Source organism: Lactuca sativa, chromosome 6, assembly GCF_002870075.4.
Source record: "Lactuca sativa cultivar Salinas chromosome 6, Lsat_Salinas_v11, whole genome shotgun sequence".
NCBI classification, from domain to species: domain Eukaryota; kingdom Viridiplantae; phylum Streptophyta; class Magnoliopsida; order Asterales; family Asteraceae; genus Lactuca; species Lactuca sativa.
The window spans coordinates 14,329,561-14,401,649 of record NC_056628.2 but is presented as its reverse complement, the minus strand read 5'-3'; the positions used below and the strand labels follow the sequence as shown (position 1 = coordinate 14,401,649).

The window sequence follows — 72,089 nt, the reverse complement described above, 5'->3', positions numbered from 1 at the left end:
TCCATCTTTAATTTGGTTGGTAATACACAATACAATTAAGTTTAGGGGATTCAAATGAAGAATTTCTCATAATCATAATAGTCATTATCATTCTAATTTCTCACATAACTTCACATATGAATTAGGAGTTTTTGGTTGTTGGATAAATTATTTTGATTACCATACAATTATGTAGGATCAAAGACAAGTTGGTGTGATGCATTAGGATATAATAATCATTGACAAAGAGTTAGAAAAGTATTTTATGTGACAGTCATTGAAATAAATCACTTTATTTGCTAAAATAGTCACTACTATCAAAAAGTATGAGGTAAAAATGAGAAAAACCATCAAAGTTAGAAAATTTGCATGACCAGGTGTTTAACGATTATCCTTACCGAGCAATATGGCCGCTACAGATTCAGACACTCAAAGTCACTAATATCTCAAGTAGACACTTATTTATGTCGAAAAAATGGTCGTTTCCAGACCAAACACCCAAGGTCGTCAAGAAATGCCAGGCCAGAAGATCAACTCACTAAGTAAATTAGAACGGATTTATGTCAAGTTTGGTGTTGGAGTCAGCCTCTCACCAATGATAATAGTTTCTAAGGAAAACTACACCCTTTGTGCGTTATGTACCATGATTGAGGGATATAGTATCGTAGATGGATAATAAGTAGTAAGAAGGGGGAAGAAGCACATCCCAACACAGCTGGTCGTGGTGGTGTGATTGCTTGCTACCAGTGAAGGCAAGGGCCAATAAAAAAAAGTCATTCCATCTTTAATTTGGTTGGTAATACACAATACAATTAAGTTTAGGGGATTCAAATGAAGAATTTCTCATGATCATAATAGTCATTATCATTCTAATTTCTCACATAACTTCATATATGAATTAGGAATTTTTGGTTGTTGGATAAATTATGGAACTATAACTGACTTTGGAATTCCAAGAAGGTTAGAGATTGCTAGAGGTTCACTTTTCAGGTTCTAACTATCTCCCTCTAAGTGAACTTAGCAATGAAGTCACTTCATTTTGCTTCTTCCTTGATGAATGTGTAAGCTCTAAACATCCAATCTCTGACTTCAACATACCATTGCAACTGACTTACAAAATTTTCCTTGACATGTTCAGGAGCTTCGGACCTGGATGCTCGACTGATAAATTTCTTGAGAGCTTTTGTCGGAACTAGATGTTTGTCAAGGACTCTGAAAAATCCCTTTTTGTTGGTCTTCTTTGTTTTGTACACAAACCCTAGAACTGGATCATGAATAGGTCCTTCAGCTAGCAGTTCAACTTTTAGGAGGACATATTCAATCTTGGTAAGAAAGTCTTCGGTTCCGAACACGTGTGCTAGCTCATAGTCACATCGACAAAATTCCGCGACATAGTCCTTGAGAAATCTTAAGGCTGCGTGGTAAGCACCCATGCTGATATCATCTTTTTGAAGACTTCGGAGATGAACAACAATGGTCAGGACATCGTTGGGATTGATTAAGGGGAAGTCAGCATCATTGATGGTTCGGTATGCAGGCTTTGTTCTGGATGATGTGATATTGGAACAATATGTAGATATCTTGGTTATTCTATACCTTGTCCACACTTCCTTTTGAGGTTATGCGTTCTTGGAATAGAAAGTTTTTAACCTTTCACACTCTGTCCTGATGATCGTCTCTGGATCGTCATTTGGGTGGAGGGGAGCAAACTTAATATAGAATTTGTTGTATGGAGATAGAGAGAGGCGGATCAATTTGTCCTGAATCATTTGTTGGAATATCATAGTACATGAAAGGTACTATATCTGAATCACGAAGGATTCCTTCACGAAATAGAGGAGAGATACCACACATCGGATCAGGTTTATCTTTGAGAGCTTGGATCCGGATGCTGTCCTCTAAAGCTTTGTTGATTTCCTCTAGAGACCATCCAAAAATTTGCTTTGGAGATGGTCCAGAATGAAAAGCTTGATGACTTTCCGTGACAGGCATTTTGCCCTTATCTTTGTTGAGAACTGAAATAACATGCTGCATGTTCTCATCTATGATAAATTTTGCAGGAGAGGATTGCAGTGGTTCCTCCGGAATATCATCTGCAATCCAAGGCGGGGAACCTTAATCTATGGGAGCAATCCTTGGAGCACGAATTGGAGGCAACATGGAAGGAGTGGCCCGAAAAGCATCAACAGTTAACTTTATTTTAGCTTTGGCCATTTGGATACTTCTTTGAAGCACATCCGACAGAGTAGATGGCCATGAAACTGCAGACCAGATCCTCTGCTCTTCCTTAGTAAGCAAATTTGCAAGAAATTTCTTTGGAGTTGGGATTCCCACAACAACATTGGTAACATACTCAACTTCATCTTCATCATCATTTCCTAGAAGTCCAGAAAGAACTTGGACTTCATCATCAGAATTTTCATCTTCATCTTGGTGCTGATAATCCGAGGCAGTCTTCCATGGTTGACTTGGGCCTTCTCCTCCTCTTGCATCAGTGAACGTTGATCTGGTGCAAGGACAAGGGATTCCTTCATATCACTGAATTTGTCGAACACCTTTTGGAAGCTAGTATTGAGCTGAAGGGTGAGAGCATCATATGCTTCCGCAGTTTGAGCTTGAGACTTGAGATGATCAAACAGTTGGTTAAGAATCAAAAGAATCTCATCGAATTTGTGATTGGGGACATCAACAATATTCCAAAAGGCTCTTAGCAGCTTGAGGACTTGCTGCATGATGAGGTTCATCTCATCCTTCTTTCGGATCTCCTTTTCCAACCATTGGATTTGCTTCTCATGACGAATGTGTGTTTGCTTGATGAGTTCGTTGGAGGCATTCAACATTTTGTCATGAACCTTCAATATCTTGGTGATAGTGTCAAGATAATGATTGACACTTTCGTCATACTTCTTCTTAACTTCCTCAATAGTGTGTTTGAGGCGTCAGGAGATAAGTTGATCTAGTTGAGCTTATCTTTCTTTAGTGGAGGGTCCGGACTAGGTTACTAAGGAATGAAGAATGGCATCTGTAACGACCCAAATTTTTTTTTGATATTACTTTAGAAAACATTAATAAATAAAAACATTGTCTAAATAAAAAGAAACATTGTTTGTTCACACCATAACACATTGCAACCATGTTCTCAAAAGCCAAACCGTACATCCCATCAAAATATCAGAGTACAATCCCAGTAAATCTCATAAATGCGGAAACCGAAGAGTGTGTGTATGACGTGCCGCTACCGCGCCGGCTCCCTCCCCTTCGATGCAGAGGTACCTGAAAACAAAACTGTAAACGTAAGCACAAAGCTTAGTGAGTTCCCCCAACGTACCGCATACCATACAAACACATGACATATATACTGCCAGGCTATTCTGGGGTGCCTGACTACCCGGTACGGCCATTCTGGGGTGCCGACCTACCCGTGTCAAGCCATTCTGGGGTGCCGACCTACCCGTGTCAAGCCATTCTGGGGTGCCGACCTACCCGTGTCAAGCCATTCTGGGGTGCTGACTACCCATCGGTCCTAACAACCGATCCTCGGGGACTATTTCACCCCTACTACTACGATCACACATAACATAACAAGTCAGCATGCATACATATCGTCACATACTGTCAGACGTATCTGGGGTGTCTGACTACCCTTCGGTCCGAACAACCAAACTCTACTACTATCACATACAGCATATCATGCTAGCATATAACATGTCAGGTACTAGCGAACTTAGATGATATCACAAAGACAATCATCTATCATACAACTCCTACTGGTGGGTCGGCATTGTGGCCTTAGACCCACCGCTACTGGAAGGTAACTCACCTCAAAGTAGCTGCTGAACTGATCGGGAACTAACTGACTGCTGCTGCTCCGGTAGTCCTCCGGCTGCAAATTTCCACGACATACTCAATCAAACACCGCTAACTGTCCTTTAGGTAAAATGACCATTTTACCCCTGGATTAACTCTAAGCCAAAGCTGGAGTCAACTTTCAGTTGACCCGACTCGCCGAGTGGATCACCACTCGCCGAGTCCCTAGCAAACCAATGTCCTGGGTCCCTGGTTCTACTCGTCGAGTCGGGCTATGACTCGACGAGTTTGCCTTCTAACTGCCATTCAACACCTTCATCCTACTCGCCGAGTTGTATGAACAACTCGTCGAGTTCATCTTCATCCGATGAACACTTTATGCTAAGACTCGCCGAGTTGTATGAACAACTCGCCGAGTCTGTTCTTGAGCTATGAAGATTGCCTTGGACTCGCCGAGTCAGGGCATTGACTCGCCGAGTCCTAACATGGGTGAGTTCAGCTCCCAACTCACCGAGTCACCCCCTGTGACTCAAGGCTCAACTCGACACATGAAGAAGGGACCAATTCGGTGACTCGCGACCAGACTCGCCGAGTCACCTATGCGACTCGCCGAGTCGTCGCCATGCACTCCTTAAATATACCGATTTGCTCGGTTCCAGACCATGCCATTCATAGATCTGGACTTCTAGGACACGAATCACACGTAAAGTTTCCAACTTTACGTGTGGATATTCACCAATATGGATTATAAGGCTCAAAATGTCCCAAAATGGTAGATCTAGGGCTAACAAGCCTCATGAGGCCAAAAAGCTAACAGATCTGAGCTCCTGGAGCTCAATCTTACATAGATCCAAAGGCCAAACGCCTTATTACAACATATAATGACCATGCAAACTTGGGGAATTGACCAATAAGGACCCAAATGAAGTTTTAAGCATAGAATCAAGGGGAAAACGGGTTATACCTCAAAGGAAATGTTGAAATGACACAAGGATGGCTGATCTCCTTCTCCTCTTCTTGATCTACTCCTCTTACTCTTCAAAACCTTCAAGAACACACCAAGAACACCTCAAACTCTCAAGAAAACAAGGGAAAACGATGTAGGGGGAGTTCTGGGGGTGAATGGGGACGAGTTGGGGCGGAATGAGAGTTTAAATAGGGTGCAAACCCTTGAAACTTAGGGTTTCATCCCGCAGCGGTGACTCGCCGAGTCCAGGATATGGACTCGTCGAGTCGCCTACTTAAAACGCGTCCTGAGTCTCGTCCCTACTCGGCGAGTCGGACCCTATGACTCGCCGAGTCTAAGGCTAAATTAGGGCAATGCTCAAATAAAATTCACATACCGGAAACCAGGTGCTACAAATCTCCCCCACTTATTTTAGACTTCGTCCTCGAAGTCTGCTGCCTGATCCTGAAACAGCTCGGGGTAGTGCTCCATCATCTCGTCTACCGGCTCCCAAGTCCACTCTGAACCCTTGCGGTGCTGCCATTGCACCTTCACTAGCTCCACCCTCTTGTTCCTTAAATCCTTCGACTTCCTGTCGAGGATTGCGACTGGGCGCTCGATGTAGTTCAGGCTGTTATCAACCTGAATATCCTCCAAAGGTACTACTGCAGAATCGTCCACTAGGCACTTCCGCAACTGCGAAACATGGAAAGTGCTGTGGATCTGGCTAAGCTCGGCTGGCAGATCCAGCCTATATGCTACCTTGCCCACCCGGGCTAAGACCCTGAACGGTCCGATGAATCGCGGGCCCAACTTGCCCCGCTTCCTGAATCGGATGACGCCTTTCCACGGTGACACCTTCAGGAGGACCATATCCCCGACCTGGAACTCTAAATCGGATCGACGCTTGTCGGCATAACTTTTCTGTCGACTCTGAGCAGTCTGAAGCCTGCTCCGGACCTGCTGTATCCTCTCAGTCGTCTTGAGCACCACTTCGGTGCTTCCCATAACTCTCTGGCCAACCTCACCCCAGCATATTGGGGTCCTACACCTCCGACCGTACAACATCTCGAAGGGAGGGCGGTCGATACTCGCGTGATAGCTGTTGTTGTAGGAGAACTCAGCCAAAGGAAGATAGGTATCCCAGCTACCACCGAAATCCAGAACACACGCCCGCAACATGTCTCCAAAGTCTGGATGGTCCGCTCACTCTGTCCATCTGTCTGCGGGTGAAAGGCGGTGCTGAAATGCAGACGAGTGCCCAACTCGTCATGGAATCTCTTCCAAAACCTGGAAGTAAAACGCACATCCCTGTCCGAGATCACCGATACCGGCACCCCATGCCGTGCCACAATCTCCCTGATATAGATGTCGGCCAATTTCTCGGCCGATATGCTCTCCGGAATCGGAATAAAGTGAGCACTCTTGGTCAATCTATCCACGATGACCCAAATCGAATCCACTCCACGCGCGGTCCTGGGAAGCTTCGTGATAAAATCCATCGTGATATCTTCCCACTTCCACAGTGGAATGTCCAACGGCTGCATCTTGCCATGCGGCCTCTGATGTTCGGCCTTGACCTTCCTGCAGGTCAAGCACCGCTCGACGTACCATGCCACATCCCGCTTCATGCAGGGCCACCAATAGTCTAGACGAAGATCCCTATACATCTTCGTCGCCCCGGGATGAATAGAGAATCGGGACTTGTGCGCCTCCTCCATCAAAATCTGGCGCACGCCCCCGCGATACGGCACCCACACCCTATGGTGTAGTGTCAATAACCCTCGGCTATCATAATCGAAGGAGGAAACCTGACCTACTACGCGCTCGCTCTTCCGATGCTCCTCCTGTTGAGCTTCCCGAATCTGCCCCAACAGGGGAGTCACCACAGTCATCCTCAAACAGGCGTCCCTGATCGGCGCCGTCTTGCGGCTAAGCGCATCGGCCACCACATTGGCCTTTCCCGGGTGGTAAAGGATCTCGCAATCATAATCCTTCACCACATCCAACCACCGACGCTGCCTCATGTTCAGATTCGGCTGGTCCATGAGGTACCTCAAGCTCTTGTGGTCCATGTAGATGGTACACCGAACCCCATAGAGGTAATGTCGCCAAATCTTAAGGGCAAATACCACCGCCCCCAACTCCAAATCGTGCGTCGGGTAGTTCGCCTCGTGAGGCTTGAGCTGCCTCGAAGCGTAAGCAATGACATGCCCCCTTTGCATCAGCACCGCGCCCAACCCAGAAATGGACGCATCGCAATAAACCACGAAATCCTCTACGCCCTCCGGCAGGGCTAAGATCGGCGCCTCACACAATCTCTGTCTCAGCGTCTCAAATGCAGCCTGCTGCTCGGGTCCCCACCGAAAGACCACGGCTTTCTTCGTCAGCCGTGTCAGGGGCACGGCTATCTTGGAGAAATCCTGGATAAATCTCCGATAGTAGCCTGCCAATCCTAGGAAGCTCCGAATCTCAGATGGGGACTTCGGAACCTCCCATCTCATCACGGCCTCGACCTTGGCCGGATCGACCAGAATCCCGTTCTGGTTGACGAGGTGCCCCAGAAATTGCACCTCGCGCAACCAAAACTCACACTTGGAGAACTTGGCATACAAGCTCTCCCTCCTCAGGGTCTCTAACACCTCTCTCAAATGCTCCTCATGTTCCTCCCGGGTCTTGGAATAAACCAAAATATCATCGATAAAGACTATCACAGACCGGTCCAGCATCGGTCTGCATACACGGTTCATGAGGTCCATGAACGCGGCAGGAGCATTGGTGAGCCCAAACGGCATCACCACAAACTCGTAATGGCCATAGCGCGTCCGAAACGCGGTCTTCTGCATATCCTCCTCCCTGACCCTCATCTGATGATAACCCGAACGCAAATCAATCTTGGAGAACCAAGATGCTCCCTGAAGCTGGTCAAAGAGGTCATCAATCCTCGGAAGCGGGTAACGGTTCTTCACCGTTACCTTGTTCAGCTCCCGATAATCTATACACATCCGATGCGACCCATCCTTCTTCTTCACAAACAGAATCGGGGCTCCCCAGGGCGAACTGCTCGGCCGAATAAATCCCTTGTCCAGCAGCTCCTACAGCTGCGTAGACAACTCCTGCATCTCGGGAGGAGCCAACCGATACGGTGCTTTGGCTATCGGAGCCGCACCGGGAACGAGGTCAATCCTGAACTCCACCTGTCGCTCCGGAGGTATCCCAGGTAGTTCCTCCGGAAAAACATCAACAAAATCTCGAACCACCGGGACCTCGCTCACGGTCGCCTTACCCACCTCCCGGGTGTCCATCACGTACGCGACATAACCCGCGCATCCCTGCTGAAGGTAGCGCCTAGCCCTCGCTGCTGAACATACAGTGGGTCCACACTGCGGCCGCTCTCCATGAATCACTAACTCTCCCCCGCTTGGGGTCTTGACTCGCACTAGCTGCTGTGCGCAATCTATCACTGCCCCATTAGGGCTCAACCAATCCATACCAATAATCACCTTGTTCCCACGCAATGGAATGGGAACCAAGTCTACCAGGTAACACTCCTCAAACAGTCGCAGGACACAATCTCGAAACACCATCGATGCTCGCACCGATCGATCATCGGCAATCTCTACCTCTAACGGGCAATCTAACTCGCCTGAAGTCTCATGAAATCTCTTGCTAAGAGCAAGAGAAACGAACGATCGAGATGCACCCGAGTCGAACAATACCTGAACCGGGATGCCGTTCACATGGAACGATCCTAATACACATGTATACACATGGAGCACATATCAATATCATAACAACGTAAAATAAAAGATAGAAGGAAGGAATCATACCCGTCACCACATCGGGCGCGGCGCGTGCCTCCTTGGCAGTCAACTGAAATGCCCGACTCCTCACCACTGGAGCCTCTGCCTTGCCCTGACGGCCATCCGTGATCCGCAGGGTCGCTGGAGCTGGCGCCTTCACTGGCGCTGAAGCTGTCAACATGGGGCAATTGGCCTTCTTGTGGCCCCTCTGGTTGCAGTGGAAACACAGCAACTCCGATGTCTGAATAACGGTCGCAGGAGCAGTGCAATCCCTGCTGATATGCCCAAACTTGCCGCACTTGTAGCAGCCTGACGATCCCATCCTGCACGCCCCCTCGTGCGGCCTGCCGCACCTCCTGCAGCGGCTCGGTCCCGACTGGCCTTTCGGCCTCCCATCTGATCCCTTGGGCTTCTTCCCCGAAGCCCCCGATGACTGACCATCCTCAAGTTTCCGTTTCCGGATGTGCTCCAAATCTATCTCTCTCTCCCTAGCCCTGGCAATCATGGAGTCCAGGGTAGGGCAAGCCGAAAAACTAACATGCTCCCGAATGTCAGCTCGTAGCATATCGTGGTAACGAGTCCTCCTCATATCCTCGTCACCTGCATACTGGGGCACCAATAAAGCCCTCTCCCGAAACTTGGCGGTGATCTCCGCCACGGTCTCTGTCGTCTGCCTCATGTCTAAGAACTCCCTGGCCAGCTGCTGAAGCTCGACCGTTGGCGCAAACTCTGCCCTGAACCTAGCCACAAAGTCCGACCAGGTCATTGCCTCGATAGCCGAGGCTCCCATCGAGTCACCCACTGACTCCCACCAATCTCGGGCCCGGTCCCGAAAACACCCTGCTGCGTACCTCACCTTCGACCCCTCGGGGCAGAAGCTGATCAACTGGGCGGACTCGATATCCGCAATCCACCGCCTGGCGACAATGGGGTCCTTCACCCCATGGAAATCCGGCGCACCACTGCTCCTGAAGTCCTTGAAGGACAGTGTGCGAGATCCTGACTGGCTAGAGGCCAAGTCGCTCCTGAATGCCCGTAGGCGATCCTCCATCATCTCTACGATCCCTTCCTTGATCGACCCAAAGATGATGGGGGTCGACTCAAGGATGCCCCTAGTGATCTCCGACGTGATGAACTCACGTAGCCTCTCCTCAATCGGCTCGGTGCCCGATCCCGAACCTGACCCCTCTCCTGACCCGCCATCTGTCGAAGTACCACCATTCTGCAAAACATCAATAATAATCATTAGTGGTACTGCTACTTTCTGAGGGATCTCAACTACTTACAGGTTCCTTGGTCTCGTCTTGGCCTTCCTCGGCTCGGGTACGGATCCTCTGCTTTCAGTAGTACGGGCCCATACTACCTTCCACATCTATCCGTACCTTCTCCGAGGAATTCCTCGACTCCACCAACTCCCCTCTACTACTGCTACTCTCCGATATTCTCACCCTAGGCTTGCCCTAGGGAGAACTCAAGTTCATCACAACTGGTCCTCAGCTGCCGTAGGTCTCCTCATAATGCCAATTAGCCACCACCTAAACACCACCACCTGTGATGAGGATTAGATCATCCTTCAAGTAAAAGGCCCGTCCCTACAACGGTTGGACTCAAACAAGAGCTGCGCAATAGGGCCAGTCCTAACACTTTGGGATTATTCAACTCCGATTACATGTGGTGTGACGTGTTTACCTAGTGGCTCACTCCCATTACTCAGAATCCCACCGAGCACGAAGCAAGCAGCATTCGGATAAGGAAAAACAGACTCAAGCCAAAACTGTTCTTAGAACAAGAAACGACACTTAACATAGGATGCTAAGCTCATACTATCAGGCATAACCTAAACAGGCTACCCTACTGCTGTCTACTCAATTCTAGCATGCAATATTCAATAAGCTGATAAACATAACATAAACTTGTATGGGTACTATGGGGAATACTTACTTGAGCTCGGCCGGTCGCGCACGTCACACACTTTACTCTTTCTCGTGACTCTTTTCCGGGTTTTAAAGAATAATTTCTTTTGGAAAAATCTTTCAATCCCTCGGTTTGAGTCCAAACACTCCCGAAGGCGTGTCCGAATCCCTCAAACCAGGGCTCTGATACCAACTTGTAACGACCCAAATTTTTTTTTTGATATTACTTTAGAAAACATTAATAAATAAAAACATTGTCTAAATAAAAAGAAACATTGTTTGTTCACACCATAACACATTGCAACCATGTTCTCAAAAGCCAAACCGTACATCCCATCAAAATATCAGAGTACAATCCCAATAAATCTCATAAATGCGGAAACCGAAGAGTGTGTGTATGACGTGCCGCTACCGCGCCGGCTCCCTCCCCTTCGATGCAGAGGTACCTGAAAACAAAACTGTAAACGTAAGCACAAAGCTTAGTGAGTTCCCCCAACGTACCGCATACCATACAAACACATGACATATATACTGCCAGGCTATTCTGGGGTGCCTGACTACCCGGTACGGCCATTCTGGGGTGCCGACCTACCCGTGTCAAGCCATTCTGGGGTGCCGACCTACCCGTGTCAAGCCATTCTGGGGTGCCGACCTACCCGTGTCAAGCCATTCTGGGGTGCTGACTACCCATCGGTCCTAACAACCGATCCTCGGGGACTATTTCACCCCTACTACTACGATCACACATAACATAACAAGTCAGCATGCATACATATCGTCACATACTGTCAGACGTATCTGGGGTGTCTGACTACCCTTCGGTCCGAACAACCAAACTCTACTACTATCACATACAGCATATCATGCTAGCATATAACATGTCAGGTACTAGCGAACTTAGATGATATCACAAAGACAATCATCTATCATACAACTCCTACTGGTGGGTCGGCATTGTGGCCTTAGACCCACCGCTACTGGAAGGTAACTCACCTCAAAGTAGCTGCTGAACTGATCGGGAACTAACTGACTGCTGCTGCTCCGGTAGTCCTCCGGCTGCAAATTTCCACGACATACTCAATCAAACACCGCTAACTGTCCTTTAGGTAAAATGACCATTTTACCCCTGGATTAACTCTAAGCCAAAGCTGGAGTCAACTTTCAGTTGACCCGACTCGCCGAGTGGATCACCACTCGCCGAGTCCCTAGCAAACCAATGTCCTGGGTCCCTGGTTCTACTCGTCGAGTCGGGCTATGACTCGACGAGTTTGCCTTCTAACTGCCATTCAACACCTTCATCCTACTCGCCGAGTTGTATGAACAACTCGTCGAGTTCATCTTCATCCGATGAACACTTTATGCTAAGACTCGCCGAGTTGTATGAACAACTCGCCGAGTCTGTTCTTGAGCTATGAAGATTGCCTTGGACTCGCCGAGTCAGGGCATTGACTCGCCGAGTCCTAACATGGGTGAGTTCAGCTCCCAACTCACCGAGTCACCCCCTGTGACTCAAGGCTCAACTCGACACATGAAGAAGGGACCAATTCGGTGACTCGCGACCAGACTCGCCGAGTCACCTATGCGACTCGCCGAGTCGTCGCCATGCACTCCTTAAATATACCGATTTGCTCGGTTCCAGACCATGCCATTCATAGATCTGGACTTCTAGGACACGAATCACACGTAAAGTTTCCAACTTTACGTGTGGATATTCACCAATATGGATTATAAGGCTCAAAATGTCCCAAAATGGTAGATCTAGGGCTAACAAGCCTCATGAGGCCAAAAAGCTAACAGATCTGAGCTCCTGGAGCTCAATCTTACATAGATCCAAAGGCCAAACGCCTTATTACAACATATAATGACCATGCAAACTTGGGGAATTGACCAATAAGGACCCAAATGAAGTTTTAAGCATAGAATCAAGGGGAAAACGGGTTATACCTCAAAGGAAATGTTGAAATGACACAAGGATGGCTGATCTCCTTCTCCTCTTCTTGATCTACTCCTCTTACTCTTCAAAACCTTCAAGAACACACCAAGAACACCTCAAACTCTCAAGAAAACAAGGGAAAACGATGTAGGGGGAGTTCTGGGGGTGAATGGGGACGAGTTGGGGCGGAATGAGAGTTTAAATAGGGTGCAAACCCTTGAAACTTAGGGTTTCATCCCGCAGCGGTGACTCGCCGAGTCCAGGATATGGACTCGTCGAGTCGCCTACTTAAAACGCGTCCTGAGTCTCGTCCCTACTCGGCGAGTTGGACCCTATGACTCGCCGAGTCTAAGGCTAAATTAGGGCAATGCTCAAATAAAATTCACATACCGGAAACCAGGTGCTACAGCATCAAGTTTCGAGTCCAGTCCAGAAACCTTTTTGTCTATTTTGGAGTTGAGTCCAGAAACTGAAGTTTCAAGTTTGTCCACCTTTTTCATGGTGTATGACACATTGGTGTGGATGTCAAGTAGAGCGAATGGATCTATATAGTCTCCTGCGGAGGATCCAATGTCAAAGTTGGAGTGTTGAGGCTTGTGTTGGTGAGGTTCAGGGTTGACTGAAGGACTAGGCTTATTGGTAGCAGCATCATCATGAAGCTTTTGAGTGGATTCAGAATCATTGGTGGATGAGGAGGAGACGAAGTCAAAAGCAGACTTGGATGAGGATGGTTTGGAGTGAAGATGAACAGAGGAAAGCACAATAGTCTCAACAACATGAGCACCATCATCGGTCAAGAGCACTTCTTCGAAAAGTTCATCATCCGAAGTGGAATGAATTGAAACATGGGTTGGAGACTTAGGAGTTTCTCCAGAAGTGAACTCAAGATCAATTACTTCGTCTGATGGAGCAACATAGGGTAGATTGCACTGGATGGCTCTCTTCTTCATTGCGATCAAGGTGGAATCCACTTGTTATCTAGTAAGCTCTGGATGTCGTGAGTGAGCCCTGCCAACATAGTCTTCCCACAATGGATCGTTACCACCTAGTCGTCGTGTACCCTTACCGGGTGGCAGACCAGTTGAGGCATCTGAGGTTGGAGGGATTGCTCTAGCCTCGGATTGCTTGGGGTCCGGAACAGGTGTTTCAGAGCGTGCATGTGATGAAGAAGGTGGGATATCAAATGTGACCCGTGGGTACGTTCCAGGGGGCAAGGAAAATTGTTCAACACATACAACACCCTTTTGGTAAGGTGAGGGTGGATTATGTGCGGACTCCCCGTGGGTATATGCATGTGGTTTTGAAACATCGGTTACTCGGATGAGTGGTTTGGTGGGGTTTTCGGACGGCCAAAGTCATCCTGAATGTCATGAGATCTTTCTTGTTCAGAGGAAGAACTGACTTTGGTTCTTTTTTTAGGCTTTGGTTTGGAGGGTGAAGTCTTCCTTTTGGTAGACTTTTTGATCTTGCCTCCGGACACAGTGGGATTGGCCTCTTCTGGAATAGGCTCAACAGAGACTGGGGAAGGTTGTGTTGGGTCGAACACAGCCGAAGTCTCTAGGCGGTGTTTCAAGTGAATTGATTTGAAAGGAAGTAAGGCCAACATGTGTTCCGAAAGGCGTCTAACAGGATGAAAGGATGATTGGTCCGGAATTCTATAGTGCTTAGCAATTTTAAAGGTTAGATATACCTCTTTCGGAATGGTGCAAATCGGAATAGGTTCGGATCTCTCCTTGTTGAGCTACTAAATTGTCAGGGCCCAAAACCTAGGGCTTGAGATTTCATTGCTCTTCCTTTTGATTGCGAACTTTCGGAAATCCTGCCATAATACTTCCGGAAGATCGACTGCATTGTTGCGTCCGGACTAGATGTTGTATACCACATACAACCAGTCCTTGCTCAGGTTGTCCGTACCAACATGCTTTCCGGACAACCCTCGAATGATGAAATGCATCAACACGTTCTAGAGACTTGAAACTATCGACTTCTTGAATTCCTTGGATTTGTAGTCTTAATTGTAACCAATGTGATTCATAAATTGTTGGAATTCTTTAATGGTTGGTTCCTGAACCTTGAATCCTTCAAGGTTTTCATTGACACCGATAGCCCTAAGGAATGTGGATTTGTGAATGGGCACAATTCTATCGCCTGTAATCTTTGTTTCGAGAATGCCATTATCAATCTTGATTCTAGTGAAGGCTATGTGCAAAAGATGGAGTATTAGAGGAGGTTCTGGGATTTTGGTGAGTGGGATGGATATGAGATGATGAGCAATGAACTCGATCATCATTCTAATGGGTTCATCAAAATCCATGGGATTCATCGAGAAAAGTTGGGTTGTGTCTCGTAGGAATGGTTCAGAGGAGTGTGAGGATGATGATTCTTTGGAGGATTTCTTCTTGGTGACTAATTTCTTGGGTGTTGAAGAAGTTTGAGCAAGTTTTTGGAAAGAAGATTGAGACACCATTGATGAAGGATGATGATAGCTTGAAGAACACGAAGAACACAATAGGTTTGGGGAACTTTTGAGAATTTGAGCGCGTAAAGAGGTAAATGAGGGTTTTGGGGTGTTTATATAGGTAAGTGAAATGGGTCCGGTAGGAAATGTAATGATGAGGATCCGAATTCAAACTGGGTCACATTTAATGTTTTATCTGTATTAGGGTGAATTGACTTTGGATATGAAAGGTTGGGATGGATGGTAGCTAAAAAAGGAAACTCTAAAAAACGATGTGATGGTTGCTTTTGGAACGTGCAATAGTGGTGCGAGTTTCAAGGAGGACACGATAAGGATCCTCAAAAGTTACTGTTATGAAAAACGTTTCATCTTATAAACCCTTGGACTTCCGGATAATTGATTCTGAACAGTGAGTGAACTAGATGGTAATGGTGTGTATTCCGGATCTTTTTTATTTTGAAGAAAGGGTCCGAAATATGAACAATCCGAAGTGAAACTTTGAGGTTTCCGGAGCCAACAAACTTTGATTTTAGGAATAGAACACTTTACAACACTTTCAGGGAAAAATAATTTTCAAGAAGTCCGGAGAGGGTTTTGAGACATCATTCCGGACTGAAAATTTTGAAAAAGTGAGTTTCAGAACAAAAAAAAAGTATTTTCAGAGTAGAGATTTTGAAAAATCTAGAGTGAGTTTGAAAAGGCGTCTGGAGTGCAAAAGTTCAAGTCAAATTTGAAATTCTTCCGGAGCCAAAAAAAACTTTAATGTTCCGAAGCAAAAGAAGAAATTTACTACCATTCTGGATTTGAATTCTTGGATGATTTTATGAGGTGAGTTCCAAGACATGATTGTGACTAATGTAACTATATTGATCTTTGAACTTCAAAAAACTTGGGAGCTGTATGACTAAAACTCAAGTGGTGGTTAGAAATAAAGACAAGTAAAATGGTCCTATATATTCCGAGAGATAATAGTTCCGAGATGAAAAGTAGATTTGAGTTCGGAACCAATTTTCTATCTGATGTTTTCATTAGAGAGAGCAAGTCTCTTGAAAGAACTAAGGATCAGGCATCATCATACCCATTTTGTTCATAAAACCATTGAACTTGCTTTCGTAATGTCTTTTTACAGGCATCAACAATTTCATCGTCAGATGGAACAAAAATAAGTTCAATATTGCCATGTAAAACATGATCTATTATAAAATTGTATCATATATTGATGTGCTTCGTCAATGAGTGCTGAATTGGATTGTGAGAGATTGCAATTGCACTTTGAGAATCACAATAGATTGGAATGCGTTGAAAGCGGTAACCATAATCCAAGAGTTGAGATTTCATCCAGAGAACTTGAGAGGTACAGCTAGCGGTATCAATGCATTCTACTTTGGCTGTAGAGAGAGCAATGTAGTTTTGCTTCTTGGATGAACAACTAACCAATCGGCCACCTAAAAATTGACAACCACTAGATGTGCTTTTTCTGTCCAATTGAAGACCGCCATAGTTTGAATCTGAATATGCTTGAAGAAGAAAACTCTCATTTGCTGGGTACCAAATTTTGAGATTCTTTGTACCTTTGAGGTATCTAAAAATTTGCTTAACAGCCAAAAGATGAGACATTTTTGGATTGACTTGAAATCTGGCATACAAACATGTTGAAAACATGATGTCCGGATGACTCGCTATAAGATAGAGTAGGGATTCAATCATTCCTATGTACTTCTTTTCATCAACTGCAGAACCTAAGGGGTCAGAAAAGATTTTGTGTCCGAAACCCATTGGTACCTTAGCTGAGGCACATGTGTCCATTGAGTACTTTTTGAGGAGTTCTGAAATGTACTTCTCTTTGTGAGTGAAGATTCCTCTATTGGTTTGTTTGGCTTGGAGACCAAGAAAGAAGCTTCATTCCCGATTCATACTCATTTGAAACCTACTGGCCATTAACTTAGCCAAGTCAGCAACCATTGAAGAATCGGTGGATCCGAAAATGATATCGTCGACATAAATTTGGACCAGCATGAGATGTTTTCCATTTTATCTACGGAACATAGTGGGATCTAGAATTCCTCTTTGAAAACTTGAACGCTTGAGAAAGTCAATGAGGGTATCGTACCATGCGTGAGGAGCTTGCTTTAGGCCATATACAACTTTCCAGAGTTTGTAGTGGTGGTTAGGATATGATAGATTTACAAAACCGGGAGGCTGTTGAAGATATACTTCAGTATCAAGTTCACCATTTAGAAAAGCGCTTTTAACATCCATTTGGTAAAGCTTGAAGCCTTTATGAGAAGCATAAACAAGAAAGATTCTGATAGCTTCAAGACGTGCAACATGAGCAAATGTCTCATCGTAGTCAAGCCCTTCAATATGTGTAAATCCTTTAGCTACCAATCTTGCTTTATTTCAAATGATAACTCCTGCATCATCTAACTTATTTCGAAACACCCATCTAGTACCATCAATGGGATGATTTTGAGGAGGAGGGACGAGAGTCCAAACTTCATTTCTATCAACTTCTGCCAGTTCTTCTTGCATGGTTGCAATTTAATCAACATGTTCGAGTGCTTCTTTGATGGATTTGGGTTCAACCATTGAAATAAATGCCGAGAAATGACATTCATTTTGGATACTTGAGGCAGAGCGAGTTTGTACACCAGCATTTGGGTCTCCTATCACTTGGTTCGGAGGATGATCCTTGGTCCAAACATATAACCTTGGAAGTTCTTGTGCAACAGATGATCCAATATCAACAATGGGGTTGTGCTGCTCCGCCTGAATGGTCTGAACGTTTGGATCATGCTCCCCCTGAACTTCTGAACCGGATAGGTTTGCATCATCTTCAGGTGGAAATTCAAAGAAGTTTACATCATCATCGATGTTGATAGGATTGGAATCATCAAACTCAGTAGTTTCATCTTGAAATTCATCCATATTTGATTCGAGGGAAGAGTGACCATTCTCCCCCTCAACCCGAGAAGGTTGAAATGGTTCAGAATCAAATGGAGGAAGACTAGGAGTAGGACCGGAGAGATTTTAGGAGACCGTAGCTTCAGATGTAGTTGGTCTAGATTGAGATTCCGAATCAAAAGTTGTTTTTGAGGGTCTGAAGAGGGTTTCAAAATCAACTTCAAAGATTGTTTGTTGGTTTGGACATTCTGGCGCAGGAGCATCGGACTCCATGATGTGACTTGTAACATGAGTTGGGCCAGAATTCCGAACGAAATTGTCAATAAAGGTCACATCGAAGCTTTCTTCTATAACTCGATTACGACGATTAAGTACTCGATATGCCTTTGATTTAGTATAATAAACAAGAAAAAATGTTTCATCAGCTTTGGGTTGAAATTCTGTAAGCTGATCATGATTGTTTTTGTTGAAGCATCGACATCCAAAAACATGAAGAAAAGAGATGCTAGGCTTTCAACCATTCATGGTTTCATACGGTTTCATGTTGAGGCATCGATTGATGATGCTTCTATTTTGAGTAAAACATGTCGTAGAGACAGCTTCAGCCCAAAGATAGAGTGGAAGGTCTCCAAAATTGAGCATAGATCGGGCAGCTTCAACAAGCGTTCTATTGCGTCTTTCGACAATACCATTCTGTTGCGGAGTGTAAGGAGCATAGAAGTTGTGATCAATTCCTTTCTCAGCGAGGAAGTTCTCAATGGTTCCATTGGTGAATTTCGAACCATTATCACTTCGGACTCTTCTAACCGGAAGCTTGATGAGGACTTCAATTCCTTTGATGAAGTTGATGAGTTCAGAGGCTGTTTCGGACTTTAGCCTAAGGAAAAAGACCCAAGTGAATCTTGTAAAGTCATCAACAATCACAAAGATGTATTTCTTGTGATGAAGACTCTCCACAGTTGAGGGTCCACATAAATCAATGTGAAGAAGTTCCAATGGTTCTGAGATTGATTTTTCAATGATGACAAGATGACCCTTCTTCGACAGCTTACCGCACTCACATGCAACACACAAGTGATCATTTTCGAACTTGAGGAGCGGTAGTACTCTCACCATTTCACCAGACACAAGATCATTCATGTAGCGAAAGTTTAGATGGGTAAGCCTTCGATTTGGAAAGAAGGCACAGTTGAGGTTTGCCAATGATCATGTTGATGTCGAGCTGGTACATGTTTTTGTTGCGATTTGATTTAATAAAGCATTCTTTTCTGTCTTCCGTCATTACATAGCTATGTTTCTTGCAAAACTCAACACGTCGATTTGAATCAGTAAGTTGAGCTACCTTTATCAGGTTGTGCTTTAGGTCAGCTACATAGGCTACATTTGAAATAGAGAAGTTTCCATTGGTGAGGATTCCATAACCACGAATTTGAGAGTTGGAGTTATTGTCATATGTCACGTAACCAACATTTGGAGAAAGTTTGAGATCTCGCAGAAAGTCTTTCTGCTCCGTTATGTGCATGGATCAAGCACTATCAATATACCCTATTGTCTCTTCCTCCGAAGCACAAATTTCCTGAAAAAATTAGTGAGATATGGAGTTTATAGGCTCCAAGTTAGGTTTAGGGACAAAGGAACGAGTCTTGGGTTTTGGTAGTGACTTTTGAGCAACAGACGGTTTGGAAGTTTTTTTCCTAGATTCCTTAGGAAACAAGCAGAAAGTCATGGTCCTTTCATCTATCCAATAATCATACTCAATAACATGAGATTTCGGAACAACTTTCTTCATACTTTGAAATTCCGGAGGAGAGGTAAGTATTGTATCTTTCGGAATTATCACATCTTTGTGTGTTTTGATGTTCCAAACAAGTTTTTTTTGAAGATTTTGGAAAATTGTTTTCTTAACACTTTTGGATTTGATTGATGGCATATTTTGTTTTGTAGATTGAGGTTTAAAAATTGTACCATCAGCTTTGGCAATGAAAACAGGTGAAACAGTCCGAAGTGAGTTGTTCTGGACAGATTTGGTGGTTACACTTGACCTTTTTGGAATGAGACTGACTACTTTCTTTTGTTCTACAGGACTGGGAGGATTTGGAGGCCTCTTGAGAATGTTAGTGTGAGTGAAAGATTTTTGATTGGGAGTTGAAGAATAAAAATTCAGAGATACACTTTTTTTGGAGCTCTCTAGGAATCTGGAATTTTGTCTCGACTTAACTTCCTTTTTGAGAGCATTTTTAGCTTCTTGTTTAGGACTAATGACATCTTTTCGATTCAAGGAGGGTTTCTTTCTTTGGTCAGAAGTTGACTTGGAAGTCTGACCATTTGAAGGATTGCCAAACTTGGGCTTGATGGGCACCAAGGTTGTTTCAGAGGTTACTAAGGAGTTTAATTCACAAGAATCAGAGGAGACATAACTTATAGTTTCAAAGTTATCATCTAAGGATGCCCATGCAAACTCAGAAGTAACAGCTTTAGTTGTCACTGGAGGAATTTCCTCAACAACACAGTTGTTAGGAGGATTGTGTTTTGGAACATGATCTACACAATTTGAAGCACTATGGTGGAATTTTGTGGTACGATTCAGGTCCATGTTTGTCAGAGGTGGATGTAGCGTGGAATCAGGACTTTTGAAAACTATAGGCTTAGACTCAGGAACCAAAGAAGCAAAGTGATCGAAAGTCTCAGGAAGTGGAGATAAGGGAGAAACAAGAGTATCCAAATGTTTATGGTTCAGAACATCTCACATAAAAGTCAAGTTTTGTAACTCCTTCAAGGGACTAACTATAGGTTTCGGAAATACGCTTCCAAGACCAGGAGCTTTGGACCAAGGATGACGAAAGTTATGTGTCATCCTTTGATTTGCTTCGAGCAAGTCAATAGAATTATGCAAAGCATCAATTTTGGCATTAAGACGTTTGTTATCTGAAATCAAAACATTTCTTTCAGAATAAGTGATTTCATATTTGTCTTTAAGAATGATACATTCATATTCTGACATTACAACTTCTCGCTCTAAAGACTTTATTTTTAATTTCTTATCCTCGAAACGTAACCTAAGACGACTCAATTCACAATCCTTCCTCTCACTGGCTTCTATGGCTGACTCATAGGCTCTATAGATGGTGTTCATATTTGTGTGGATCTGGGACATATAAGATTCACAAAGAGTCATATCAAAATTATTATCAGTAATCATAGATGTTACCTGCTGAACGATGCTTCGACCTGGTGGATCGTTGGTGGCCATGTAGCAGTAGTTTGGTTCAACAACGTTCTGTTCATCTTCATCTTATCACCCTGAGGACCAATATCCTTCGTTACACTCAACGGTTTGTCTCGCCATCAAACACATGTTTCTTCCAGTAGTCCTATCATCATCATCTCCGGATGACCAATACCCTTCCACATTTCTAGACACCCTTGTGACAAATGCTTTTTCACTTTCATCCATCTCTTGTACTTTTCGAGCATAGTAAGCAGAATCCTTGATTTTTGGTTTTTGTGGAATGTTAGCCAGAAAATCTTTTGGAAAATGGTTTTCATGTCCACACTTATGACACACAATTTTTGGTTTGTCTGATTTCGGAATCTACTGAGGTTCCGAAGTGGAATTGGGTTTAGAGATGTTTGGTATGTAGGCTGGAGGGTTTTCTGGAGTGGTTTGTTGTTGTGGAGCAGAGTAAGGTTGAGGATTGTTTTGTAGGCTAGAGTAAGGTTGAGGATTGTTTTGATGAGGAGCATGAACGTGATTGTGATAAGGTTTATGAGATGGGTTGAATGGACGCTTGTATTTCATGGAGAGTAGTGCGAATTCCTACTGAAAACGAGGTTCAGATTCCATGTTTCGGAATCAAAGGTATTTTCAATGTGATAGCCTTGAGTGGATAGAATAGGTAGGGAGGTTTGAACAGGTGGAATAACGGATTTTAGAGGGTCCGAGATGGAAGGGTTTGGAATAGATGGTTCAAAGGAACTGACAAGAGCAAGAGGACCTCCAGAGAGTTCTCTTAATGTCTGAGCAATGTTTGATTCATGACCTTGTAGTTCATCAAATAGAGGATAAAGCTTCAACTTCTTCAGAGATCCATTGCTTTGAAGACAAGACTTCACGTTTCCCATCCTTTACCAAGGCTATTTATGAACTTAAGATTGTACTCCAAAGGAGTTCAGATAATCCCATGAGCAGTTATATTGTTGACTACAATTCGATATTGTTTGGAGGCTGAGGCAACTGACTCACCAGGTGTTGATGTAAAGGTGTCAAACTCGTTTACAACAGATTTTAAATGTTTGTCTTTCATGTTTTCAGAACCTTCGATCAAGTCTTGAAGAGTATCCCAAATCTCTTTGGCATATTTACACAGCTTGATGTGTTCAAAGAGAGACGGTGGAACACCAAACACTATTTCAGAGAATACCACTTAATCAACGTGTAGTTTCTCAATATCGTCAGCAGTGAGAGGAGTTGGGCGTTGTTCATCTTGACCCATAAGTTGAGCAGCGGTATCTCTAACTGTTGTTCTAACTGGAACATGCGGACCTGCTTTGACAGATCTCCAGATAGCTTCACCTTTCTCTTTAGCCAGTAAAAATCTTTCCATTCTGACTTGCCAATGATCATATTCTTCAACAACTAGCAGTGGGGCACGAGTAGGGCAACCCACGCTATTTTCAATTTGCAATGAATACATTTGTTGAGGATTAGAAGCAGCCATTGAAGTTAAGATATCTTTAAGCCAAAGTGGTATATAGAAGAACTTTTATCCCGAACACATAAATTGTTGAAATACCTAGGTGATTTCAAACCAACTATAATCTGATCTTATGGATTCAAAGGACAACCACTCAAGCTCTGATACCAATTGTGAGAACTCTGATGCGTAGGGACAAGGTTTGAGAACTCAAACCTTGAGTTAATACTTAAGATTAATGTCTGCTTGCTAAGGAATGTTCCAGTCAAGTCGGAGTTAATGCAATCAACAATGTATTCAAGATATTAATTAATAGTGAAGATAATGATCAAGGTAAAGACAATAAATGAAGAACATGAAGAATTTTTTAGAGAATAAGTGAAGTAAATTGAAATATTGCTAGATATGTATGAATGATCCGTCACTTGATTTTGTATTGGAAGCTCCTTTAAATAGGAGAACATATTACATTGTACAAACCACTTAACATACACATGATCGGATAAAATAGGTGCTCCTGACACTCTGATCTATCCAAATTGACAATAAGACTAAGTCCTATAAAATGTTAAATCAAGTTAAAGACAAATACAATAGATGTTCATGGATAAAACACTGATTCAGATAAACTAACATTCCGGACACATTATTCATTCTGGAATGCCTTCAACTGATCTTCTCATCCGCAACATAACTTCAAGTCCGGACACAAGACTGATTCTGGAGCATCTTTCATTTCAGAACTATAACTGACTTCGGAATTCCAAGAAGTTTAGAGATTGATAGAGGTTCACTTTTCAGGTTCTAATAGATCCTTGAGGTCTTTTTGTAGTTTCTTAATCCAGATCTAAATTATTATCGATTTTTGATTCCATGCATAAGGTTTTGACCTCATTTTCACCATTTTTTGATCCACCTAGAGTTCAAGACATGCATTAGACATGCATATCCATAAATCAAGGATTTTTATGAGTTTTTTGGGTGTAAGAAAGCTTTCTGGAAGAGATGAGTGTGTGGCTTAACGGATTAAGGGCTTAAGCCATTATGCTGTCCAGGAAGAGTTTACACGACGTGGTGATATGCTCACTATGTCGTGGCATATGGGGTTTCTCGCGATAGTTTTTTCTCGAGACTGCCACATCATGGCAAATGTTTGGCCAGATATGGTGGCCAATAAAGTTGACTTTTGATTGTTGACTTTGAACAATGACCGTTAACGTTTTGACCAAGTTTGACTTTTTGTTAACTTAAGGGTTTAGGGCTATAAATTGAGGATGTACCTCTAATTGTTGTATAAGTGGCTTGTAGCACCAATTCTTGTTTCATGTGAGTTTTGTTGATAGTCTACTAGCCTGCTATGTGAATTTTATCACTATACTTTGCACTACAGTATGTATCAGTTGTGTAGAATGTTGATATGCTGTAGTGGTTTGTTAGATTGGTTGATTTGTTATGATTACATGTGTTTGTTGGTTATTTCTTGTTTGCTTGTTTTCATATATCAACATATTAAGGTTGGGTTGAGGTGGTCCTACTTTGAGTTGTATGACAAGAGACTCGGGCGATCCAGTTGATATTGTAGGCCCAAGGAGAGAGGTACAACCTAATGTTGTATGACATCCCCAATTTCACGGCCAAAAAAGACTGTTTTGTTTATGCTTTATTTAAAAATCAGAGTATCCTTTTGAAGAATAATATTTGGGAATTTGTTCCCAAAATATGATAAAGATATTATAAAAGCATTTCTGAAGAAATGTATTTTAATTATATTAAAATGTTGAGATGTCATCGTTAATACAGTACATAAGCATAAACAGAAATAACATAAGCCTTACAAACATCTATTATTCTACTGGCCTATAATCCATAAATCTTTCATCTAATCATCACACCTGTGCTCTTGTGTCACTACTTGTAATATAAGAAACTGAGTGGGTCAGGCTTGGGGGATTGGTGAGCACATAGGGTTTTCAAACCACAATAATCAAATTCTTTATTTTCATCAAATCATTCAACCCGATTACCCGTTCTCGTTATCCTCACTCTTTGTCCCTTAAGCATCTAATTCAAGGGACATATCCTAAGGATTATCTTTGGAATAGAAAATAATTCTTAGGGGATTCCTTAGCAATATATATCGGTAAGGCAACCGGGGGGGATGGAGTACACCTGGTGAACAATTAGTTCAAAACCACCTACAATATGCGAGCTTGCCAGCATTCCACTGGACTGTTTAGAATAGTCCAAAGTCATCATCTATACTCCGCTAGATGACTGGATCATCTTTAAATTCAATTCCTCTCATCATTTATTTCATCTTTCATCTCTCATCACCCACATCATCTTTTATCTACCCATCTTTACCCAACGTATTTATAGGTAAAAGAATACATATATATAGTTTAAATCAAGTAAAACATGTATAAATCGTTCATCTAGCATAGATATTAGGAACATAGATAAAGACACATATAACATGTAATTTATCTGAAATACTTCATATCTATGTGTAAGATGAAAGTAACTATGCACTCACTTGTTAAAGTGATGACCCGAAATTCGGATAGCACTTCGCTTTTAGCAACTGTCTTTTCCTTTGACGTAACCTAGTATCATTATCAATAAGTCTTAGTCAAATATTTATTGTGAATAAGTATTAGTCTAGATTCATCATTAATTCAAAGTCTACTAATCTATAGCTGATAAGGGACAACCATGTAAGATCATACTGGACGTAGGGTCTGTTTGGCATACATAGTATAATGTTGGAAATCCCACTTTAAACACCTCTTTAAATCTTAGCATTGTCATCATCCCCGTAAGTAGATTAATTTGTATAGCGACTTAGAATCACTGATAAATCTTGTTTATAGGTTTATAATAATGATAATAAATTTAAACATAAGTTACACTTAAAGCATAACATGTGTAGTTCAACTTACAGAGTTTCTAGCGAAAACTTAGAACTTCGTGGTCAAAAAATTTTCATTGTATCTTTCTTCTAAAATGATTCTTGTAGCGCTTCAGCGCTCACCTTTTATACTAAAGCTATAGAAAGAGAAGTCGAATCATGAGGGACCAAAATGCTCGAGAATAAGAAGAGAAAATAAAAAATTTATTTTTTTTTATCTTTTCAGCTATCGTTATTCATAAGTGAATAAAAATGCATCAGATTTTTGCTACAGTACATTCGTTATTCGCTTATGAATAAAAATATATAATTAATTTTTTTTTACAGTTTAAGTATCATTCATATATGAATATAGCATATAATAAACATAGTATATTCATATTTAAATATTAGACGATGCATTCACTTGTGAATATTAGATGATATATTCACTTATGAATATTATATAATATTTTTATATTTGAATATTACGTAGTATTACATGGTATATCACATGTGAATATTACATACTATATTCACTTGTGAATATTAGATGATATATTCACTTATGAATATTAGATAATATTTTTATATCTGAATATTACGTAGTATTACATGGTATATCACATGTGAATATTACATACTATATTCACTTGTGAATATTAGATGATATATTCACTTATGAATATTACACAGTATATTCACATATGAATATTATAAAGTATTTTCACAAATATATATAATTTTTATATATTATTCACATATGAATAACATACAGACTTGCATATTTGGTTTTTTTTTGTTTTAATAATCATATACTGATTCAGGTGAGAAAACATATTCATATATGAATATAACGTGGTAATTTAGTTTATGCATTTCATCAAACAGTTGGAGTGCATACAATTTAACTTTTTTAAAAATGTTAAAAACATGATACTTTGACTATTTAAATCTTACAAAATAGTAGATTGATAGAGAATTATATGAAAATTATAAAAAAAAAAAAACGATTTGATCTTTTTCTAACCTCAATTTTGAAGTTTTATTTGATAATCGATGTTGAATAAATGATATGAAGTGGATTTTTTTGTTGATTATCGATGATGTTGATCTAATGACGCTGGGAGTATAATTAATCGTAGATGTTGAAGATCTGATCGTATTCAAGCATAATTGAATGTTGGATTAAAAGAACCAAAAATGAATTTTTGTTGTTAACTGTTGAATCGTGTTGATAAACATGTTATTGACGAAGATCGATGATTGATTAGCACTGGATGATGTTGATGATGGTTTAATTGAAGAAATCTGGATGATTGTTAAAGGTTGGAGAAGAAATTTGGATGATGAACGATGAATGAGTTTGAACTGTAATCTAATTCTCTACAGATACGTCTTTGAGATTGAAGGTTGTTATCATATTTACAAGTTTGCCACCGTGTCTTTTTATGCTTAGATTAAATGAGTGGCTGAAAATGATTCCCCCGTTCTTAATCTTTTTTATTTTCTCAATTGAACCCACTTTTCTCTCTCTCTCTCTCTCTCTCTCTCTCTATATATATATATATATATATATATATATATATATATATATATATATTACACGGGGATAATACTTTATCATACTTCATGAGTAGTGAATAGTAAAAGAAGTCCACAAAATAAAAAAATAACAAAATTGTTTCTTGGAGAAATTACCTCTACTCTACATAAACATGCAATTTGTGTTGTATTACACCTTGTCGTACTTCATAAATCAAAATGAATGGCTGAGAATGATTCCCCCATTCTTAACCTTTTTATTTTTTCAACTGAACCCACTTTATATATATATATATATATATATATATATATATATATATATATATATATATATATATATATTACACGGGGATAATACTTTATCATACTTCATGAGTAGTGAATAGTAAAAGAAGTCCACAAAATAAAAAAATAACAAAATTGTTTCTTGGAGAAATTACCTCTACATAAACATGCAATTTGTGTTGTATTACACCTTGTCGCACTTCATAAATCAAAATGAAACCAATAATACTTCATCATACTTCAGACAAATAGAAGGTCTACATCACCAAACTACTAAGATCTTAACTCCTCATAATACGATTAATAGGAAATCAAACACCAAGTAATAAACCAAAAATGGCAAAGAGGAAGCACATGATTACAATATGATAAAACTGGTAATATCACAAACAATTGATGATGATAGCAAGAAAACACAAATAAATGATTTTATAATGGAGCATAGTCCGTGTATTATCCTTTTAGAGTCATTTTGTTTTAGAAAAAACTAACCTTATATCTCAAAAAAATTCATTCTAAAATGTAACTTCATCACTTTTTCAATTTCCGTATTAGACATCACTTAAAAGATTCTGATAGCACATGTCATATTCGTTTCACACAAGGATAAACCAGTCATTTTTCTTCTTATAAACAATGGTAAGCCGTATAAAAGAGAAAAGGAAAACAATTTTTTTCCTTGTAAATTATGTATGCTCATCCTCCTTAATAAATGAAGGTTTTTTTTGCCACATGTCAATCTCTTATGAGTTTTGATACTTGTCATTTTATGGTATTTTTGAATAAATGTTTTTTCCATTTGTCATTTTCTCATTTTTTTTATCTTTCTTAATTAACACATCATATTTACACCTTAATTAATAATTGCTTTAATTGAAAATAACCAATAAATTACAATATTACAATTCATATAGTATTTAATATGTTTCCTTTTAAATTCAAATTTTAAATTTCAAATTTAAATAAATTTTTGTTTAAACCTTCATATTTATTTATTTTTGTTTTAACATACGGGTCTCACAACTAGTTGTTTTAATACATTTACGAACTTCTCCTCCTGGGAAGTAGAATGAAGCCACCAAAAATTCCAAAGAATCACTATTTTTAGCACTTTAGAGAGTTTAAAATTCTTAAGACATTTTAGTTGGTAATTATCGAGTATAACATCATTTACCAAAAGTAGTTATATATAAGATTTCGAAATCTCAAGTTATGTTTATAAAAATAGTTTGACCAAGGTTTATGAATGCTCCCTTTAATCGAAAAAATCATATGATATATTATCAAAAAGTCCTTTAAATATAAATTCAATGTATCTATGTAATGATCATACAGATCTCCGATGGCTGCAACTCCACCCAAATTTATATATCCATGCTTCCTTTAATTGTCACAAACTTGGATTTTTTTTCAAAATACACTCAGTGCCGTCATCGTAAGCCATAAAAAATCCTTAAGATTTACCTGGATAAAAGATGTAATTGCAATAAATATCATATATTAATACAATAAACATAACGATCTTCATCAAAGAGGATATTTTAAAAGGATTCCATAATGAAACGATTTCACTATTCCATGTTTTACAATAAACTATTATATTCTTGCACAAAAAAAAGAAGACTAAATTACAATATCCCCTGAAGTTTGTGAAAGAGTAACTAGTGTTAAGTGATGCAGCACACACTTTGCTCCTGGTCTATCCGGCAAACCAAATACCTGGATGTGGTTTTTTCGGTGTCATGAAAGGTACACCTTCTTCTCTGTCCGGTGGCGAATCTAGGATTCACATTCACGTGTGTCCCGTTTAAATGATATCATAAAATAAACATATCATAATTTTTTGGTTATCGGGTCGGTTTGTCGTTAATATCATCTTAGCCAATTATTTATTAACTTTATCAAACAAAGGTCAAAATAATTTAAAATACTAATAATTTTTTTACAATTGTTCACAACATGTTGTCAAATTTAAAAAAAAAATCGGTAACTAACACATCTTTATCAATATACGACACTAGACAATCATATATAAATCAAATATCGTATGTTTCGATAATGTGTGTTGTTAATTACCGTTTCAATGTTAATTATCATAATCACGAGATAAAGTGTCTATTTTGCCTTTTTTTTTTTTAAATAAAGTGTTAGCATTATACCTAAACTAATTTATAATCAAAATAAATCATAAAAAAACAAATAAATCCAATACTATATTTATAGAGCTATATATCTATAATATAAATAAAGCGTCAGAACAAATAATATATACTAGTATAACAAATGAAATTGGAAAGTAAATTAATTGATAGTTATAAGTGTTTAAACAAATAACAAGACATTATTTCTGGCATAATGATACAAAAGTAAGGCTAGTTTTCTTTTTAAAGGTTTAGACTATAACTTTTCTAGGTTTTAGGTACCCTATGACTTTTCATCTAATTGCTTTACACCATAAACTATACGACCACCACTATGCAAATGCAATTTAACCTTAACTCTAAAGGGAGAAAGACTTACCCAAATATAAACTGAATGAGGAGGAAGCAGCGTAGGTTGCCGGTTGCAATGACAAAGACGGCGAACGGTGGTACAATCCATTCAGATGATTGCAGAGATGATATCTGATGTGAGTGGCGATGAGGAGTTGGGAAATGACCAGTGCTCCAAAATATTCACCCAAAGAACTGTTGAAGACAACTTGCAATCGTCAGAGGTCCGAGACGCCCGAAGTTGTGATCGTCTGCGACACCAAAGAATCAACGGCGGCAGAAGGAAGCATTTCCAATTTGGAAGACGAAGTGCTTGGAAGACGAAGGCACTGAAAAAATTTTTTTTTAGGTTTTTCGTTTTTCCACTTTACAAGTTTTCTAGTATTTCTACCTTTACAATTTAAAGATGACTTAGTTTGAAATATTCATTCTTGTTATATTTTCGAAAAATATATTGTTTACTTAACCAGCTCCTAAAATTTTGCTCTTGAATTGTTTTTTATTAGTATTAAAGGTTAATAACAGATTATGGTTGACAAATCTGAAATATCAAAATATTGTTTTATTTTTCATTTTTGTTACCATACCAAAGGGTGTCCTCTTTCTTTTACCAACAATGTCCTTTAGAGCTTATGATATAACTTATAAATAAAACTCTAAATTTAGGGGTATCCATGAACACCCTCTATGTCATTGTAGATTTGTCTCTGATTTTGTCCGATCTAAGAGTATATATACACTGAATTTAAACAAACTTATTGAAATAATTATTCTTAAAATAAGATTTTTTTTCTATAAAAATAAAGTTAGAGACATAAAGTATCACAGAAATGACCTTCTCAAAAAGAGATATGGTATATTTTTCTTTTTAATTTTTTTTAAATACATGTATAAATGCTATTTCGTTCATTAAAATAAATAAAATAGTTAACCTATATCATATACACTACTAAAAATATTTCATCCAATAATCAAACAAAATAGAAGAAACGTTTTTTAATAAAATAAAGGTGCTATTAGCATGTAATAGTTATGGATTGTTAAAAAAAAATACTAATATTGATAATTAACCTATAATTCTTACTCCTCTACTGTTTATCAGCAGTTATATAATGATAGTTGAAACGTTAATTCTATCATAAAGACTTTTTAATAGTCGTTTGATCAATAATTATATGGTATACTTGATTATAATACAAAACACATTTAAACTATGAACCAAAAGAAACATACTTTTTATGAATAATTCTAAAACAAATAAATAAATAATAAATAAATATAATATAATGTAATGGAAAATTATGGAGTATTTAAGTTTAGAGATACCCCACAGGCAACAGTACCCATTCTTTATTAAAAATGTGTCCTAACACCCCCTATTTGACATCTCCTCATTCGCCCACATACCACCTCTCACTCCCCCAAATTTTAACATCCATTTCAGCTGAAAACGACCCACCTGTAGACCGTCGGAGCTACACCTCCGCCACCAACGACCACCTCCAGTTCTTGCCCTTCATGAGAAAAATGGTATGGGGAACAAAAGGTTCGATCTTTCAAGCATATCCCTCCTTACAAGATTCAGTTTCTACAAAGACCCACATAAAATAAGTCATCTTTTAGAAGATATTTGAAGGTTTTGCTGTGATGATGGCGGCGGAGACTACCATAGCCACCACCCAACCACCACCGGAGTTAACCGATGAGATGACGGTCAAGAAGGTTCATAAAAGGTATGAAGGATTAATGATGGTACGGACAAAAGCAATTAAGGGTAAAGGAGCTTGGTATTGGGCTCATCTGGAGCCTGTATTGGTTCATAATCCTGATTCGGGTTTACCGAAAGCCGTCAAGCTCCGGTGCTCCTTATGCGCCGCCGTGTTCTCCGCCTCAAATCCATCAAGAACGGCGTCGGAGCATCTCAAGAGAGGAACTTGTCGGAATTATAACCCTGATACTAATCCAAGACCGATTTCATCCATCTCACCTATCGGAATCGTCAGTTTGTCTTCCCCAACTTCGTCGTCTTCGCCTCATCTACAGCAAAACCACCGCAAACGTAACTCTTCCGGCAAGCGTAGTGGCCACGATGACGGTAGCAATGGTGCTAACACCAGCTCCGCCACCCCTTCTCCAACTTACTCGGCTGCTCCTGTTGCGATGATTGAACCGGCTCGATTTCCTGGCGACGTATCCTATCAGAACCGGAATGGTTCCGTACCAGCATTGCCGACGGCGACTGTGGGGAATGCAAGCGGCGGTGGATTGTATTCTCAGCAGCAGCATGTGATGTTATCAGGCGGGAAGGAGGATCTGGATGCTCTGGCGATGTTTGAAGATAGTGTGAAAAGGCTCAAGAGCCCGAAATCATTACCATATCAAACTTTAACAAAGTCCCAAATCGATTCATCACTCGAATTATTAGCAGATTGGGTGTATGAAAATTGTGGGTCAGTTCCATTTTCAAGTTTGGAGCACCCAAAATTCAATAGTTTCTTGAACCAAATCGGATTACCAGCGGTGACCCGGAGTGACTTCGCCGGAGAACGACTCGATTCCAAGTACAAAGAGGCAAAACGAGAATCCGAAGCTCGAATTCGGGAAGCCATGTTCTTCCAAATCTCATCAGATGGGTGGAAATCAAATAGTAATAATCATCATCCAGGTGAATTCGCAAATTTGGTGAATTTATCTGTTAATTTGCCAAATGGGACTGGTGTTTTTAGACGAGCTGTTTTCACAAGTGGTTACGTTTTCCCAAAGTATGCTGAAGATGTTTTAATGGAAACAATTGGTGAAATTTGTGGCAACAATTCGCAACAATGTGTAGGGATTGTTTCTGATAAATTCAAGTCTACAGCTTTAAGAAATCTCGAAAACCAACATCATTGGATGATCAATCTCTGTTGCCAATTTCAAGGAGTTTATGGTTTGATTAAAGATCTTAGCAAAGAACTCCCATTGTTCAATATTGTCACCGATAATTGTTTCAAAATAGCAAACTTCATGAACACCAATTCTAAAGTCAAGAACTCTTTCCTCAAGTATCAGTTACAAGAATACAGTCGTGCATGGTTGTTGCGAGTACCCATTTGTGGAAGTGACGTAAGATATGCGTTTGCATTCGAGCCTGTGTTTAATATGATTGAAGATATATTAATCTCAGCAAGAGCATTACAATTGGTTTTGCTTGATGAAGGGTATAAGATAGTTTCAATGGAGGATCAAGTTGGTAGGGAGGTCGAAGAAATGATGAGGGATTCTCAATTTTGGAAAGAATTAGAGGCAGTTCATTCATTAGTGAAATTAATCAAAGCAATGGCTGAAGAAATCGAGAAAGAAAAGCCACGAATTGGGCAGTGTTTGCCACTCTGGGAAGAGCTTAGATCGAAAATCAAGAACTGGTGTGTGGAGTTTCAGATCAATGAAGCGCATGTAGACAAGGTGTTCGATAAAAGGTTTAAGAGAAACTATCACCCTGCTTGGGCAGCTGCATTCATACTTGATCCGTTTTATCTGATAAGAGACACAAGTGGGAAATACTTGCCTCCTTTTAAATACTTAACTTCTGAACAAGAAAAGGATGTTGATAAGCTTATAACAAGACTTGTTTCAAGAGAAGAAGCTCATATTGCTTTAATGGAGCTTATGAAATGGAGAACAGAAGGGCTTGATCCTGTATATGCACAAGCAGTGCAGTTGAAACAAAGAGACCCAATTACGGGTAAAATGAGAATAGCTAATCCACAAAGTAGCAGGTTAGTTTGGGAAACTTATTTAACTGGATTCAAATCTTTAAGAAAAGTTGCAGTGAGGTTGATCTTTTTACATGCCACCTCATGTGGGTTCAAATGGAATTGGTCATTTTCAAAGAAGACTCAATCAAGAAACTCCATTGAAAAAGCTCAGAAGTTGATTTTTATTGCTGCTAATTCAAAGATTGAGAAAAGGGGTTTTTCTAATGATGATGATGATGTTGATGATGATGATGATAAAGATTCAGAGTTCTTTGAGGTGGCAAATGGTGATGATGATGTGCTCAATCAAGTTTTGTTTGATGCATCTTCATTATAAAAATGCAATCTTTTCTTGCTTCTGATGGTTGTTTTCTTGATTTTTCTACCTTTGTTTGTTATAGAAAAAAGGGTAATTTTTTGGGTTGCTTATTTAGTTCTGAGGTTAAAATGGGTATTTTGTTGAAAGATTGTTGCTTGATGAATAGAAAAGAAACAAGATCAAGTCAAGAAGTGTAGTGATGTTCTTAACAATATTGATAATTGGAGAAGAGATTTCCCAAATTCTCCCTCATCGTTTGAGCTATTTACCAGATTGATTTAATTTTGAAACTATAAACATTTTGTAAATTTCACTCTTATGCACATTGTTTAGTCTCCTCTGTTAACAAGGGTATCATTGTTTGGGTTATTTCTATTGAAAGATAAGTGATGGTGCCATTTTTTCACACGTGGAGAGCATCCCCAATACAAGGTTGTTTTTTTTATTTTTATCCCCTTAATTATATTTTAGTTCATTGCACCATCCTCATCCCATAACATTATTTTTTGCATCAACATTTTATAAAATGGACATTTTCTGAGTATATGATTGATATTTATGTATATATAGTGTACAAATATGAGAAAGTAGACATAGACCCCCGAACTCTATGCATATAAATTTATAGATACAAAATTGACACACATAGGCATGGTTGGCACCTACGTCTCTCACCATGTGGTTTATACATGGGCTTGGCCCCTGGTGAAAAACTAATATGTCTCTCTTTAAGGGACATGATATCTATTTGACCTTACGACTATCTTGGACAAAGTATAATTGTTATTTAGGGTTCTTAGAGTAAAATGTAAGGTATTTAGTTTGTTCATACTTAGAGTTTTGATCTTAAACCCGAGGACACTACCTTAGCACCGTAATCGCACTCATGCGTAGATGGGAACTAGACCGATTCTGCCTTTCATAGAGTTTGTCCTTACATCGAAATGAGTGCACATCAATGTTAATGTTTACATTAATATACTTGGGTCATTCTATATTGCTCATATGGTCCTTTAGTTGATCTAATACTAATTAACTATTTTAATGTTGTTATTTTATAATTATACATTTTGTGATTGTCATTAACGTGAAAACCAACAATTTTATCAGAGCCTGCCTCCCAACTGTATAATAATTGCATATTAATTTGGAAAATATCTCACGTCGAAGGATATAGATTCAATTCATTTTCAAGATACATCTAATGACGTCGATCCACGAAATGACATTTTGAGGTTGTGTAAACCCAACATTCACTATCTTTAAATACATATGAAGTTGACTCTTTGTAAGATGGGTATTCATCCTTATGAATATTATCAATATTGACATCAATTTTCATTCATGACCACTCGCAATTCATAACAAATAATCATTCATAGATTAAACATATTAATAATATCGTTGATGAAAGTATCGTATCAAGAATATATTAATTCATAATTTAAACTTCACTAATTGCTTGATGTTTAAATATCTAAATATTGAAATATTAACAATGTAAACGAGCTACTAGCATAACAAAGTCTAAGAAATGTAATATTAGGGGAATATTAGTAGGGTCATGGTGGAGAACTGGATTCCTTATGGATCTTGTAAGGTCACTTTCTGAACTTATGTTTTCACCTTATGTCCGGGTTATAAAAAATTCAGTCTACGATAATCCAAAATGACACTCACGAATTTGGGCACAGAAATGTAAGTCAAATTGCTAGAGAGTTCTGAGTTTGTTCTAAAAGGAAGGAGGGTTAAGAAAGGTTTTTCTCTTAACGACTCAAGAGGGGTTGCATTTATACTTTGACATATTAAGATTTCCATCTTCTAAATTAATTAAACAAATCACAAACTAATGACATAATCAATAGTTTCTAAGACTATCGAGATTTGTCAATCTTACTATAACTACCTACTAGAATTCAAATTTTCCAGTATTAAACTAATTTAAATTTCCAAAGACCTTTTAAAGAGCTGCCCCTCGACCCTGCCCACTGATCGGTCATTGGGGTTACTGCCAGGGGCTCTACCCATTGGACCCTGCTAGGGACATTGCCCCTATGACCCTACAAGGGGCATGGCCCCCTTGACCCTCATAATTCTATCGCACTGACTTATAATTTGATCTTATATATACATGCACTCCGCATTCACCAAACATATAATATAAAGTACAAATGATAAGCCACTTAGCTCACAAATTAGTTCCAATTACACAAAACGTTTGATGACACTAAAATCACCAACAATTCCCCCCCCCCCCCCCCCCCACCCCCAATTTTAGTGTAACTCATGAACTACCATAAATTATCCAAACAACCCGAATCGATACATAAATGAAAATGTCAAAATAATTGAATTACCATTTTAGTATCAAACAATTCAAATACTCGAGAATCAAGGTGTTCTAAGAATTGAACCTTTCAACCCAACTGAATACCTGAAAGTAACATATATATATATATATATATATATATATAATAGTTTATTGAACTTTCTAGCAAAATACAACTTGATGCTATTATAAAGTCGTGTCCTAATCCTCTTATGACTGTATCAAGGCCAAGTCCCCAACCTCTTGAAATGCGCCTGCACTTCACAATCACGTAGGTAATTCCTTTAGTTCATGTATCCACACATACATTTTATCAAAGGAATTATTAAGAAGGTAAACTTCAACCTGGTCAACTTGCAGAACCGAATACATACCTGGGATGTATACTTTATGTGTTCCAATCTATAATTGTAAGCTTTGCACTTGAGTTTAACTTTTAATTTCATACTAGAATGGAATTAGGTATACCACCATTATAGAATTAAATGGAATTTAATCCCATCCCAATAAAAAACTTGTGCAATAAGTCTCTTATCAGACCTTTAGTCAACTGATCTACCAAATTTTGTTGCGATTTCACAAACTCTACCGAAATCACACCATTCATGATTAGTTCTCTAATCATAATATATCTAACACCTAAGTGTCTAGACTTGCCATTGTAAACCTAGCTATATTCCTTACCCAAGGCGCATGCATTATCACAAAGGATATAGATGGGTGTTATCGGCTTTGACCACATAGAAATCTCATATAATAAATTCCTTAGCCATTTTGCTTCTTTACCAGCAATAGCTAACACAACAAACTTAGATTCCATTGCTGAGTTTGTTGTAACATCCCAAAATATAACATTTCGATGATGTGATACTTCTAATTTTAACCATATAATGTAATTATGTTGCATTTTGATCCCTAAGTTCAAGAAAGAGTGCAAAAAGGGCCCTAGTGGCATTTTCGTGAATTAGCATTGGGGGAGTACGCCATGTGTATACACTGAGCGTACTAGGGCACACACTAGTACGCTGGGTGTACATCTCGTATGTGGGGCATACTTGCAACCCTAATTCACCTTGTGAAGCTATTCCAAGCTTAAGAGAGTGTGTGTTTGTGCCTTGAAGAAGAGGGAAGGAAGTAGAGCTCATATTGGAGGAGCAAAGCACTTTGGATCTGGGATTTCTACCTTATTTGCAACCTTTTGAAGGTATAAAGCTTGTAATTTTATCCCTCCATCATATCGATCTAGAAATGGATGTTTTAATGATGATTTTTGGTCCCAAAATGTTAAATCTTGAGCATGGCATGTTCTTGACCCATCAAGTTGTCCTTTCCGACCTTGGGAGGGGTCTTAAGTCATAAAAATGGAGTCCCAATGGTTAGTTTTGTCCCATGCATATTATAAAGAGTCTTTAAGCATTAAGATGTTGGGTTTTTATGGATTAAGCACTTATTGAGCATGCAAGGTAATAAAGTGTTGGATTAGTGTCTAAGTCCATAACTATTTTGGTATGTACTTGACCTGATGGTGCATGGTCCTTTTGGGTTGCCTTCACCAAAGCAAATTGATAGGATGAATTATGGAGAGAGAGGATTAATTATGATTTATTAATATATTATGAGAATAATATATTAAAGGAGAAATCATATTGTTTAATTAGTATTAGTCAAGAATTAATAAAAATTAACTTTATGGCTAAAAGACATTAATTAAATAAAGGGGACTAGAACTGTCAATTGTGTGATAGTTGAATATTGGACTAATGGACTCCATAGAGGATGGAATGGACGAATTCTATGGGGAAACCCATTAGAAATCGTCCAAGGCCTCTAAGGAGGGAGTCCATGGGTTGCTTAGGGCTTAAGCAATCAAATTAGGGTTTCCTTGTTAGATAACCCTAATAGCCTCACTATTTAAGGAACCCTAGGGCACCAAAAACGTGGCCAACTGATTCCTTAGGGTTTCTACACGTTTTTGGGTGCCTCCTCTCTTCTCATTCTTCATCCTCTTGCTCTTGGTGTTTGTGAGCCATTAGAGGAGTGACACTTGTGACTCTAAGCTTTCTAAAGTCATTACAAGGAGGATTTGAGATTGTTATTGCAACATAACAATCAAGGTAAGATCTAAACCCTATTATTATGTTAATATGATTAATAGTATGCTAGATCTAGGGTTTAAAGTCTTGGATGAATTGCATGTACAATAGAGAAACCTAGATCCAAGCATTAGGGTTAGCATGAGCACATAGGATGTTCTTATGGCTAAAACCCATCAGTGGTATCAGAGCCTTGATTAAAAGTTTAATTTAGAAATGTTAAATTCTAAAACCCTAGTATTGTTTTGAAAAGTTCAAATCACACCCTTATGGTTTTATTAATTAATTAAAGTGTATAATTAAGAGAGATTTAATAAATCCATAAAAGTTTTGGTTTACAATTTAATTAAATTAAAAGTATACTTATTTAATTTGACCACCTAGTATTTTAAAAGTGTAAAATACACCCTATACTATATATAACATTAAAAGTCTAATATATATGTATGAGTAAAAGTCAGTCTTACCGTTAGTTGGCCTCATTCACGAAGTTGGTCTATAAGGGGTGTTTAAGGAAATTGCCTATAAAATGGCGATTGAATGGGTGTCCACTCTTACCCACCGCACTCTTGACTAGTGAAGGGTCATTAGCCGAACAGGTAGGATAGGACAGAAACCTTCCATAATAAGTATAATGAAGTACAAAAGTAACTAAATGCTTTCATAAAATTCCCAATCTTAGTTACTTTAGGCAAAAGTGAATTGATGCAATTCCATGAAATTACACTTTGTGCCCTTGCGAAGACGTTAGTGGAGCGTGTGTGGTTAACCGGCACACTAAATGGCTCTAAGCAAAGGTAGCAAAGGGTGACTCAATGTTTGTCATAGTTCGGTGGAGCGTGTGTGGTTAACCGGCACATCGAATAGATGACTGTAACATGTGGGGGCACCATGTAAGTTTGCATGGTTATTCACACCCGCTTTGTGATCCTCGGTATCCCAGTCACAAACTAGAGGGGCATATCGAGATTTAAACATGCCATTGAAAAGTTCAATGAATCTCAAAAGATCTAGGAATTTTCAATAGATTTAAAACGTAAATTTCTTTTTCGTTTTTCATGGTGGAAATTAGTGAATCGTCATTCACTTACCTTCAAATATTCTGCAACTAGATTACGGCATCCCTTTTCTAGGTTGTAGAGTATTGTGTTGGGTCCTAGCCTTAATATCTCATTTGGGTGATTTATTAAGGACTCAATCAATCAACTAACTTGAATTTAATTTTTCTCCCGTTTTGTAGATGTCACAGTATGACAATTATGGTCTTCCCAAATCCCGTGGAACAAGCTTTTCACATGAAGATGATGCTCCACGACTCGATCGATGAACACGAGATCATGCTTCACTTCCTCCACCTCCTTCTATTATTCTCCCTAACCCACAAGTTTAAAAGATTGAAAAGTTCAAACTCACTTAAGCCCTTTTGGCAAGTAAACATGAAGAAGGAAAGTCAGTGTGTGTACACATCCTAGAGATGAAGTCACACATTGATAGATTAAGAATGTTGGGATCTGTTGTCTGTGAGAAGTTGGCTGTTGACTGGGTTCTTCAGTCACTTCCTGACTCATATAGTGAGTTCGTAAGAGAGTACTATATGATGAACCACGACATAACCCTCATCAATCTCACCTATATGCTTATTGCTGCTGAATCAGCAATGATTTGGCGCACTGGAAAAGCAAAGTTGATTGGTGGATCTTCCTTCCAGAACTCTATGGATATAGGCAATGGCAACGAAAGGCATGTCATGATCAAAAAGTTTGATCATAAGAGAAAGGCAAAGTCAGAAGTAGTTCCGTGTACTGTTCCAAAAGAGTCAATTTGCTTTTATTGCCAAGAGAAGGGGCATTGGAGACGAAGCTGCCCTATTTACCTAAGAGATCTAAGAGATGGGAGAGTTAAAACGTATGGCTTTGCTTTAGGTAAAATCCATTAACTAACTCTTTTAAGTTCCTATTCTAGATTCTTAATACATGGTGTGATAAGATTACATTTTGTGTTTTGTAGGATCATAGAAAAGAGAGGAAGCTTATGGGAAGAAGTGAGCGGAATCTAATCGTGGAGAAATGGTTTTCGATCGCATTGTTTGAAGATTAGATTTTGAGCTACTACTTGGAGTTAGAATAGATTGCTAAGAAATATGTATTAACATAGTTTTCAATTGAATTGCATTGTAAGGACAAAATTTTCCTACAATAAAATAAAATTTGATTTTATATTATTTATTTATCCTTGCAATGGCATGTATGAAAAATTGATGTTTGAATGTTTCTATTATTAGCAATAATGGATTTGATTCTTAATTATGTTATTTGTGGAAATGTCGAGAGTTTACCAAATAGGGAGAGTTTCTCATCGCCCAAGTTTCAAGTGAATAGAAACTTGGAATCATGCAACGTACGAGGATTGTATGATGAATGAAAACGTTCACATTTGGGAAATTTAGATAAATTCTTTGACAAAGTGTCAAGTTAAGGACTAGGAGATCAAGTACACAAGGTTATGTGTTGATCAAGTCCACCACAAGAGTAACAAAGATATTCGTCATGATTTTCTAAAGGTTTAGCAAATATGATTATACTTATAAAGATTAAGTGTAATTCTGAATTGATTGAAAGAGTTTAAATCAATAGCAGAACGAATAAGAAGAATCAAGTAAGCAGAAAGATAAAATTTTCTCTATTCTAAGAAGAAGGGAGTGTACCTTTTATTATGTTTTATGATAGGTCTTAATGATTAAGAACCATATCTCAATTGATCCTCTAAGTAAGTCTTAGTGCAATTGTATGTCTAAGAAGAGGAATCAAGAATTGATGAAATGGTTAAATCAAAAAGTCAATCATACTTCGTTCCAAAACAAGTGTTAGAGTTAAGATTGTGACATTGAGTGACAAGTATTAAGAAGGTTTATAACATTCATCAAATGTGGAAAGTTGTGATGTCTTGGATAAGACAAAGACCAACTAGGACCGATTTTGTGAAGTGTTTTGTCTTGATAAAAGCTACACTAACTCTTGAATATTTGTTTGTCAAGAAATGTTTATTGACAAGAGAATCTTATATGTCAAGGAGTCAGTGGGAGTCTTAATGGTCTCGAAAAGTTTCAAGAACTAATCAAGAATAAACCTTATCGATCATCACTAGCACACGAGTTGAGGTTTACAACCTATCGTGTTGACACTATCTTGTTTCTGTGCGGTTCCAATTGAGTTAATTATGCATGTGAGTTCTATGAGTTCTCATTTGAACGCACAAAAGGCAAGCACTTTGATCAATGAAAAGTACATTGATAGGAAAGGGTGAGGTGCTTAACTACTTTGAAGACATGGTGGGCAGCCGTGTTACCATAAGGCAAGAAATCAAGATTGAGAAGGTTCGGTCCATATGAGTTTGGGTTTGTCGCAAAATTTGGTTTTGAAAAATTCGCATGGATAGGAACACATACACCATTAAAATCTAAGTGTCATAAGATTCCCTCCTTCATGAAAATGATTGTGAGGAAATGCTTTCACTAAGAGAGATTTTAAGAAGATATTGATTGTGAAAATTGTATTCTCGAATTCGATTATGGTTACGGTATCCCTTTTCCATGATTCGATTTGTGAGATTTGGAAATTAGTCTGAATTATTTAGACACACATATGAGCTATCTAAGACAAAAGTGTATAAGGTATTAGAAATATAGAAATTCAATAGGTATTGTTTTTCTGGAAGTTGAGCTGGTTTCTAGATACATGTCAAAGCTAGTGGGAGCATAAGTGTTATGCTTATATGATAATAATCATCATGATAGTGGGAGCATAAATGTTGTGCTTGAATGATTATTAAGGAAAGTATTGCAAGTTAGCAATATTAATTATAGAAAACAAGAGTTATACTTTGCAAAGTCATAAGGGTTGAATAGTTGTGTTGCTATAATTAAGGGAGAGAATATTATGCTTCATTTCAAATCTAAAGGCTTAGGTTGTGGAATGTTAATAAATGTAGTCAAGGATACATAGTGTGGTCTCAAATTTCGATTATGATTATGACATAGTTCGAATTGTGAGAACGTGGCACATAAAATATTATGGCAGAAGATCGATAAAGTATCAGATCTTTATGTAAGACATTATGCATCGTGTCTCATACGCTTCGGGTAAAAGATAGATTGCAGATGCTATAATATTTGACCATTCTTAAATTTTCCAAATGTCAGGCGCATTAAGAGGGAAAAAGGACAAGAATCGGTTCTTGACTAAGATAATTAAACAACTATCAAAGGATGATCCAAAGTTCGCTGAGGATTGGTCGCTTGTGAGTAGTTGGAAGTATGGTATTGGATGGACCATATCGAAATTATTATAAATAGATAAGATTCTATTAAGAATGAGTTGTCGTATGGAAAAATATGGAAATGTTTCCATATTGGGAGTTGGATATTAAGAATCTATATCTAGATTAGAAACTTTTATGCAATAAGGATGTTCAAAGGAATGTACTTTGAGTGAGAGACATCATATCTATAGAATTGCTTTTGATAGAGATTGGCCAAGTCTTGATGATTTTGAGCTATGACTTTACGAAAGAATCATTGCATAAAATGTTAGAATTTAGCATAAGTAACAAGAATTTGATATTCTTATACTTATGATAAAGATTGGGAGTTGTGAAATGAGTATGATTGGAAATGTGTTCATTTGATCTATTTCACAAAGTAAGGACCGTAGGTAAACATTGTGTGCATGCTGAGAGCATGGGACAAGTGTAGTAATAATTCAAGTAAGAAGTTGATTACCCGAAACAACAAATAATGAGTAATCAATATGGTGATTAAATAAAATGTTTTATTTATACCCAGAGTTTGGGGCCATATGGGATTAGTATTATTCTTGTGTTTCACTTTGCATGTTTTGACTTCCTGAATAATTAAATTGGTTCAGAACAATCAAATTATTCGAACGAACCACAGTCGTTCATATGTTGGAAGTAGGTATGAATGAAGACTGTCGTGAATTGGTGTGTGGATTGTCTAAAGTGTATTAGACATAAGCAAATGTTTGATGCAAGGTTCATGAGTGCTTATGAATATGAGTTTGAGCATTGGATTAAACCCATGCTCACTTGGATCACTTCATGGATTTTATCACGAGTGATTGGTGAGATGATAATATCTTATATTCTTGAAACCAAGATGCGTGAGTTGTATCTTGCGATTCAGTTACGCATTGATAATATGTAAACGCACCAGTAACTTGGTGTTATAAAACATATTGTTGTGTGTGATTCGGTGAGTGAGTGCAAGCAAGCATTGAATCAAAGTTTATCCGTTCCTTTTATCCAAAGTAGGATGAAAGCGATATCTGTGGGCCCCTCGATGATTTAGTGATGACACTAAGTGCTTGGCCAAGCCGGGACTAATTTGATGAGTTCAATTGTAGTATGTTGTTAGTCGTCATAAATCGGAAATCGAGAAACAACACATAGACAGAGAGAATGATTTAAATCCATGTCTCAGTCTATACGATATCTAGAATGGAGGAATATATGATCCCTTATCTAAAGGACGCGTATCTGATAAGATCAGAGTTGACAACGGCTTTTGAAAGCTACGATTGCAGATCAGGATCTGAAGTCATACGCAGAATAGTTATTAGACTTATCCAAGTGGGAGACTGTTGGATTAGTGTCTAAGTCCATAACTATTTTGGTATGTACTTAACCCGATGGTGCATGGTCCTTTTGGGTTGCCTTCACCAAAGCAACTTGATAAGATGAATTATGGAGAGAGAGGATTAATTATGATTTATTTATATATTATGAGAATAATATATTAAAGGAGAAATCATATTGTTTTATTAATATTAGTCAAGAATTAATAAGAATTAACTTTATGGCTAAAAGACATTAATTAAATAAAGGGGACTAGAACTGTCAATTGTGTGATAGTTGAATATTGGACTAATGGACTCCATAGAGGATGGAATGGACGAATTCTATGGGGAAACCCATTAGAAATCGTCCAAGGTCTCTAAGGAGGGAGTCTATGGGTTGCTTAGCGATTAAGCAATCAAATTAGGGTTTCCTTGTTAGATAACCCTAATAGCCTCACTATTTAAGGAACCCTAGGGCACCAAAAACGTGGCCAACTGATTCCTTAGGGTTTCTACATGTTTTTGGGCGCCTCCTCTCTTCTCATTCTTCATCCTCTTGCTCTTGGTGTTTGTGAGCCATTAGAGGAGTGACACTTGTGACTCTAAGCTTTCTAAAGTCATTACAAGGAGGATTTGAGATTGTTATTGCAACAAAACAATCAAGGTAAGATCTAAACCCTATTATTATGTTAATATGATTAATAGTATGCTAGATCTAGGGTTTAAAATCTTGGATGAATTGCATGTACAATAGAGAAACCTAGATCCAAGCATTAGGGTTAGCATGAGCACATAGGATGTTCTTATGGCTAAAACCCATCATAAAGTTGCAAACTTTATGATTCCTAGTGATATTTTGACCTTGGATCTGTAATTGGATGTCTTAAGTCGTTATATCAAGCACTTTATGGGAAGAAAATGAAGTTTGGAGCTACGCCCCGCGTACCTAGGTGTACGCCCAACGTACGCAGTCAACAACCTCGATCTGGTCAACGGAGGAGTATGCTCCGCATACGCTCACAGGGTCGACTCGGCTGAGTTGCCTTAGTTGGGTTGACTCGGTTGACTTATGGATTGTTGACCAGTTTGACCTTGGACTTTGACTTTTGTTGACCATGTTGACTTTTGACCAAGTTTAACTTTAGGTAAAACTTGAGGGTTTGGATTGTTGATTGAGATTTTATATGGTTCTGATGTTAGTGGATCTGCGGGAGCGAGCAATATAGCAGGGATCAAATCGTGGTATTCTTGGGTTTCTTCATTTCAGGTGAGTTTCGCCTAATTATACCGTGGGTCGAAGGAACCAATATCGGCCCATTAGTTTTTGGTTATCCATTAGTAGAGGAATGACATATGGATTGTATATAGTCACGTAGGATAGACTGAGGACTTTTGATCTAGGCTCTCTTACCTGTTCCTTATTTGGTTGTGGTTCTAGGATAGGGTCATCTGTCCGGGTGGCTATCTCACCTCTGATTATATACAGTTTGACATTTCTTAGATTGTTGCTACTTAGTATGACATGGGGCTATAGTGATCGGTTAGATCTGTCTTCTGGTGTCGAGTATGTTGTTATGTTGTAGGGATCAGTTAGATCTATATTCTGGTATCAAGTATGTTGATGGGCTGTAGTGATTGGTTAGATCTATCTTCTGGTGTCGAGTATGTTGTTATGCTATAGTGATCTGTTAGATCTGTATTCTGGTGTCGAGTATGCGGTTATGTTGTAGTGATCTGCTAGATTTGTATTATGGTATTGAGTATATTGTTATGATGTAGTGATCTGTTCGATCGGTACCTAGTGTCTATAATGTTGTTATGTTATATTGCGTTGTTGGATTGGTATGCTATCTGTACTTGCTGGTTATCATCTGATGGATTGCCCTAGGGACTTCTGTGGTTATGTAGGTTAGTCTGAGAACTTTTGGTCTAGGCTTTCTTGTTTGTTCCTTGTTGGTTGTGGCTCTAGAGTAGGATCATCTGTTCGGGTGGCTATCTCACCTCTGGCTACTTATGGTTACGTATTTCATGGAGGTTAGCTGGTAGTAGGACTGGGTACTGTGAGAGGACTAGTAGGTGGGAGTGAGTTGTATGATTGTTGTTTGCATGTTTTATGTGACTGCTTGATCCTTGTTTGTTTATATGTCGACATATGGTGGTGGTGGGTTGAGGTTGTCCTGCTTTGTGTTGTAGGCCAACATACCCTGTGCGGGCTGGTTGTAAACTGAAGACACGGAGGCTCTGGAGGAGCGTTTGGGTTGAGGCGGTAGGCCAACAAACCCTGGTATTTCGGTCTGGATAGACTGAAGGCTGGAGAGCGACAGCTCTACATGCTTGTATGTTTATCGTATGGGGTATTTTAGGGGAAACTCACTAAGCTTTATGCTTACCTAGACCTGGCAAAATCTGGCACGACACGACAACCTGACACCAAGTTAACGGGTTAGGGTCAGAGATTTTGACCCGTTTATGTACACGGGTTGACACTGATGGGTTTTGGTCATAAGACATCCTATGTGCTCATACAAACCCTAAAGCTCGGATCTAGGTTTCTCTATTGTACATACTTTGAATCCAAGACTTTGAACCCTAATACTAGCATATGGAAATCAGAATTCACATGTAAATAGGATTAAGAACATACCTTGATTGTTATGTAGCAATAACAATCCAATTCCTCCTTGAATTGACCTTGGAAAGCAGAGAGTCACAAGTGTCACTCCTCTAATGGCTTACAAACACCATAAGCAAGTGGATAAGGTATAAGGAGAGAGGAGGGAGGTTAGAATTCGTATTTGGGACCTCTTGGGAAGGGATACACGAATTCATAACCCTAGGGGTGTTTATATAGGTGTAGAGATAGGGTTTCAGTCATTATCCTTATCTAGTTGATTATCCATTAAGCAACCAATAAGATAATCCTTGAATCCTTATCATACTCGAATTCTAAGGCTTTCCAACCTTAAATTCGTTCACCATACTTATAAGATAATTCTTACCTTATTTTGTAACTATCACATAATTACAATTCAGCCCCTCTAGTTTAATTAATTACACTTGATCACAAAATTAATTCTCAATTAATTATTGACCAATATTAATTAAACAAATATGATTTCTCCTTTAATATATTATCCTTATAACATATTAATAAATCATATTATCCTCTCTTTCTATTTATTTCTCCAATCAAGTTGCTTTGGTGAAGGCAACCCAAAAGGACCATGCACCATCGGGTCAAGTACATACCAAAATAGTTATGGACTTAGACACTAATCCAACAGTCTCCCACTTGGATAAGTCTAACAACTATTCTGCGTATGACTTCGGATCCCGATCTGCAATCGTATCTTTCCAAAGCCGCTGTCAACTCTGATCATATCAAATACGCGTGTCCTTAGATAAGGGATCATATATTCCTCCATTCTAGATATCATATGAGATATGATTTCAAATCATTCTCTTTGTACTCTATCTCGATTCCCGATTTATGACGACTGACTAATTGAACAAATCAAATTAGCCCTAGCCCGGCCGAGCATTTACGTTTGTCATCACTAAACCATCGAGGGGCCCAAAGATATCGCTTTTATCCTACTTTGGATAAAAGGAACGGATAAACTTTGATACAATGCTCGCTTGCACTCACGCACCGAATCACACACAACAATATGTTTTATAACACCAAGTTACTGGTGCGTTTACATATTATCAATGTGCAACCGATTCGCAAGATACAACTCACACATCTCAGTTTCAAGAATATAAGATGTTATCGTCTCACCAATCACTCGTGATACAATCCATGGAGTGATCCAAGTGAGCGTGGGTCTAATCCAATGCTCAAATCACATTCATAAGCACTCATGAACGTTGCAGCAAACATTTTCTTATGTCTAATACTTTTCTAGACATTCCACACACCAATTCACGACAGTCTTTATTCATATCTACTTCCAACATATGAACGACTGTGGTCCGTTTGAATAATTCGATTATTCTTAATAAACTCAATTATTCTGGAAGTCAAAACATGCAAATGTGAAACACAAGAATAATACTAATCCCATATGGCCTCAAACTTTTGAGTATAAATAAAACACCTTTTATTTATCACCATATTGATTACTCATTATTTGTCGTTTCAGGTAATCAACTTCTTACTTGAATTGTAACACTTGTCTCATGCTCCTAGCATGCACACAATGTTTACCTATGGTTCTTACTTTGTGAAATAGATCACATTGAACACATTTCCAATCCTTCTCATTTCACAACTCCAAATCCTTTTTCATAAGTGAAAGAATATCAAATTCTTGCTACTCATAGAATATGCTAGATTCTAACATTCTATGCAACTATCCTTTCGTAATGTCACTGCACCAAAGTCACAAAGACTATTGCCAATGATATTACAAAGTCTTCTATCGGAGATTGTTACAAGACAATTCTATAGATGTGATGTCTCTCACTCAAAGTACTTTCTTTGAACATCCTTTTGCATAGAAGTTTCTAATCTAGTCATAGATTTCTCAATATTCAATTCTCAATATGGACACACTTCCATATGTTCCATATGACAACTCATTCTTAATAGAATCTTATCTATTCATAATGATGTCGATATGGTCCATCCAATATGGAAACATTTCCATATTTTCCAATACTATACTTCCAACTACTCACAAGCGACCAATCCTCGTCGAACTTGGATTGTCCTTTGATAGTTGTTTAATTATTTTAGTCAAAACCAATTCTAGTCCCTTTTCCCTCTAAATGCGCTCGTCATTTGGAAAATTTTAGAATGGTCAAACATTAAGCATTTGCAATCGATCCTATACCCGAAGCGTATGGGACACGACGCATAATGTTTTATTTGCTATGTTCTCAAAATTCGAATTGTGAAAAGGGATGCCGTAATCATAATCGAAATTTTAAGAACACACTATGTACCTTTGACTAAATTTATTAACATTTCTCAACCTAATCCTTTAGGTTTGAAATGAAGCATAATATTCTCTCCCTTAATTATAGCAAAACAACCTTTCAACTCTTACAACTTTGCAAAGCATGACTCTTGTTTTCTATAATTAATATTGCTAACCTTGCAATACTTTCCTTAATAATCATATAATCATAACTTTTATGCTCCCACTATCTTGATGATTATTATAAAACATAACACTTATGCTCCCACTAGCTTCGACATGTATTCATAAACATCTTAACTTTCAGAAAGACAATACTTATTGAATTTCTTAAGTTCATGTTTCTAATACTTAGTGCTTTGATAATCCTTTATCAATGCTTCTTGAACTTATACACCTTTGCCTTCGATAGTTCATATGTGTGTCTAAACAATTAAGACTAATTGCCAAACCTCACAATTCAAATTATGGAAAGGGATGCCGTAACCATGATTGAATTTGAGAATGCAATTTTTACAATCACTATCTTCTTAAAATCTCTCTTAGTGAAAGCATTTCCTCACAATCAATTTCATGAAGGAGGAAATCTTATGACACTTAGATTTTAAACGGTGTAAATGTTCCTATCCATGTGAATTTGTCAAAACCAACGTTTACGACAAATTCAAACTCATATGGATCGAACTTTCTTAATCTTGATTTCTTGCCTCATGGTAGCACAGCTGCCTACCACGTCTTCCAAGTAGTTAAGCATCTCACCCTTTCTTATCAATGTACCTTTCATTGATTAAGGTGCCTTGCCTTTTATGCATTCAAGATGAGAACTCATAGAACTCATATGCATAATTAACTCAATTGGAACAGCACATAATCAAAATAATGTCAATACGATAGGTTGTCAACCTCAACTCGTGTGCTAGTGATGATCGATAAGGTTTATTTGATTTGTTCTTGAAACTTTTCAAGACCATTAAGACTCCCACTGACTCCTTGACATATACGATTCTTTTGTCAATAACCATTTCTTGACAAACAAATATTCAAGAGTTAGTGTAGCTTTTATCAAAACACTTCATAAATTGGTCCTAGTTGCTCTTTGTCTTATCCAAGACATCACAACTTTTCACATTTGATGAACGTTATAAACCTTTTAATACTTATCACTCAATGTCACAATCTTTACTTTAAGACTTGTTATTGGAACGAAGTATGATTGACTTATTGATTTAACCATTTCTTCAATTCTTGATTCCTCTTCTTACTCAGAGGATCAACTGAGATATGGTTCTTAATCACTAAGACATATCATAAAGCATAAAAGCTACTCTCCCTTCTTCTTAGAATGGAGAAACTTTTATCTTTCTGCCTACTTGATTCTTCTTATTCGTTATGCTATTGATCTAAACCCTTTAATCAATTCAGAATTACACTTAATCTTGTAAGTATAATCATATTTACTAAACCTTTAGTAAATCATGACGAATATCTTTGTTACTCTTATGGTGGACTTGATCAACACGCAACTTTGTGTGCTCGGTCTCTTAGTCCTTCACTTGGCACTTTGTCAACGAATTGGTCTAATTTCCAAATATGAAATTTCTCATTCATCGTGCAACCAAGTTGCATGATTCCAAATTTCTGTCCAATTGAAACTTGGGCGATGAGAAACTCTCCCTATTTGGTAAATTCTCGACTTTTCCATAAACACCATAAATAAGAATCATATCCATTTGTTGTAGAAATATGCAAACACTAATTTTTCATAACGATTTCATTGCAAGGAAATAAATAAATAAATAAGTAAGTCAAACGAAAATTTATTTTATAAAAGCAGCGGAAAACATTTGTCCTTACAATGCAAAATCCATTGAAAACTATGTATTTCAAAAGAAAATTTTCTAACAACTCTATCATAACTATCTAAGCTCAAAATCTAATCTTCAAGTCCATGCGATCAAGATCCATTCCTTGTGATTAGATTCATTTTGCTCTTTCACCAAGCTTCCTTTCTTTTCACCGATCCTGTAAAACATTCAAATGCAATCTTATTACATTATGTATTAAGAATTAATGAATAGGAACTCAATGGAGTTAGATAGTGGATTTTACCTGAGGCGCAGCCATACTCTTTGACTCTCCCAGCTTCTGGACTCTTCAAGCTCTTTGGGCAGACTTGTATCCAACGCCCTCTCTTTTGGCAGCAAACGCAGGTTGGTTCTCCTAGAACGTCCTCGGAAGCATGGTCGGTTGACTCTCCCAACAAATACGCTCCATTGCTTCGCCAAATCATTTCTGATTCAGCAGCAATGAGCATGTAAGTTAGGTCAATGAGGTTGTCATCATGATCCATCATATAATACTTTCTTTTATACTCATTATATGATTCTGGAAGTGACTGTAAAACCCAATTTACAGCCAACTGATCTGGGAATGACACACCCAACATTTTCAACCTATCAATGTGTGATTTCATTCCTAGAACGTGGGCACACACGGGTTTACCATCTTCATGTTTTATTTCCAATAGGGCTTTAGTGATATTGAACCTTTCAATTCTTCGATCTTGTGGGTTGGGGAGAACAATAGGAGGAGGAGGAGGAAGTGAAGCATGATTTCTCGTTCCTCGATTAAATCGTGGAATACCATCTTCATGTGGAATACTTGTTCCACGGGATTTGGGAAGACCATAGTTGTCGAACTTTGACATCTACAACACGGGAGAAAACAAAAACAAATTCAAGTTAGTTGATTGAATGAGTCCTTGGTAGATCACCCAAATGAAATTCCAAGGCTAGGACCCAACACAATACGCTACAACCTAGAAAAGGGATGCCGTAATCTAGTTGCAGAATATTTGAAGGTAAGTGAATGACGATTCACTAATTTCCACCATGAAAAACGAAAAAGAAATTTAAGTTTTAAATCTATGAAAACTCCTAGATCCTTTGAGATACATTGAACTTTCAATGGCATGTTTATATCTCGATATGCCCCTCTTGTTTGTGACTGGGATGCCGAGGATCACAAAGCGGGTGTGAATAACCATGCAAACTTACATGGTGCCCTCACATGTTATAGTCACCTATTCGATGTGCCGGTAAACCACACACGCTCCACCGAACTATGAAAAACATTGAGTCACCCTTTGCTACCTTTGCTTAGACCCATTTAGTGTGCCGGTTAACCACACACGCTCCACTAACGTCTTCGCAAGGGCACAAAGTGTAATTTCATGGAATTGCATCAATTCACTTTTGCCTAAGTAACTAAGATTGGGAATTTTATAAAACATTTAGTTACTTGATAATTCATTATACTTATAATGGAAGGTTTCGTCCTATCCTACCCGTTCGGCTAACGACCCTCCACTAGTCAAGAGTGCGGTGGGTAAGAGTGGATACCCATTCAATCGCCATTTTATAGGCAATATCCTTAAACACCCCTTATAGACCAGCTTCGTGAATGAGGTCTACTAACGGTAAGACTGACTTTTGGTTATACATATATATATATATATATATATATATATAAATATATATATATATATATATATATATATATATATATATATATATATAATGTTAGACTTTTAATGTTATATATAGTATAGGGTGTATTTTATAACCTTTTAAAATACTATGTGGTTAACTTTAACAATTACACCTTTAATTCTATTAAATGGTTAACCTAAACTTTTATGGATTTATTAAACCTCTTTTAATTATACACCTTAATTAATTAATAAAAACATAAGGGTGTATTTGAACTTTTTCAAAACTAGGGTTTTTAGAATTTAAGATTCCTAATCAAACTTTTAATCAACTTTTAAATTCCAAAACTTGAGGGCAAGTTTTGAAACATTTCAACACATTAGGGTTTAGAATTTAAATATGCATCAAAATTAAACTATTTAATCAAAATTTAAATTCCAAAACTTGAGGGCAAGTTTTGAAACCTTTTTTCAAAACATTAGGGTTTCAACTATTTAAATTTCAAAACAACAAAACTTTTGGGGTTCAAATTTAAACTATAAAACCTAAAGGGCCAAATATGAAACTCTTCACAACAACAAGGATCAAATAACAAATAATTCAAATTAACATTTAATCACATAATTATCCATATTTGATGATTTCTTGCAAAATAATTTATCAATTTACTTAAAATAATTAATCAATTATCTTATAAGGAAACAATTATCCTATTAATTGATAAATATCTTCAATTAGATTAAAATTATAGTCAAATATATCATATAATCGGATTAATATTAATCTAACATGATAAGGTAATTATCCCAATGCATAAACAGCAAGAAATCCCGAGATAAGCACTGTCTGACGCACCGACTCGCCGAGTCACCCTCTGGAACTCGCCGAGTAAGGCTGACTCGCCGAGTCCAAGAGTGACTCGCCGAGTCAGGTCGAACAGTGAGGCCAAAACACGATTTTCAGTTACATCAAGCATCAATACAATAGAAACCAATCATGGCTCTGATACCACTGATGGGTTTTGGTCATAAGACATCCTATGTGCTCATACAAACCCTAAAGCTCGGATCTAGGTTTCTCTATTGTACATACTTTGAATCCAAGACTTTGAACCCTAATACTAGCATATGGAAATCAGAATTCACATGTAAATAGGATTAAGAACATACCTTGATTGTTATGTAGCAATAACAATCCAATTCCTCCTTGAATTGACCTTGGAAAGCAGAGAGTCACAAGTGTCACTCCTCTAATGGCTTACAAACACCATAAGCAAGTGGAGAAGGTATAAGGAGAGAGGAGGGAGGTTAGAATTCGTATTTGGGACCTCTTGGGAAGGGATACACGAATTCATAACCCTAGGGGTGTTTATATAGGTGTAGAGATAGGGTTTCAGTCATTATCCTTATCTAGTTGATTATCCATTAAGCAACCAATAAGATAATCCTTGAATCCTTATCATACTCGAATTCTAAGGCTTTCCAACCTTAAATTCGTTCACCATACTTATAAGATAATTCTTACCTTATTTTGTAACTATCACATAATTACAATTCAGCCCCTCTAGTTTAATTAATTACACTTGATCACAAAATTAATTCTCAATTAATTATTGACCAATATTAATTAAACAAATATGATTTCTCCTTTAATATATTATCCTTATAACATATTAATAAATCATATTATCCTCTCTTTCTATTTATTTCTCCAATCAAGTTGCTTTGGTGAAGGCAACCCAAAAGGACCATGCACCATCGGGTCAAGTACATACCAAAATAGTTATGGACTTAGACACTAATCCAACAGACACGACACGACACGACACGATAATTAAACGGGTAGGGTTAGGGTCAAGACTTTCAACTCGAAGATGACCCGTTTAATTATATATATATATATATATATATATATATATATATATATATATATATATATATATATATATAGGCTTAGGTTATTTTGTTTTTACTAAATATTGTGTGCCAGAATGCACAGATCTGGTCCAACGGATGAAATTAATCAATAGACATGATTTGAGAGTGTATGATATTACAATGGGGTAACATGTACCATATAATCACACAATTTTTAGCAAAAGGGTATTTTGGACAATTAACTACATTTATAAAAGGAAATTTTCGGATTTTTAGGGATGATTAATTTTCCTAATTTAAAAAAATCTGAATTTTTTAATTAATTCAGTTTCAATTTTTACCGATTTTATTCTATCAGAATATTTTTTGATAGAATGATACTCTTTCAGAATTTTATTCTAATAGAAGATTATTGAAGAAAAACAAGATTCTTGAATAAGATGTTGAAAAATAACAAACATTCTAATATATTTTTATACATCCGAACTTAAATACAAATTCATACATATTCTTACAGACTAAAAGTCTTATACATTTTAATATAGTTATAAATATTCTAAAAGAATATCAACAAAAATGAATAACATTCTTAAAAAATAACAACATTCTACTAGAATACTCTCATTCTCTATGTTTTCTTCTTGAATTCTTGAATTCTGAAAGAATATTGCTGTTTTTGGATGTTGAATCCCGAAATTCTGAAAGAATATTGTTGTTTTTCTTCATCTTTGAGAATGCAGTATCACATATCTTTTTTTTTCATAAGTTACCTCATCATTTCTGCATCATCCTAACATACATTAAATTCCAACAGAATATCTGAATCATGAATATTTGAAAGAAACACATGATCCTGCTTACATCACCACAAAAAATACACACCGACTTTTAGTTTTTGTTTTCTTCTTATTATCTACAAAACTCAGAAGTTTTTAGTTTTTTTTATATAATTTACTCAATTCAAATGGTTTAGAAAAACAAAACAACTAAAGCCAGTATATGCAAAACAAGATTCTAACATAAATTGACTTTTATATTCAAAATCACTACAATAAAACATAGAAGAACAAGTATAAAAACAATTCCAAACCAATTACTGAATTAGACTTTTATAATCAAAGTATCTATTCAAAAGTCAAAGAGAAGAATTGATATTTCTCACTATCTGGTTCTTTAAGAATGGGATAAACAATTAATGTATAAAAATTCCACTGATTTAGAAATGATCGTGTGTCTCCACGGATTTAGATTGGGGAATAATTTCTTGGATAGAAGGTTGATTATCAATAAGAGAAATCAAGATCAAGCTGTAGATAAAATGAAAAACAAACCTGATGAACGACTCCCCCTCGAGGATCGTCCAACTTCTTAACCACATTGCTTCACTCTTCCTGCTATTGTAATTCATACAGTTATCAATCATTAGTCTTAGTTGTCATTCTGTATTCTCTCAGGCATAAACACAAACACATAGAGTGCACTTCAGTATGTGTTATTTATATCCATTATTTTAATAAAACCAAAACACAAATACAAATTAGAGTAGTATATGTCATCGTATATGCATTAACTAAGAACCAAAGACAAAAAATATAGATTAAAAAGAATGACATAAACGTTAAATCAAACCTGTGGTCTTGTTGTTCAATAGTTGTCTTATGGTTCAGTATTGTCGGCTCAAAAACTCAAAATCAGATATGAAAAGAAAGACATAATCTTATTCTGACGACTTTAATCGAACATCTTTCTGGCATTCTATTTCAATCAATCTATTTTTTGCCACCATCTGTAAGCATGGAGGCATCAGGTGGATGGAAGGCGACGAACATGAAGATGAGGAAGAAGAGTAGTCGAATAGAGGATCTAGAAGTTGCTGTCATGATGGCGGATAAAAGGCCGACGGTGGTGCTCGGATGTATGAATCGATTTCTGGTGGAAATTAAGGTACAGAGGTATCAATGATTTGAGCAAGCCGTCGATGGTTAGGGATGTTGGCTTTGTAGGGTTAAACTAATTAAGGAGAGATTAATTAACTTAATTTTTACCATAATTAGATATAGTAAGTTTACCATTATACCCTTTTTTAATTTATTTAATGATTTATTATTCATGAATTCTCATTGGTTCATTTAGGCACACATTATTTGCTAGAAACATTTGAACCTAGCTCTCTCTCTCTCTCTCTCTATATATATATATATATATATATATATATATATATATGGAAAATATTTATAAAAATATACAAATGTATAATATGAAAAATATTTATAAAAATATGAAATATATATATATATATATATATATATATTTCATATTTTTATAAATATTTTCCATATTATACATTTGTAGTGGCCCAAATTCAAGAACTAAAAGTAAAATTCAAAATTTCAAAGTGACTTAATTTTACTCCTCCTCACTATCTATCTCATTTGCTTCCTAACTCTAACTCTTTCCATTTTGCTTTCTAAACTTACTACTACCTTTGTACCATATTTATTGTCCAATTTTGACTTTTGAACTCTTTATTATTCAAATTTGACCTTAAATATTTTTGTTTTTGATGTATAACACTTAATGCAAAATATATGAATAGATTGTGTTTTAAATGTCAAGCGACTTAATTTTACTCCTCACTACCAATCTCATTTGCTTCCTAACTCTAACTCTTTCCATTTTGCTTACTTACTACTATGATTTTTTTTACGTTCCACATCCCAACTCTAGCATTTCACTTTTTCATTTTTTTCCTCCATGACTTTTACTTTTCAACCTTTAAAATGTTTCAACCCGGTATAACACAACATATTTATAAGGTTTAAACCTTAACCGAAACCCGACACGAAAATAAACTGGTTGACATGACACGATACGATAATTAAACGGGTCGGGTTAGGGTCAAGCACTCTCAACCCGTTGAATGTCTTGACACGACACGAACCCGACACAACACGACACGTTTTCCAGGTCTATGCTTACCCAGTTGTTTATGGTTTCAGGTATCATCGGTGATTGCGGGACTGTATACACTCATCGGCAACATCGCAGATTTCGCATTTTCTATGATACTTTGATTTTTAATAAATGTAATCTGGAATAAATGGTTTTTCTTAAATAATGGATCAATAAATTAGAAAGTTTTACCTTAATAAAAATGGAAATTTTGTTTGTGATTATGGGACGTTACAAAAAAATTAGGGGATAAAAATTCAATTTTTAATAATAAAAATCAACCATTCATTTCATTGTTTCCAAAAGACCATCATAGCAGAAAATGTATATCCTCAAAACCACAAAAACAAATTAGAGTAATCATGCAGAAAATCATCAGTGGATGTGATGCGATCAGCCCAAGATCTTCCCCTTGGAATCGAAAGTACCTAAAAAACATTTAAACATAAACCGTAAGCACAAAACTTAGTGAGTTTCCCTAAATACCACATACCATACATATAATTGGCCCCGCCTAGTACAAATCTGTCAGTAACATACGATGGGCCCCGCTTGGCATCGGGCCCCGCCTGGTATACATACAAACATATACAGTACATGCAAGAGTCACACAGACAACTAGAATCCTATAAACATAAATCAACAGGTCGTCATCAGGGTATTCGACTCGCAAATATTGTGAGGAGACTCACCTCAATCTGATGAAAAACAAATCACATAATCGAATTACTTCTACCACGACTCCTCACATTGAATATATCCAAGATTGATCCTAATTAATAACTAGGGTAATATACTAATATCCCATAATTAATGATCCAAATCGTATTCTATCATACTAAGGGTAAAAGTCCATTTTACTATTCTCACACTTAAACCAACTAAGCATGACCCAAAACCCATAATGACCCAAGGCCCAAAATATTCCAAATGAGCTTTTGGGAGAATGTCATGCATACCCCTCCTCTACACCACGCGTAGAGGTACCAGCCAGAAAACAGGGCAACCATACGCTACGCGTTGCGTACTCCCACCCTATGATAGGCGTACTCACCGAGTCTCCAAAAATCATATTAAGCGCTTATTTCCTTAAGACCACTCATCCAAAACTCAGATCTAACCCTAATGGACGTCCTAAAATCATAAAGTTCCTGAATTTATGAAGCCCAAAACCAAACTCTAACTTCTTAACCTCACAAAATGGTCAACAACTCATGCATGGTTGAAATATACCTAACAAGATTCAATTGTTATGCAATAAGGATCTCAGAAACATCAAGAAATGCTAACTTAAGCTTTTAGAGTAACTTTTACTCACAAGAGCCAACCCTTGGGACCAAAATATGCCAAAACCTAAGCTAATCTAGATCTATGCAAGAGAATCATAAAGGTTGAGGCTTTATACCTTCTAGAAGATGATGAACAAGAGTAGAGTCTGAATTTATAAGCTATGGACTCCAAGGACACCTTCCAAGTTCTCCTTCTTCACTATAACATACCAAAAATCACACAAAAGCTTAAGATTCTCACAAAATGGAGTTAGGGTTTCATGGGGGATGAAAGAGAAGGTGGTGGCTGATGGTAAGAAGGGTTTCCAAGAGATTAAGGTCCTTAAATATGGTCCAAGAGCCTAAAATTAGGGTGTGCATTCAGCACGGGTACGCCATACGTACTCTAGGTACGCCTAAAGTACTCAAGGAAAAACCGTGTCTAAGTTAATTAGTTACACCCCGCGTAACGACCCATCTTGCAACAAAATTAATATATATATATATATATATATATATATATATATATATATATATATATATATATATATATAACCTTAAAAGAAATTACCTAGGATTTGTAATGTATGTTTGCTTCTTGGAAGCCAAGGAAATAACACCTCCCCCAAGCAAGAACACCCAACCAGTAGTTGAGGAATGGTCATCTATGTTGGTTATCCAACTTGCATCTGAATGACCTTCTAAGATTGAAGGAATTCCTAAGTAATTGAAACCATAGTCTGTGGTTCCTTTGAGATACTTAAACACTTTATTAACTACTTGCCAATGTTGAGCACTAGGATTACTAGTATGCCTGCTTAATTTTCCCACAACAAAAGCAGTATCAGGCCTGGTACTTGTCATTGTACACATCAAACTACCAATAGCCTTAGAATATTCTAATTGTGAAGTAGGAATCTCATTGTTAGGCATTAATTTCACACTTAAATCCGTAGGAGTTCTCACAAGAGAACTGATGGAGAATAATGCCCATAGCCATAACAACCTGGTAATATTACTACAAATAGTAGTGTCCTTTTGGGTTACATGCAAGAACAAATAAAGTAGAACTGAAAAGATATTTATATGGGGAACTTATTTTGTTAATTAATTAATAGTAAATAAGGTAATTAGTAATATTCCAGAATGATTTAAATTCTAAAGATAATTATTATTATTATATTTGGTAATTATCTTTAGAGTTTCAAATCACCTCCTAATATAAAGAGGGCTCCAAATCCGGTTTTGGTGTGTGAGAAAAATACCTCTCTATTACAAAAGTTCGGAACCCTTGAGAAACCCCGATAAAACCTAAAAGTCTCGATACCATGTCAGGGCACCTCTTCTGCCACATCGTGGTGATGATCAGATTCATCGATTTGAGTTAGTTTCATGTTGATTCTCGATGGTACTTTCAGATCTACTGTTTATTTGTGTCTTGGATGCGATTACAAGAGAGGAAATCTACGTTGGGTTCTCAAGTCTGATCAATTGGCTCTTCAAAAAAAAATACAAAAGAAATCAAATGTATAATTCGTTCTTTTGTTCTCATTAAGTTGGATAGATAGTTTGAGTTTAATTCGTTTTTTTCGAGTCTATAGATCATTATTTATTATTGCTTCTGTTGTCTTGATTTGCTCTATGACTAGGCTCGAACCCCTTCAGTGGTATCAGAGCGTATGGTTAACTCAATTCTATTACATTTAGACTTTGTCTTGACAAGTATGTTAGGGTTTGTATGTATAGGGTCTATAGATCATTATTTATTATTGCTTCTGTTGTCTTGATTTGCTCTATGACTAGGCTCGAACCCCTTCAGTGGTATCAGAGCGTATGGTTAACTCAATTCTATTACATTTAGACTTTGTCTTGACAAGTATGTTAGGGTTTGTATGTATAGGGTTTATGTTTTAAATCATTTTAAAGGTCTAGAGACTTGTTTTGGTTAAAACTGAATATGTTTATACTTGAAAAAAGATTTTTTTGTAGATCTGATTCTTCGCCATGTCGTGCCTGGTCCTCCACCATGTTGTGGGCTCGGTCAATGTTGAACTTGGATTGTGACTACTTTCATTGCCACCTCGTGGTCTCTTCTTGGCCAATTCGTGGTTCGCTGCCAAGAACTTAAAATAATAATTTAATAAATCACGTTTTTTCTGTGTGCCACGACGTGGCAGTTCCTTCCCCACATCATGGAACCTAAAGTTCCAAATTTTTTTATAATTCATTCCTTATTTTTGTTGCTCATTCAATTTGATTTTAAACACATACAAACTAGCATTTATACTAAAAGATAAAGTCATTTTAATTATAAGATTAACTAAAAAACAAAAGATTATGACTGTCTTAAAATTTAATTGTTGACTAGTAGTCAATGGAATTAAAAAAAAACATATAAATTCAAAAGTGTGTGTGTCTATATATATATATATATATATATATATATATATATATATATATATATATATGTGTGTGTGTGTGTGTGTGTGTGTGTATGGTAAAATTGTATTTATATGTATCACATCAAACTACAAAACATTGCGTCTGCATGTGTTTCTTAAATGTGCATTGTTAGTCTTACATATATATTAGGAAACCATGCGGACGCAATGTTTGTAGTTTGATGTGATACATATAAATACTTTATTTGTCAACGGAATTACTAAGGCTCCTTATATACTTGAACTAGGAAACCCTAGAAACCCTAATTTGAATATAATACTAGTATCTCAAATTAGGTAATTATCAGTATTCCCAATTATCCATAAAGATTAATCCAGAACTCTAAAGAGGCTCCACATTTTTGGCATTCTAGAATCATTCTCTTGTTTAACTATTAAACAATTACAGTTTAGGTCCTTGCACTTTTAATTAATCCAATTAATTCCAATTAGTTTTTGATTAATTATTAATTAAATAATACTATTTATAATTAATATATTAATAAAGTATTTATTGCTATTATTAATCTTATAATAAAACAATACATCAACATCTATCTACAAAATTCATTTTGTTAATTACTAGTTTAAGGGGTAGCCCCCCAAAAGGACTTTGCTTTTAATTCAATTATATATCAATTTAGTTATTGGCTTACACACCTAATCCAAGATGAATATCATGTTGCTTCGCATGGTCGATTCACCATTTGGATTCATGATCCTTGGCTAATTCAATCATGAATGTTAAATGTGCATAGGGGTGTAAGTGAGCCGAGCTACTCGCGAGCTACTCGGGATCGACTCGTTAAAAGCTCGACTTGAGATCGAATTAAACGAGCCCGAGCCGAGCTCGAGCCCAAATATGAGGCTCGTTTATTAAACGAGCTCGAGCCGAGCTTCAGCTAGTGGGCTCGCGAGCCTAAATGAGCCTAAACGAGCCTATATATATATATATATATATATATATATATATATATATATATATATATATGTATATATATATATATATATGTGTGTGTGTGTGTGTGAGAGAGAGAGAGAGAGAGAGGTTCGTTTAAGCTCGTTTAGGCTCGCGAGCTCACTAAATTGTTCACGAGCCGAGCTCGAGCTTCTTCAAATTAAACGAGCCGAGCTCGAGCTTGGTTAGGCTCGGGCTCGGCTCGGCTCGTTTACACCCCTAAATGTGCATAACAAGAGATCAACATGCTATTGACATGGTGTCAATAAAGCTCGAAAGATCTAAGAATCTTATAAAGATTAAGATTGAAAAGTCTTTGTCTACCTAAATAGCTTCTTGGTGTGATTTTAGGGCAATCCACTTCACATCAAGGAGCGAAATATGGATCCTAGCCTTGTTTGAAATAATTTAGTAATCTTCGAAAAATCATATCTTTCGCATATAAGCTCTATTTTCGACGTTCTTTATATCCATGTGTTCCTATCAACGAGTACTACAACTTTCCTTTAGACTTCATTGGCTAATTCTCATTCCATTTTAAATTACAGTCTACGAAGATTACATTGTAAAAGATCGTATGAAATTCATAACTTATTCAAATGAACTCCATTCTCGACGTTTTGTATATCGACGGTTTCGTATTTACAAGTACTTCAACTTCCATTTACATTGTTTTGGCTAATAGTCAACTGTTTTTCATTTCAATTTATGTGTCGCACACTGTTGTACTATGTTGTACCGAAACTTCGAAAAATCATAATTTCCTCATACAAAATCAGATGTAAATGTTCTTTATATGCACACTTCGTAATTTTGATTACTACGACTTTCATTTAGATTAATTAGGGTAATAAGAAACCTATCTCTGATTCATATTTTATTACACACTTAGTCGTATAGGGTTGAACGTGAAATTTTTAAAGATCATAACTTCTTTATACAAATTCAAATTTGAGTGTTCTTTATACCCACAAAATCGTCATCTCGACTACAACTTTCATCAAGACTATTTATCCTAAATAGTCTTTTAATTTTAAACGTTTATTTATCGTAATTTGTTAAGTTTATAATATAAGCTCATAATATTTGCCCATAAAACATGTACACACTATATAAATATCATTTGTACAACTCGTATTGTGTACGAAAGATTCTTATTTATTTACGATTATCCCATTCGATGATTTAATTATTCGATAAAATGAATATTTATAACTTATAATTGATATAATTCTTAAAATGTATAGTCTGAATTCACGGGCTTTACATTTTAATTGTGTTTTGGCTACAAAATCTAGAGAATCTGGTGGTGAAAAATGTGATTGTGAAGGTTGGTTAGGTGAAGGTTTTCGTAGTGAAGGTTATTGTTGTTTTTGGAAAGATTGTTGATATATGAAAGCAGATTGCAAGTTTTGTGGATATGATTGTTGATAGGATGGGAAAATTGGTATGATTGTTGAAAAAGTTGAGTTTGTGGGATAGGATAACCATCTTGGATCAAGTTCATAAAATCACCTTGAGCTAATTTCATATTTGGGTATTGGCGTTAAGTTGTATCTAACCCAAAAACATTATCGAGATTGCAATTTTGATTACTTGGTGAGGTATTTTGATTGTGATCCATGGTATTTGGATTTTGACAAGATAATTGTGTATATGTAAATAGAGGAAGATAATAATAATGTGAAAAATATGATTGTATGGGGTTGTATTTATAGTTGAAATGTATTAAAATTTAAAAAAAAAAAAAGATTTATTTTAGTCGTTGAACGACTAGTCAACGAGTCAAACACACCTTCTCTCCCTATTGGTTGTTGTGATTTGTTGCGCACACCACAAAACATCTTGAACTAAACGGACGTGATCGTGAGTCATGACCACAGCCGTCATCCACCGAGGTGGTGTTTATGGACCATGGGTGTTGCCACATAAACCACGTACTCGTCCATAATGTTGGTGATTTTGTATCATCAATGTGTATTTAAGTGTAATAGATTGACTTGTTGACCAAAAATCAATCTTGATGAATATTAGGCTAGACGGAGTGGGTGCGGGAAAGGGGTGAGGGAAGCTTCCCTCACTCCTGCACACCACTCCGTGGGTGAGGGAAAGAAACGCGGGAAAAAAGGTGGGGGGAGGGGGTGCCGCACTCTCTCTCCCCACGCTATTGGTCAGCTTTTTTTTTCTTTTTTCTTTTTATCTTTTTTAATACTTATAAAATTATACACCTATTATAAAAATATAAAAAATATATCAAAATTCATGGTTTTTAATTCCCTACAAAATGAGTATAATATATGTATAAAATATATTAAAAAAAAAGTGAGGGAATGACTTTCCACCAATTCCTTGGCTTTTAGATGAGGGAAAGGAAAGTGAGTGAAATGGGGCTATGGCCCACCAAAAGTGAGGGAAGAGTCCCTCCCACACCCTCCGGTCTTAAACAATTAAGGAATGTGCGAAGTGCACACTTGTTTAAGTTCATTCAAGATTTAAAGTAGACTGTTATTTAGGGGCAAACGAACGGGGGTCCGAGGGCAGCGCCCCTGGGAGCAGGGTCCAAGGGGCGGCAGCCCCTGGCGGAGTCCAAGGAGCAGAGCCTTATATAAATAATTTTTGAATTTTATAAATGCATCACAAATCTGAATTTTTGGAAATAAACCCGGTTTTTTACTTTGTTTTGACCCTTATATAAATAACCCGGATTAGTGACATGTTTCAGACATCAAACTGTTTTTTGTGACAGTTTTCAGACATACAACTGTTTGGTGACAGTTTTCTGATGAAAATGTTACTTAAGTAATTTTGGTCTTCATTTGATGGTACACACGAAATTCATAACACCCAGATTCTATGTTCTTGCTTTCATTTCTGAGTTTTATCCGATTAAACATTGAGAATACCACCTAAATACTTTAATCTAAAAGTGTATACACAATTCTCACAATTTTCAAGTCTATTATTATCCCAAATTTCTAGCACATAGTACGTACTCGGAATGGCATAACCAACTTATGGCTTTTTACTAACAAATTTATCAGCTATTTAATGATTGTGCTTTCAACATGACTATATAAGTCTATAAAACTTTAATTGTTTAAAAACGTATACTATATATGTATATGGTGACATTAAAAAAAGTAAGTGTGATGATTACAAAATTTAATTTCATCATGTCTTTGTTACTTTTTTAAAGCCACGTAAAGATAGAATAGATACAATTATACAAAAAAAAATGTACCTGACAAATGGGAAAGCTAATAATTAAATTTTCCTGCACTACTTTGACCTAAATTTGAAACACGGTGCATACGGTCATACACATACATATGCTAAGCTTTTGTTACATATTCATATATATATAAGTATATGGGAAATAAGTAAATCTAACCGTTATAAATTTGTTTTCAAAGAAAATAACCTCATTTCGGAGTATTGTCCATATTCCGGAGTTTTTTATTTTTTGTGATTTTTAAAGAATTTTTTTTGGGATTCTGAATGCTACATTTTGAAATATTTAATGTAACCGTTTTTTAATAAAATGTCTAATTTTATCCATTAATATCATATATAGTTCACATTATTATATTTGTTTAATTTTTTGTTAAATTTAAGTAAAAATGATTTTCCTTCTCAATATTCCAGAATTTTCCTTGGATTTTGGACATGTTCTTGAAATTCCGGATTTTTTTTTGAAATCTGAAATTTTAGTCCGGAATCCGGAATGTCGTTTTGAATCAATTAAAAAATATTTTTTCTTGGTTCGGAATACGCATTTCAGACCAAATGGTTACTGCTGCTATTTTTTTTGTTATTTTCTTCAAACCCCATTATTTATCATGCAAAATGTTAAAAATCAAATTAGTTTTCCATCTTTTAACTTTATATTAATTATCAAATTTAATATTCTTGTGAATAAATCATAGCTTTTAGGTATAAAAACTACATTTCAAATTTGAATGATTATGAAGAAAAAGTTGAAGGGCCAATAAGTAATTATTACAAAACCATATATGTTTCCAAAAAGCATATATACTAATACTTGATCATAGTAATTCACAAGAGAATCATTGACAAACGGATGAATGTATGTTATATCATAATTAAAGCAAATTTTTATGATAATCATTAAGTTACATATACTATTTCAATCACACAATTTTCAAAACGTGGGGTTTGATCTCATAATTTGTTTTTATATAGAATTGTCTAAAAAAATAGAATAAATTACACCAATGGTCATTATCTTATACCAAAGTTGTATCTTTTTCAATCTTGTTAATTAAGTTCGGTATTTATTGTAGATTTTGTCCCACTTGAACAAAAGAATATCACACACATACATATATATATATATATATATATATATATATATATATATATATATATATATATATATATATATATGGATGTGTGATATACTGACACTCTCTTTAAGAGAAGGAGACTCAATGAGGATGAAAAACTGACGTGTCAAGTGACACGGGTGCATATGATACCATGTGGAGCCGCATATTAACTTTCTAAAAAGGGCGCTATGGAGATATAGAAGGAGGATCAATGTGAGATACACGAATACTCACCTTCACAGAAGGAGGCTCGATGGGGATAAACATGGATGCTACACATCAAGCTATGAGGGTGTTACACGTCAGCTTTGATATCATGCAAGATATATGTCGAGTCCAAAATTGTCTTTCCAAAAGAACTCTTAAGAATAAAATGAGACATAACACAAAGTAGTGATAGTTTATGGAAAGAGAGAATACTTCAACAAATATAGTCACTTATTTTTTGAAACATCTATGATAAAAATTCTCTTAATGGTAAAGTGGTTTAGAGTTCCTAACATTTAGTAGTCTCTACTTGAACTTATATATACAATGGCGAACCTAGAGGGTTCCTTAGGGGTCACGGACCACTAGTCGATTTTAGCTTCGAAGTGTAAAAATATATAAAAAAATATTGTTTCATTTTTTATATTAAGATGCAACCACTAAAAACTGTGCAACTATTAGTATATGTTTATTGAAATTTTTTTTCGTGCCACCACCATTGTAAATTACTATGTTCGCTACTATATATATATATATATATATATATATATATATATATATATATATATATATATATATATATATATATATATATATATATATATATATATATATAAAAGCACAAAGAACTAAATCTTTGTATCAAAGAATAATGAAGACTATCAAATCAACATGGTTTAAAATAATTGTTTATCTATTATCATATTAATGTGATATATTATTAGTATGTACTATGGAGTATGTACCAACCGGTGCACAACTAACTTTCACAAAAATATCTCAAATCTTAAAACCAATAGTTTTTTCCATGTTGAAATGGGTCTTAGGTGTGTTTGGAAAAAGTAGTTGTTAACTGATAGCTGGTAGTGGATAGTTGGTAGTTGGAGTTGTAGCTTTTATTTGTTATATGAGTGTTTGACAAAAGTAGCTAAAAGCTTTTGAAATATGTAAAATTACACAACATGATAATTGTTTAAAAAATAAATATATAAATATATTTTTAAGGGCAATATTGGAAATTGATTTAAAAAGCTCAGTAGCGTTTGGTTAAACGGTCCATGAATTAGCTTCTAGATTTGGAGCGTTATGTTTAAACTAAAAGTTAAACGGTCGTATTGTCAAACGAAGTTTTTTGTTTCAATATGAGCATTTTTTCAAAAGCTAGAAGCTTCTAAACACTCCCAAACATTATGTGCAAACACGCCCTATCAATTACTTAGGTTTTCTAGTTTTCAAAATCTGTAACGCCCTTCGCGTGGTCCTATTTGAATTAGCCTTAAATAAAATCTTTCAAAATAATTTCGGAGTTTTAGTTTGCGAAAAAAGGATTTTCAGAGTTTAATTCAAATACTTTACAGAGTTCAAATGCGAATAATGGTCCCAATTAAAAATATCCAAAACATTTAGTGGTTTAATATAACAATGTATGCGAGAGTGCTACAAAAAATATCAAAATAAAGGTTTGAGAGAATATTACAACAAAATGTCTTCTAAATATCTAAATCTTATTAGTCTCCTAAGCTTCTAACAATATCTACTAAACTACAACAATTTATCAACAAGTAGGTTAGGATATGGGGAGCCTAGTGAGTACGGTTTCATGGTTAGACATTATGGACAGTGTATTCATGAAAATTATGGTTCATACACCAATATACAAACCTGTCTATCTCAAGGCAACAAAATCAACATCAAAAGTCAACTTGGGGGTAAATATTATATTAGTCAAAGTACATTGTCATTTATGACAAATACCATAAAAACTTCTCAAATGAATAAACACTATGAGGTAGATGTACCTCAAGTAAAAGCTTCTCAATAATCAAAATCAAAACAAGATGATATAGATCCAACTAATACTCATACGAGTTACAAAACTTTCGGAGACGATTCCCCGATATATATATATATATATATATATATATATATATATATATATATATATATATATATATATATATATATATATATTCAAGAAGAAACAATCTGAATGGATAGTGTAATGCATGTAACTATACCAACCCATTTAAATATCAATGTCCAACTCACAAAAATCTATGGATGCGAAGAACTCATGACATACAACCAACTTTTGTACTCACGTCTAACAACAAAATAATGATGGTTGGGTGTGAAGAATACACGACAGACAAAATTGTCGATCTACCCTGACACCCACAAGCAAGGCTCTATGGGCCATCCAACCTAGGCCACATGAGGGTAGCGAGCCTCTACTCATGTAGGTGAGGATTATCAAGAAATCTACTCACATAAAAACAACAAACAACAACAAATGTCCATTTGGGTACCCGGGACCCCAAAGTCACACCCATCCTAGCATGATATGCTTGCATGCAACAAGTAGGGTGTGTGCCAAAATCTTTTTTCTCATTCTAGCTACTTTAGGAAAAATGTGAAATTATATGCTAATCCATGAAAATGCATATCGTTTCTTTATGAGTTGTTAGTGGAGCGAGTGTAGTTAACCGAAACACTTATCTAGGACTATAAAGATGAAATTATGAAACAAATTGTGTTTATGATTGTTAATGGAGCATGTGTGGTTAATCGACACGTCGATGGGATATTATAAATCAATCGAGAGTGTTTGAGCATGTTTGCATGGTTATTCACATTTTAATTGTGATCATCGGCATCTCAGTCACAATTAGTAAGAGCATAATTACGTTTAACATGTCATTAATAAGATTCAACGAATCCCAAAGATCTAGGAGTTTCATGTAATTGAAATTAGTGAAATATTCTACCTACCTAAAATAGTTTCGAATTTGATTACGGCATCCCTCTTCAAAGTTCGAATCGAAAATACGAATCATAGCCTTAACTTAAATTTTGGGTTAATACTTAAGGATTAAAATTAACTAACTTGAATTCTCTTTTCTCCCAAATTTAGATGACAAATCAAGAAAATGATGGTCTTCCTCATTCTTATGGAAATGATTTTCCTCAACCTTCTAGAGATGGTCTTCCACTTTCAATTCAAGGTGAAAATGTCTTCCCTTCTTTAGGAAATGGTGGAACTGGACATCGTCACCATTGAAATTGTCCTCCTCCTCCTCCTATAACTCTCCCAACATCACATATTCGTCAAGTTGAAATATATGAAACTACTCAAGCCTTAGTGGCATGTAAACACAAAGATGAAAATTTTGTGTGTGATCACGTTCTGAAAATGAATTCGTACATTGATAAGTTGGAAAGGATGGGTGTCGTATACCCAAAGGAGCAAGCCATTAATTTGGTTTCTCATTCGCTTCCTAAGTCATATGGCCAGTACGTTGAGAACTATCATATGAGGAATCTCAACGTGACCCTAATTGATCTGACCAATATGTTGATGGTTAATGAAGCAGAAATGCTTAAGAACATAACTAAAGTAAAAATGCTTATAGGGTCTAATTCCAAGAATTCCATGGATATTTACGGTGAAAATGTTGATGATCTAGAAAAGGTTTCACTTCCCAATCGAAAGGGATTGGCCAAGATCAAACCGTTTGATCGTATGGTAAATTGAAAGGCTCGTACTGAGATCATTCCACATGTTGACCCGAATGAGTCCATTTCTTTCTACTGCCAGTTGAAGGGGCATTGGAAGCGAAGTTGTCCATAATACCTGAAATATCTTAAAGATGGTTAAGTCAAGTCATGTAATTCTACTTTAGGTACATCCATTATCTAATTCCATAAGTTCCTATTATTAGACTCTTACTACATGATGTGATGATCACATTTTGATGGTTTTCATGATCTAAATCTTAAAGCGTCTACATTTTTATAAAAATCATTTTAATCATCAAAGAGGATAAAATCTCAAAAGTTAAAGGAGTTTCTTTAAAAAGGAAAATTCCTTTGACTTCATGCTTACAATAAACGCACCAAAACCACTTCATGAGGGAATAAGGATGTTATATGAAACTAGAGCTTGGATCATAACTAAATTCCAAGTTCCACATCCTTAGAAATTTCACAAAGATTCAAACACCAATTAATAGAACTAGATGAGCATAATGCTTCCCAATTCTCAAAGAATGTTGAATACCAAAACTAGACAAAAGGATACAATTCAACATGAGAATTCAATCTTGGAACATAGTTCCATAATCAACAAAGTTGAAATCCCCAAATTAAAGTAAAGTTTTATTCAACATTTCATAATCTCTCCATGAGACAATGATTGCCAATGGATCATAGATTATAATGGAAATACATAATCTAAGTATAATATCAAACTTAAACAATTGTTGGAAACCATAAATCTTGATCTTGAACAGTTAGAGTTTGAAAATACCCAATTCATCACATAGAAGCTAAAGTTGAATCAAACTCTATAAATCTCACCATTAGCTATGAATTAACAATTGGGTCATGGATTTGAAGGAACATAAACAATTTAATCACAAATCCAAGTTCATTTCATTGCTTGGAGTCAATTGTTTGAATTAATGAATCCTAGAAAAGAAAATACCCAAATTACTACCATTAGAACTAGATTTTGATTCAAACATCATGGCATCTCACCATAGATCGAAAGGTTGACAAATAGATCATCGATTGAAGGAAATGTACCATCTAACCGTATATTCAAGCTCATAGCATTGCTTGAATCTTCAACTTCGGATTTGAAGATCTAGGGTTTTAGAAACCCACCAAATCACATCCAAAATCGCAAATCTCTGAAGTATTTGTTATTTGGAGTTTGTAGATAGATCAAAGAGTTAAACCACATCAACAATCTCACAATAATCACTCAATTTAAGCATAAACTCATATTTCACTGTTGATGGTTAAGAAAACTCAACAAAACAACTCCAATCTCACAAATCTCACAACCATTATTGGTTGGAGATTAGATATGGATTAATGAAGAAGCAACATTAATCTCATATAAATATCACCAATAGAGTAAGAAATTTGGATTTTGAAACCCCACAAAACCCTAAATCGAATTTAGGGTAAGAAAAGAACTACCTTAGATGCAAGATTCTTGAAAGAACTTATTCTAGTATATTTGGGGAAGAAAGTGTTGGATTAAGGTGTCCAAGCCAGTAAGTAAATTGGTATAAACTTGTAATTTGAAGCAAATTCCTCTTTGGGTTGCCCTCATAACTAGAACTTGATTAGAATGACATTTATAGAGAGAGAATGAGTTATTAGATTATTATATGATTAATAAACTAATTTGAAATTATGATGAAATGATTTGTTAATATATTATATGATTAATATATTAATTGTAAATAGATTGTTGATTTGTTAATTTATTATGTGATAATGTGATTAATAAATTAATATGAGACTAGTTGTTAAAGTAATTGATTTGTTAACTTATGTGATTAATAAATTAATGACAAATCAGTTAGAATTAATTAATTTTTAATCATAATTAATCTGGAATTAATTTAGGATTAATCGGAATTAATTAAAGGCGCATTGGGTGAATTGTAATTATTCAATAGTTGAACAAAAGAGTCAATTCTAGAACCATCCAAGGGTGGACGGTTTTGGGAGCCCTTCTAGGGTTTCCAAAAGCCTCCTGGATATTGATAAGGAAAAGGTTTGAATTGGAATTAAATCCAATATTTAATTATTCAAATCTTGCTTTGTCCCTAAGTTACCTAAACTATAAATAGAACCCTTGGGCATCAATTTTTGTGACTACTCTTTCTTAGAATCTTATGAACGAAAATTTACACTCTCCTCCTCTCTCCTCAGTTGTCTTCTAGTTCTAGGGTTTTGGTGTGAGCCATTAGAGGCATCATCCTTTTGGTGCTAGTTTTTCAAGCTATTCAAAGTAAAGATTATATTAACTTGTTTACTATAACAAGTTTGAGGTATAT

The 72,089-nt window shown here is 36.8% G+C and overlaps 1 protein-coding gene across 1 annotated transcript; it reads left to right on the top strand.

The window, feature by feature from the left end:
* The first annotated feature begins 31,022 nt into the window (after positions 1-31,022).
* LOC111918758 (uncharacterized) lies at positions 31,023-33,947 on the top strand. The gene has a single exon (XM_023914377.3). It carries the CDS (start codon positions 31,297-31,299, stop codon positions 33,721-33,723), a length of 2,427 nt encoding a protein of 808 aa, XP_023770145.1. The 5' UTR covers positions 31,023-31,296; the 3' UTR covers positions 33,724-33,947.
* Positions 33,948-72,089: the final 38,142 nt, after the last annotated feature.

Excerpts from the sequence above, each read along its gene's own strand:
- LOC111918758 (XM_023914377.3), top strand. The coding sequence starts at position 31,297 with ATGATGGCGGCGGAGACTACCATAGCCACCACCCAACCACCACCGGAG.